This window comes from Ovis canadensis, chromosome 3 (assembly GCF_042477335.2).
Source record: "Ovis canadensis isolate MfBH-ARS-UI-01 breed Bighorn chromosome 3, ARS-UI_OviCan_v2, whole genome shotgun sequence".
NCBI lineage: Eukaryota > Metazoa > Chordata > Mammalia > Artiodactyla > Bovidae > Ovis > Ovis canadensis.
Window position 1 is genome coordinate 186,974,803 of NC_091247.1, and position 70,314 is coordinate 187,045,116.

Genomic DNA, 70,314 nt, shown 5'->3' on the forward strand with positions numbered 1-70,314 from the left:
CCACTCATAGTAAGAGCACCTGAGCTGCAAGAGACGTGGGTTCAATCCCTGTGTCAGGAAGATTCCCCTGGAGTAGGGAATGGCACCCGACTCCAGTATTCTAGCCTGGGAAATCCTGTGGACTGAGGAGCCTGAGAGTCGGACGTGACAGAGCAACTGAGCACACACACTCCGCCACTTCCCCTTTTGTAGCCGTATGTTTGTTTTCTGTGTCTGTGATCTTCTTCTGTTTTGTAAATGAGCCCATTTGTAGCCATTTTTTTTAGCTTCCACATATAATGACTGCACATGGCATTAGTCTTTCTCTGATTTACTCCACATAGTGTGATAGTCTCTAGGTCCATCCATGTTGCTATGAATGGCATTATTTCATTCTTTTTATGGCTGAGTAATATTCCTCTGTGTGTGTGTGTGTGTGTGTGTGGAACATCTTTATCCATTCATCTGTGGATGGACACTTGGGTTGTTTCGATGCCTTAACTACTGTAATAATACAAGCAAGTCTTTTAAAGGATAACATTTTCAGACCCATTGTTAACACTTTTTTGCACAGGCAATGGTACCTTTCTCCCCATTTCTCTTTTTGAAGTGACCCAGGAAATTTTTTTTGTGCCTGAGGCCCCGATTTGATGAGAAAGTTCTAGTTTATCATGAATATAAGCTCAATAAGTTTCCTAACAGACAACCTTGAGTTAGGCAAGAACCAGTGGGCAAGGGGTGGTGGCATGGGGGCAGGTCTGAAGAGTCCTGAGAGTTCTAGACCATAGTGAATAGGCCCAGCCACTGGTCCTGAGCTGGCCACTCACTCAAATTCCAACTTGGCCAAGCATCTCCCAAAAGGAGCCCCAGTTTTCTCTTCTCTGCAGGTCTCCATCCTCAACAGGCCACCCAGGGTAGCTGGGCCACAGGGCTTCTTAAAGCCTTGCCTCGAGGAAAATCATGTAATATCACTTTTGCCACGTTCTAGCGGTTGAAGAAAGACATAGCCCAGCCTAGATTCAAGGGGAAGAGAAGCAGACACAACCTCTTAGTGGGAAGAATGGCAGTGTCACAACGCAAAGGGTGTGGAGAGAGCAAACGGTGGGGATCTCAGCCAGCTTTTGCGTCAGCCAGGCCATCTCGACTGTGGGCCCTTCACTCACTCATTCATTCACACATCCATCCATTCAGTGTGTACATGACCACCTACCAGGCTCCCAGCACTTCCCAGACATGGAATACAGAGGGGACCTTGTCTTCATGGGGCCTCAAGACTGATGGGGAAACAGGTAAGCAAGCCAACATGCGCCACAACGTCACAAGGAATGCGTGTTTACAGATCTTTATTTACACCATGCTTTTTTCTGATAAAGGATTGAATCAGCCTCTCCAAAAAGGCACAAGCAATAAAATCATGCATTTTAACTCCCAAAGAAAACTGAAACCAAAAGGAGAAAGAAGACAGTGTTTACTGAATAGCCAAGCACCTCACACATATTCTCTCCCTCCATCTTTTTCACAAGCTTGAGGAAAGGATTCAATTCAGTTCAGTTCAGTCGCTCAGTTGTGTCCGACTCTTTGCGACCCCATTCATCACAGCACACCAGGCCTCCCTGTCCATCACCATCTCCTGGAGTTCACTCAGACTCACGTCCATCAAGTCCGTGATGCCATCCAGCCATCTCATCCTCTGTCGTCCCCTTCTCCTCCTGCCCCCAATCCCTCCCAGCATCAGAGTCTTTTCCAATGAGCCAACTCTTCATATGAGGTGGCCAAAGTACTGGAGTTTCAGCTTTAGCATCATTCCTTCCAAAGAAATCCCAGGGCTGATCTCCTTCAGAATGGACTGGTTGGATCTCCTTGCAGTCCAAGGGACTCTCAAGAGTCTTCTCCAACGCCACAGTTCAAAAGCATCAATTCTTTGGCGCTCAGCCTTCTTCACAGTCCAACTCTCACATCCATACATGACCACAGGAAAAACCATAGCCTTGACTAGATAGACCTTAGTCAGCAAAGTAATGCCTCTGCTTTTGAAAAGGATTATTATACCCCTTTTATAGTTAAGTAAACTGAGGTTCATGGCAGATAAATGACTCACTCAAGTTCCCACGGGTCCTGAATGGCAGGGGTGAGTCTCACTGCTGAGTCTGGCCTCAAAGTCTGTGTGTGACAACAGAGCAGCTGTAAAAGAGCTTCGGATTTGATGGAGCTTCCTAGCAGGCTGGGGGAAAAGGGAAACTGAACACATTGCCCAGTTCAGTTCAGTCGCTCAGTCGTATCAGACTCTTTGCGATCCCATGAATCGCAGCACACCAGGCCTCCCTGTCCATCGCCAACTCCCAGAATTCACCCAAACTCGTGTCCATCGAGTCAGTGATGCCATCCAGCCATCTCATCCTCTGTCATCCCCTTCTCCTCCTGCCCCCAATCCCTCCCAGCATCAGAGTCTTTTCCAATGAGTCAACTTTTCGCATGAGGTGGCCAGACTACTGGAGTTTCAGCTTTAGCATCTGTCTTTCCAAAGAACACCCAGGACTGATCTCCTTTAGAATGGACTGGTTGGATCTCCTTGCAGTCCAAGGGACTCTCAAGAGTCTTCTCCAACACCACAGTTCAAAAGCACCAATTCTTCAGCGCTCAGCTTTCTTCACAGTCCAACTCTCACATCCATACATGACCACTGGAAAAAACCATAGCCTTGACTAGATGGACCTTTGTTGGCAAAGTAATGTCTCTGCTTTTGAATATGCTATCTAGGTTGATCATAACTTTCCTTCCAAGGAGTGAGAGTCTTTTAATTTCATGGCTGCATATTGCCCAGTGGATACCTAGATGAGAAAAAACTAGGTATTTCATTGAGGGGAGGCAAAGCCCTGCTTAGCACTGAATTAATTTTTCTTTGCTCAAGGAAGAGTTGGTGAAAGAGAGTTTATGGGATGGAATTGATGGGGCTCAGCTTGGACCATCTAAGTTGGATGATCCTTTTAAAAAAAAAAAAATTATGTATGTATTTGGCTGTGCTAGGTCTTAGTTGCTGCTCACAGGATTTTTGTTCTTCATTGCAGCATGCAGAATCTTTAGTTGCAGCATGTGGGATCTAGTTCCCTGGCCAGGGATTGAACCTGGGCCCCCTGCATTGGGACTGGGAATATTAGCCACTGGACCACGAGGGAAACCCCCTGAATGGCCCCTAAGTTTATAGGCAGGGAGGTTCTGTCCTCCAGTAAGCATCTTCATCTGTGTGTGTGTGTTTCTCTGTGTCACTGTCTTTCTCTTTTCACCCACCCTCTCATCCCTCTTTCTGCCTCCTTTGCCTCTATTCCGCCCTTGCCTACACTCGAAATGCAAAGAATCCCTACCACTCAAACTCTGCCGGTTTTAGGAAGTACTGCTACGTCAAGAGCCTGCGCACCAGACCCCAGCAAGACAGGACTTCCTCCCCAGGCTGTGCTGGGCGGGGCGAACGGGAAAGGGCCTGGTGTGTCTGAGGTGACACAGCCCTGCCTGAGCAGCCCGAGTGGCAGCTGGGTCAGCGGGCTGCGGGAGCGCAGGCCACTCTCCCCCAGGGGCTTCAGAATGGACTTGTGCCACCCAGGTAAGCACCTGGGCCGACCTGGCTGGGCCTCACTTTCCTGTTCTATAGTATGGGGGTAATAGTGCCTGCCTCACAGGAAGCAGCATGTATAAATAGATATAACACAGGTGGGACATGCAGAAGCAGGCGACAGACCTTGATGAGCTCAGGCTAGGCGCCAAGCTGTGTTGCAAGTACTGGGAGTCCAGCAAACCAAGCAGGCATGGCCCCTGCCCTAATGAGCTTACACTCCAGAGGAGACAGACAGTAAATATACGAATGTGCTGTCAGACGGTGACAAGCAGGATGAAGGACAGTAAGGTGAGATAAGGAAGATGGGAGAGGGTGGCCAAGAAGGCCTCAAGAGGAGGCACTGTTTGAGCAGAGACTTGTAGCAGAGAAGGGAGTGATCCATGTGAGTTTCCGGGGAAAGAACATTCCAGGCAAAGGAATCGTCAGTGCAAAGGCCCTGAGGTGGAATTGAGAAAGGTGGTTTGTGTTGAAGATGATGATGTTGGTGAGGATGATAACTGTCTGGGTGACATAATAACCCTGCAGCCCGTTTGGCCTCTGGTGGGCGATGATGGCCTTTGGGGAGGCTGAGGACACCAGCTTTGCCAGTGAAGGGACCGGCAGGGTTGAGCAGCAGGGGCTGTGGCTGAGAGTCTGCCTGGTAAGCAGGCAAGGAGGCTGAGCAGCTGGTATGAGAGCAGGGCCAGGCTGTGTTGCGTTGTGTATCTGTGATGCAGAAAGGATTGGGACTAAACCTCTGTGCCCTGCATCTCAGAATGTTCTAGCATGGCCTGGAACTCCAGAAGACAGACTGCCTGGAGCTGTCCAGTTCCCCAGGTCCAGATGACATGAACCCTGTTAGCAACAGAACCCTTTCTTCAAACAAAACCTAAGACAGAGCATTCTGATCCCGCCCACTGGGCCTCCCCTTGCCCCAAGGGTTCTGGGGAACACAGTTAGAGAACCACTGATCTGTTTCAACAGCCCTCCTTTACTTGTGTGCTCAGTTGCTAAGTCGTGTCTGACTCTTTTGTGACCCCATGGACTGTAGTCCGCCAGGCTCCTCTCTGTCCATGGGATGTTCCCAGGCAAGAATATTGGAGTGGGCTGCCATGTCCTCCTCCAGGGGATCTTCCCAACCCAGGGACTGAACCCATGTCTCCTGAGTCTCCTGCATTGGCAGGCGGGTTCTCTACCCCTGAGCCACCTGGGAAGCCCTCATTTACACATGGAACGAAAGGGGGGACACAGTCTTGCTGAGGCAGGATGACTCCACGCCTCCCGGCTGCCTGTTCAGCACTCTCACCGCAGCCCTTGTGCTTCTCCTGGGGGCTTTTGGGGCCCGGTGGCTCATGGAGTGTATGTCTTCAGTGAACACATCTTAGTGGCAACTAGGGGGGCAAGAGGAGCCCCAGGAGGAGCAGTGCCAGGCTCAAGGTCACTCAGCAGCTGCGAGGGTGACGGGAGACAGTGAATTCTTGCCCCCCAACTACCTGTCTTTGCACCATTATTCCTGGGGTCTTCAGACACAAAAATCTTTAGGATGGTTTGTTTCCACCACGCAAGGAGATTATCCTCAGGAGACTGAAGCTCACAGAGGTGAACTGGAGGACAGGATGGAATTGTTCAAAGTCAGGCAGCCAATAAGTGGCAGAATAGGGACAAGATCTGAGAGGAGCGAGAGCCCCAGTTTAGCCTGGGCTGTGGGGGAGGGACAGGAGGGGCGGGGCCTCCCAGGGAGGCCAAGAGGTGAGTCTCTGCTTCAGGCTGGTCCTGGAAGGACAGGGATCCAGCGGAGTCACTGCAGGCAGTCTCTTGGGAGATCTGAGGATTCCATTGATCAGTTCGCCTATTCATTCGTTCATACAATAAGCAGTCCTCTGGTGTGCAGGTCCTGGGCTGTGCGATGCTGGAGATAGCAATGACCAGGCCACAAGCCCAGTCCTGAGGGAGCTGCTGGTCTGGCATGTGGGGCAGAGGAAGAAAAATCCTGCAGGACGGTGACCCAGGGCAGATGCGCAGAGGGGCACAGACCTGCAGCCTGGGAGGGAGACACTTTCCACCCAGGGCAAGGGCGATCTGGGAGGACTTCCTGGAGGAAATGAAGGGAAGAAAGGTCATTTCTGTGCTACCTAGACTGGGTCTTTATTGGAGCTCCTTCACAGCCTGGTGACTTTCCCTCTCTGAGCTCAGGTGTGTCATCTCTAAGTGGGCACCATCATCCCAGCAAGACCTAGGGAAGCGACCTGGTTCAGATCCCACCTCTGCACCAACCTGCCAGAGGTCACAATGGGCCTCTTCCTTCTGTGGGTTTCAGTTTCCCCACTCATACAATGGATGGGATGGTGGCGAAGGGGCTGCCTCCCCACCTCCAGCTGTGGGTGTTTGATACCCGCAGGTCCCCTCCCCCGGGTCTGCTGAAACGCTGAGCGGTCTGGGCAACAAAGCCCCGGTGTGACCAAAGGCAGCCGTGGGGCTGGTGCAGCAAGACTGCAGGTTAAAAATAGAGGCAGCTGGGCTGGGGGAGGAAGCCACACGATGCGATGGGCGCACAGGGCCTCAGGGGCTGGGGCGAGTGTAGCTCTGCTGGCCGCCCCCCACCCCAGATCCCCTTGCTGGATTCAAGGCCCGCGGATCGCACCCCCTCCTGCCCTAGAAAGGGGAAGCGGGTCCAGCTGTCCTGGAAGTGGGGCTATGAGCAGATTTCTAAAAATATGCTGGGAAAGAGGAAGGACAAAGGGGAAGTAGAGAGGAGCTGGGGAGCTGGTTGGGGCGGCACCTGGGCACACTCAGCCGGCCTGGGCCTGGAGCGCAAGAGGCGGGGCGGGGGTGGGGGGACAGCCCAGCTTGGTGAGGAGGAGTCATTGGCAAAGGCGGCCTTCCAGAGGTGTGGATTTACAGCCCAGTGAAGGGTAAGCAGATCTCATGGCAGCGGCAGTTGTTACTAATATTTTAATATTCTTGTGTTTTTTATCGTTATTGTCACTATTTTTATTATTATTAAAAATCCATCTGCCTCGAGCTGCGCCAGTGCCTGAAACTTCGTCATCACCTGAACTGGAATCAGCAGTGACCCCTCTCAGGCTGCGCCCTTGCCACCCTTTCTGAACCTCAGTGCCCTCTGCTCTGAAATGGGGAGAAATCCCTACTTTTAAGCAAACAGGTGAAGCGTTGGAAAGCCCCTGTCCACCACGTGAGGAGAGCAGCAGGCTCGGGGTGGTCTGCACTGTTTCGGGGTTGGAGGGGGGTTAGACGTACTTGGCCAGCCTCCAGCTATTTGGGTCAGGACCTGACAGAAGGGGACGGTGGCCTGAGAGGGTTCAGGAACACACCTGCCAAGCCATTAAAGGCGGTACATGAATAAAAAGGCAAGACTTCCTGGCAGTCCAGTAGTTAAGACTCTGCACTTCCAAAGCAGGTAGCACGGGTTCGATCCCTGGTCGGGGAACTGAGATCCCACATGCCATGTGGCCAAAAAATTTTAATCATTAAAATAAAATTGAGCCTTAAAAGAAAAAATTTTTAAATAAATAACCTCTCACTACCCCCCCTTGTCATTCCACTCTCCCAGGTGGAAAAAAATAGCACTTTCCCCAGCTCTATAATGTTGGCCTCGTTTTATTTTTTTACCCAAAAAGAGAAAGGGGCTCAGACTGCGGCCATCACCCTGCACCTTGTCTTCATCCTTCTTGGTGGTCAGCAGTTCTGGGTCAGAAGATCCACACTTAGCGTCTTGTGGGGGTTTTGACGATCTGTACAGAGATGCCTGGCTGCAGAAGATGGGTGTTAAATTGGGTATCAAAGCTGTGGCCTCAGAGCCCCAGATCGGCCGGGGTGTGAGCCACAACTCTGCCACCTTCCAGCTGTGTCCCCTTGGGCAGGTCACTTAACCTCTCTGAGCCCCCAGTGCCTCATCTATAGAATGAGATTTAGAAATACCCGGCTCCAGAGTCAGGGTCAGGATCAAACAAGATAGTGGATGGCAAGAGCCTGGAGTGCCCAGGGCCTGCAACACAGTAGGGGCTCAACCAGCATGTCTTTCCTTTGCCAGCAACTTGTCTTGTTTGTAGAGCAAGATCCCAGATTTGCTGCGGGGATAGAGGGGGTTGGTGGTGCACAGATGGAGGGCCCCAGAGGAGATGGAGAGAATGAGTAGGAGCTGCCAGGCAGGGAGGAGAACGAAGGGCATTCCTGAACCAAGGAACAGAATGTGCAAAGACCTGTGGAGGGAAAGAGCAGCCAAGAGGCCCTCAGGCCAAGGGCAGGGGTGGGTGCAGTGTGAGATGAGCGTCGGCCAGGTAAGACTTGGGGTCTTCTTTTTAAGACTGATTTATTTGGCTGTGCCAGGTATTAGTTGCTACATGAGGGACGTTTAGCTGCAGCATGCGAACTCTCGGTTGCAGCATGTGGGATCTAGTTCCCTGATCAGGGATCAAACCTGGGCCCCCTGCATTGGGAGGGCGGAGTCTTAGCCACTAGACAATGGGATGTCATGGGAGACTGCATGGGAGGGACAGAGTGGAGGCAGGGAGGATTCAGGAGGCTGTAAGTTATCTGGAGAGAGTAGCCCAGGGTCTGGGTGAGGGTGAAGGCTGTGGAAACAGAAAGAAGATAAACAGGGCTTGGTGATGAAGGACACACGAGGCTTAGAGTGAGGTGTGTGTCAAGGTGCTTCCTGGGGTTCTGGCCAGGGTATCTGAGGGGCCATTCCCACAGCTTCAGAACTCAGGAAGAAGGCCAGGTTGAGGGGACATTCTAGGAGTTCTGCTTTAGTTGCAGAGACAAATGAGCTGACAGAACACAAGAGGGGTGGAAGGGTCTGAAGCTCAGGGCAAGGAGTTGGAGCTGAGAGTATGGGTGTGATTCCTTGGCCCAGGAGGAGAGGGGGTAATAATGAGACCCCACAGGAAGAGAGGAGAAGTCAGCCTGGGCCCCAGCCATGGGATCTCCATGGCTCATCCTTGACCATCTACCGTGGGGAGCATCCACAGGAACATGGAATTCCTTCCTGGCTTCTATCCAACAAGCAGCCAGTCAGGAATTTACTTGGCCTCCACCAGCAGGTGTACCCTGGGCGAGAAACGGGCCTTCAGGACAAACCCCTGCCAACAGGAAAACAATGAAAAGCAAACAAACACAAAGGTTGGATCTTTCACTCCAAAGTCAACTAGAAGTGACTGGGTTTTTCCACCGTGGAACTCAGCCTCCCTCCACTCCTGACGGAAGAGTTCCAGGTCCCAGTTTCTAGCACCGCCTCCCCCGCTATGGCCCTGCTCCAGCCTCCATGAAGATGGCCCCTCACTCTGTCCATCCCTGCATGTTTCCAAAGGCATGCAGAATCTACCTCTCCTGGGATGGAAGCTTAGGTGTGGGAAAACTAGGGTTCTGATGCCAACACTGCCACTTCCTGGCTGTGTGACCCAGAGCAAGTCACTTCACCTCTCTGAGTCTCAGTGTCTTAAACTGAGAAAGATCCATTTAGAGGTTAATGAGACGCTTACTTTGTCCCTTGGTATAAGTGCTACCTCCCCTCACCTCCACTCCACTCCCACTTGGAAACCAGGATCTCTAGACCTCATAGTTGCAAGGAGAGGAAGGAAATCTCCCAAGGCGGTCACTAGAAGGATAGTACCACTCCTGGTTCCTGAATCCCAGTAGATTACCTCTTGGGAACAAAGCACCATCTAATGGTCGTTGATTTAAGGTGTGTAGTACATCTTCAAGCATGGTGCCCCATCCAAGCAGTTTAACACCTCCAACTGACAGCTCAGCTGCATCTTCAACAGGCTGCTCTGTGGCTCCATCAGGCCAGCATCTTCCAGTGGTGAAATGTGTGAGAGGGCCATTGGGTCCTTAGGCCGCATGCTCCTCCCACACCTTCTTCAGTGTAAAGAGGGCTCCTTGGTCCAGTGGGATGTTTTGCTGTATTCTGGGTCAGCAGATTGAGCCCTTGGATAGTGGTGCTGGCCCAGGCTCTGTGGGCAGGAAAAGCCACTGTAAGCAGAATGAGGGATCCAGTTTAATAGATTTGCTGCCAAGTTGCTGGCTGCTCTTGTTGAAAAACAGTGGGTCTCTGTTGCTGGCAGGTCTGATATGAATCAGTGGCAGTAGCTTGGGGACCCTGGATGAGTGAGTCCACACAGAGCCTCCAAAGAGGCCACATGGCTGCTTCACCCATGTACATGGTACAAGCATTGGGCTCTCCAGGCAGAGACTGGCTGATGTCAACTGGCTGAGTCATTCTCTCTGCCTGGTGATTTAGTGACTCCCTTGTGGTGGCTGTTTCCTGGGGAACATCAGTGTGTTTACAAAAATCTTCACACTCTGCCACAGGGCCGCCCGCGTGCCTCTTCCCCAGGCCTTTTTGTTCTCAGTCTTCTTTCCTTCTGAACAGTCAAGGCACCTTCTTCTACTCATGAATGCAGGTATATTCTCACTTCACACTGCTTCTCTTTCCACATGAAATAAATGCCTTTCCCAAAGCTCTGCCTCCTGGAAGGGCTTCTCACCATTGTCCTTCTGGAACATCTTGAGCAGGGTTGTAGTTCAATAGCTATTCGGTTTTACTTGTAACCAAACCCTGAGCCATCCATCCCAGAACTAAGTGCAGCCTTTCCTCCTTTGTCATAAGGTCGCAAGGGACCCATCCGTGAAGACACAGTATGAGCTGGGGGACCTGGTGTAACAGCAGTGGGTGACACGGGGGTCTGGGTCAGCTGTCCCTGGGGCTTCCTGGATCCTTCTGTCTCTAAGGATTGCTGTTGGGCTCACTTGACTTTATCACTTGATGGGTCAGACAGACCTATCTGGCTGCTTGATGAGGGGATCATTACCATATATTCCTGATACAGTGTTGCAGAAGCCTTCCTGCTCTGGGCCTGGCCTCTCCTTCAGTCAATAGGGCTTGGGTCTAAAAACTGGCTTGGGCCTTGACTTTTTATATAGTGACTGCCCAATGGGAGCAGTGTATCCTTGGGTGAGGCAGCTCCATTTGGGCTGAGGTAAGTTCTGAGGAGGGACTCAGCTGCGAGTCCTCAGCAGGTCACACACGCCCACACCAGCCACTGGGGGAGTGGGTGCCTTGGTCCTGCAAGGGAGAACCAGGAGGCACAACGTGGCATCCATTATATGTGTGTTGTACCCTTACCATATGCCACATACTCACAGAGTGTTTGGCCGAAGTCAGCGTTTTCAATCCTGACAACCACCCTCTAGGTTGTGGTTCATGTTTCAGAGACAAGAACACTGTGTTAGCTGTTTCACGGTTGGCTGATGTAACAAAAAGGCTCAGAATAACAGAGAGTGAGACATCCTCAAACCTTCTCTCTCTCATTGAAAAATGATTCTTCTCCATATGGATGCCTGGAGCCCAGATTCCTTCTAGCCTGATGCCCTGCCATCTCAATACCCAGCTGACATCTCAAAGCCCAAGATAGCTGCTCAGTCGACAGAAGGGGGACGTAGGGAAAGGGACCCCTTGATATTCTCTCTGCTTTTATTTGGAAGAGATCATGTCTGTACTCACAAAACCTTTAAGAAATGTGATCAGGCGCTTCCCAAAGCGAAGCCTTGAGAGTCGAGAGGATTTGGATGAGCAGACAAGAAAAGGCATCCTAGGGTGGAGGAGCTATAGAGGCCAAGGCGGGGAAGTAAGACTGTTAGACCATTTGAGGGCAGGCTGCAGTGGTGGGCTCTTGTTGGGAATGGTGGGGAGCAAGGCTGGCTGGAGAGGCCTGGGAGACTGTGGAGGCCCCAGGACCAGGACAAAGACTTTCTCCTCTAAGGAATCAAGATTCCATGGAGATTTTGACCAGGAGAGTATTATGGGACAGAAAGCACAGCAGGGTGTATAGCAGTGGGCCAGCTGACCCAGGCAGGGAAACGGTCATAGCACCTTGCACAGGACACTGGAGCACCCACGTCTCCTTTCATTCATTTCCAGGTGAATTGTAGTCACCCCCACCCAAGTCCCACCCTGGCAGCAACTTGCCCCTTTGGAACCCTGGCCAGTCCCCCTCACCTCTCTGAGCTTGAGTGAAATGTCCCCCCACATCCAGTTTCCTCATCTTTATAGTAAGGATATCAGGAGCACCCTACTGAAGGCTCATTACCTAGCCTCTCCTGAAGGTAGCTGTGGCCATGTGACAACAGGTGGCCAATGGGATGTCAGGGAAAATGATTGCCACTTCCTGGTCACACAAATACATGAATAGATGAGAGACACGTGATCCAGTGAAGAAATGAAGTTACGGTGCAGGATGAATGCCCCTGGCAAGTATGGCACTGAGTGCTTGCTGTGTCAGCCTCTTTCTAGGTGCTGTGTGTGTGCTCAGTCATGTCCAGTGTTTTGTGGCCCTGTGGACTGTAGCCCACCAGATTCCTCTGCCTGTGGAATGTTCCAGGCAGGACTGCAGTGGGGTGTCATTTCCTCCTCCAAGGGATCTTGCCGACCTGGGAATCGAAACCTCGTCTTTTGGGCCTCCTGCATTGGCCGGTGGACTCTTTCCTTTTTTTTTTAACATATTTATTTTGGGGCTCTGCTGAGTCTTGGTTGCTGTGCAGGCTTTTCACTGTTGTGGTGAGCGGGGGCTGCTCTCTAGTGCTGCTCAGGCTCCTCACTGCAGTGACGTCTCTTGCTGTGGAGCGCAGGCTATAGGGTGCAGGCTCAATAGCTGTGACACACAGACCTAGCTGTTGAGTGGCATGTGAAATCTTCCCAGATCAAGGATTGGACGCATGTCTCCTGCAATGGCAAGTGGATTCTTCATCACTAGCGCCACCTAGGAGGCCCCTTACTAGGTGCTGAGGATATAGCAATGAGCAAAATTATTGAAGCGCCTGTTCTCATGGGGTTGAGTGGAATGAGTAGAATACAAACGACGCAAGTGAACAGATGGCTGAGCGAGTCTGAGTGAGCCTGTACCCAGAGGGGCAAAAGAAACAAAAAGCTGGTGGAAGGCGAGGGTGGGGCAAGAACTGCTTTAGACAGAGCAGTCAGGGAAGGCCTCGTGGAGGAGGTGGCGTCCCAGCCAAGGCCTGAGTGAAGAGGGCAAGCAAGTCATGGGTTTCTGGAGGGAGGAGAGCCCTGGGGAAGTGAGAGCTAGCCGGGTGGCTAAGGGTGGAGCTGAGGGATGGAGGGGAGGGCTGGGAATGAGCCAGGGAACCACTAGCTCTTCTCTCTCCAGACCCAGGGGAGCTGAGCAGTGGGGAGGCGGAGGAGCTGCAGAGGATCAAATGGCACCGGAAACAGCTTCTGGAGGATATCCAGGTGTGTTCACACTCTGCTCACAATGCACACGCTTTTGTCCACACTCATGTTCACGCCCTCGAACCGCACCCACACATGAGCAAACACTCTTACTCACTCCTGATGCAGCCAGGACCAAGAGCAGGCCTAGATTCCAGCCCACTCGGAGCTTTGGCCTTGGCCCTTAGGAGTGGGAAGGACAGAATTCCCAAGGGGACTCCCCACTCCTGGCTCAGCTTCCAGGGCCTAGAGAGAGCCACGAGAGCAAGGCAGAGAAAGGGAGCAATTGATTAAGCACCTACTATGTGCAGAACCCCACCTTTGTGGCCTCTATCTGGTCTCATCCCCACCCTGAGCCTCAGCTTCCACCCTCCTAACACGTAGACCATTTAGTCAAGATAATGCCAATATCTGCCTAGCACTTTGCCACCTCACCAGCTCTCAGACATTAGCTCATTGATTCCCAGAAACCTTCTGAGCCAGGCGCTGCTTCTGCTCCTGGAATGAGCCATGCAGCTCAGTCCTGCCCCTGGGCCTTTGCACTCACAGTTCCCTCTGCCTGATACTCTCCAAGCCCTCCGTAGAGCTCCGCCTTCTCCTAGTTCACTCTTGGCTCAAATGTCTCTCCTCTTAGGGGCTGCCCTGTCCACCCTGGCTGTAGCTGCTGGAACCCTACCCTCCACCCCACCACGCATATACCTAGGATTCCAGAGAAAGACAAAGGCACAGGCTCATTCCCTCAGCAAGTACCTACCACCTGACAGGCTCTTTCTAGACCACTGCTCTGATCATGTTCTGTGTGGTCATTTCAATTGTCCCAAGATCCCAACCCCGCTGGACCATGAGCTCCTTGTAAGGGGAGCCTGGGTTTGTTTCCCACCACTGCATCCCCAGCCCAATGGTAAGAGCATAGTAGGTGTTCAATTAATAATTTTGCATGAACCCACCCCTCATTTTATTTGTGACTGGGCCAAGATCACATGGACTTAAAAGCTCTAGGTTCCACGCTGCCCCTAGGTCCCAGGACAAACCCCTAGGAACCACCCCCCATTCCAAGGTCTTGGTGGAGGAGAGGGAGGGCCGGGGTGCCTTCAGGGGCTCTTTCCAGGTGCGCATGCTGCAAAGGGATGCTGGACAAGCTGCCACCTCTCCCCATCTACCCAGTGGTGGTTGTCGGCAGAGTTAGGGGGTCTCCTGGAGACATGTTGGACACATGATCTCATCTCTCTGGGCCTCAGTGTCCTCTTCTGTAAATTCCGCTGGAATTGCAGAGTCCAAGAGAAGAGAGCCTAGGCTGTCTTGTACCATAGTGCACCCAGAGAATCTGGCTTGTAGTGGCCACAGAGTCTAGGGTAGGGTAAATGGATGGAGGGAGGAAAACCAGAGAGGAGTTGGGCCCTGATCACAGGGCAGGAATTTGTCCTTCCTGATGTGGAGGTAGTAGGAAGCCATGGACAGAGTTTGAGCAGGAGAAGGGCCGGCACCAAGCCCTGCTTCAGAAAAATGGCAGCTGGGTGGAGGAGGGCATGTGGGGAAGGTTGGACTCAGGGTGGGACACCTTACAGTGGCAGAGGCAGGAGATGGGAAGACTGGAAATAGAGTGTGGACTGGGGACTCCCTAACCCTGAGACAGGAGCCCCGGGAGAATTAGATACAGACAGAGGCAGTAGGGTTGGCTTGGGGTTTTGAAGATAAGAGACATCTGGAAAAGGGGTCTTCCTGGGGAGGGACCCTTAGTAACCGCTCAAGACAGAGGTCTGGGAGTCATGCCCAGGGTGAGAGTGATTGTGTTGGGGGGGTGATGGAGAGGGCTGTGAAGCCCACTTTGTCCTGGCTTCCACCCGCTGACTCTCCCTCTTTGTAATGCCCCTGCCACTCCACAGAAGCTGAAGGATGAGATCGCTGATGTGTTTGCCCAAATCGACTGCTTTGAGACAGCAGAGGAGAGGTGAGGGGCCGGCCGGGGACCCAGGGAAGCTGCCACAGTGGTTTCTCGAGGATATCACATGTCAGGAGTGAGAGTGAATGAGCCCAGGCCCTGGTGAAACTGGGGATCAGACCCCCAGAGGGGAGGCTTCGGGGTGAAATAGGAACACAGCAGCTCTGACAGTCCATCCTCTGGTCTGGTCTGGTCCTTGCTTCCAGACTGCCCCCTCTCTTCAGTACCAACCCCCGTTCTCCTGCCTCCTCCACCCCAAGTCTCCCCCAGCCCACCTGACCCCACCCCTGACCAATCACTGGCCAGGAGTATCCTGGGAAAGGTCAGGGAGGAGGAAAACTCAGCCCCGAGGATGAGGACTAGGAAGCCAAAGACCTTATGGGAACAAAAGCCACGCCTGTGGTCAGGCCGAAGCTGGTCCATCCCACCCCACCCATGGGTGTCATCCACTCTGCCCCTTCTGTGGGAAGATGCCCTCTGGCTCTGAAACCTGCGGTTGGTCCTCTCCTTTCTCTGGGCTTCAGTTCCCCACTTGTGCAATGAGAAGGTTGGTCCATACATAACCCCTAGGGCCCCAGGGCACTGACTCCTACGTTCGATGTCTCAGAAGATCCCCACCCTGCCCCTGCCAGCCTCAGTTCTCTGATGCCTCTGATCTCCACCCTCCAAGCAGGACATACACACGCACACACGCATGCACACTGATGCACACACGAACACGTGCACAGCCCGCATGTCTCTAGATCCCCTGCTCCAGCCCCAGCAATGACAATAACATAATAGTTACGCAGCTCCTACCACCCATTGTTTTCAGTGCTTTAACCTCTCAACAGTGCTTGGGGTGCCGGAGGTGGAGTCACCCCCATTTTACAGAAGAGGAAACTGAGTCCCAGAGAGATGAAGTGACTCCCCTTGAGTGGGATTTGCACCAGGAGTCTGGCTCCAGAGCTTATGCTCTCCTCACCCTCCCCCACCCTACCCACCAGCCTCCTTGTTATGTTGTTTCCACTCCAAGCCCTTCTAAATCCTCTCCCCGGGAGCATCTCCCCAGGAGCATCTCTGGCTCCCGAGGTCACAGCTTCAGAGCTGGTTAAAATGCTTGTGCTGAGCCCATTGGAAATTGGGTTTCCTGGCTCAGGAAGCAGTCCAGACCCTGGATTTCTCACATTCTCCCAGGTGACTCTGACCCCACTTGGAGGTCCTTAAGGAATACTGGCTCTAGCCAAGGAAAGCGTCCTTGGGGATTGGAGGGGTGCCCTGGGGTCCAGGGGCATCCAGGCTGATGTCTTTCCATCTACAGCCGCATGGCCCAGAGGGAGAAAGAGCTGTGCATCGGCCGCAAGAAATTCAACATGGACCCCATGAAGGTGGGCAGTGCGGGGGCTCGGGCTGGGGGGCCAAGGAAACTGCACGCTGGGCATCTCCACAGTCTCTCCTTCTTCCCCTCAACCGACACAATTACCTACTTTCCAGAGGAGGAAACTGAGGCCCCGCTGGGCTCAGCATCTTGTCCAGTGCCCCATGCCATCAGGGCTGGGGGCTCCCCCACCCCACAGCCAAGTAGCCCTGGGGCCTGAGGTGGGAGCCAGGAGGATGATGGGGGCTCTGCGATGTCTATGAACTTGGGGTCCCGTGACTCTGGGCCCCTGTCTCCCACTCTGTGAGTAGGACTTAGGTTGGTCAGGCCTTTGGACTCTGGGGCTCAGTCTCTGGAAGTGCCTTTTAGTTGCTCCGCTTAGGCAGCCTGTCCTGAGATGCTGGCATAGAGCCCTGAAAGCTCAGATCTCAGCTATGGTCTAACCCCCATCCCCACTGGTCTCAGAGCAACCCCAGCCCCCACCCCTCGCCCAGCTAGGTGGCAGCTGGGCTCCTTTCCTGCAGGAACCGAGACAGGAGGAAGCCACAGCTGACACAAGGAAGTGGGGTCAGGGCAGCCACGGGGTCCCTGGAAATTTACTGCTCTGGTTTAGAAGGCTGCCTCTTGTGCATCACAGATCTCCCGTGTTCCCAGACACAGAAATGGACCCCTGCTCCCATCCACATGGACCACACAGACCACACACACACACACACACACACACTCACATTCCTTCCTGAGTGCCCCTCATGGAGGGGCCTCTGAGGGGTTCCCTGGACCATCTGCCTATCACATAGAGCCTTCCACAGTCTATCCCCACTCTTCCAAGCAGCCTTTTCTCCAAAAGAAACAGGGATGCAAAGGCACCATCACAGAAAACCGGAGCCCAACCCCTCCAACTCCTAAAATTAGAATGACAGACTCTGAGTGCCTGGGTTGTGAGGTGAGATGTTTTGATACCGTCAAATCTGAAAAGTGGGGCAAGGCACACTCCCATTTTCACGTAGAAAGGGGAGAAAAGGCACTGCCGGGGAAAGTGTCTACCTCTGAACCATAGCAATTTCCTCTCCTTTTGATTGAGCTGGGATTTTTTTCTAATTTTTATACAATGGACATAGATTACTCGTGAGAAAAAAATGAAACACTGTTTTTAAATAATACAAATAATAAGGGGACAAAAGGAATAGCTGAATCATTCAATCTAAAAATTATAAATTCATCGAATCATCAAAGTATATGATCAGAGAGTGGCACACTGAGGGGGACCTGGGGGAGCAGCTGGCATGAACCTGGTTCATGGCAGGAACCCATGTCTGTTTGCACACCTCTGCTGATGGGGAGCTCATCACCTTACAAAGGCAACTTCAATTAAGGAGGGTCACAAATTCCCAGAACAAGCTGAGCCAATGCTAGAATTCCAGGCCCCAGGGCTCTGGCCACCCTCTCTCCCCCTTCCCAGGCTGGCTGCTGGGTGGGGGCTGCTTACAGGCTCTGTGTACCACCTCCAGGGCATCCAGTATCTCATTGAGCACAAGCTGCTGACCCCCAACGTCCAGGACATCGCCCAGTTCTTGTACAAGGGTGAGGGCCTCAACAAGACAGCCATTGGCACCTACTTGGGAGAGAGGTAAGGAGGGTGGGGCCTTAGGAAGGCAGGGAATGAGGATGTGCAGCTGTGCACAGCTATGTGTGAGGGGTGGGTTGTGTGTGCAGGTAACTAAGGAATGAAGCATGTTAGGAAGGTCGTAACTCCTGAGGCTTGAGCAGATTAAGCCATCACTCTCCTTCCAGACCTTGAACCAAAGCATGTCTGCCTTCATTCCTTCCTTCATTCACCTAGAAAACAAGTAGATATTTTTAATATCTACTGTGCTTCCTGCATAGCTCAGTTGGTAAAGCATCTGCCTGCAATGTGGAAGACCTGGGTTCAATTCCTGGGTCAGGAAGTTCCCCTGGAGAAGAAAACGGCAACCCACTCCAGTAGTTTTGCCTGGAGAATCCCATGGACGGAGGAGCCTGGTAGGCTACAGTTCACGAGATTGCAAGAGTCGGACACCACTTAGGGCTATCTTTACTCGGCTTACTAGATGCACCAGGCAGTGTTCTAAGCCCTGGATTTACACCAGTGAACGAGACAAAACTACCGGGGTCGGGGAGTGGGGATAAATTGGGAGTATGGGATTAGCAGATGCAATACCACACACAGCAGATTAACAACAAAGAATTACTGTATGGCACAGAGAACTATATTCAATATCTTGTAGTAAACTACAATGGAAAAGAATTGAAATAAAGAATATATATATATATATATATATATACAAATCATTTTGCTGTACACCTGAAAATAACACAGTTATAAATCAACTATACTTCAATTAAAAAGAAAAAAAACTTCTGCCAGCAGGGAAGGTACATTCTAATGGGGAAGACAGGTACCAAAATCTGTAAAGTAAGTTAGAAAAAATTAAAAGTTCTTTGGAATACCAACAAGCAAGAAAGGGAGATGAGAAAGTTCTGGGAACCGTGCTTCAAAGGTGTGACTTTAAATAGTGTGGACACAAAGGGTCTCACAGAGAAGACCCTTTGGCTGAAATTTAGAGGAGGTAAGCAGTGTGGCTCTGGGGGAACAGCATTTCGGGTAGAGGGAACAGCGCATGAAAAGGCCCTGGGGCAGAAGCCAGCTGAAGGACCAGCAAGCCATTGACACAGGAGCAGAGGGATGGAGCATGGGAGGAAGTAGCTGGCGACAGGTGGGGACCCCTGAGAGGGCCCTGGGCCAAGGGGTACAGCAAGCCAGCACCCCCTCTCCCAAGCACCTCAGAGAACACTCTCCTTCTCCTAAGCAAGCTGGGCATGCAGCTGGCAAGAAGGGTGGGGCTTTCTGATTTCAGATCTGAGAAGACAGAGGAAGTGGGGGTGGACATGGTTCTCTCCATTTTACAGATGAGAATACTGGGGCTTGGGGAGGTCTGGTGGTTTGTGAGGGGTCACCCAGACAGGAAGTGACTCAGGACAGGCCACTCCGAAGCCAGAACCCCGCTCCAGACTGAGGTCAGTGCTGGTAAGCCAGGAGCGTGTGGGGGTCTGCTGTGAGTGGGAGGACATGGGTGTGCAGATAGCGGTGGGAGGATGGTGATGCAGGTCAGACATGTGAACAAACCAGAGGGTGGCTGGATTCAGAAGGAGGATGTCTCTCCCCTCCTCAGCCTCCTCAACCTCAACCCCCTCTAGAAGGGGGTACAGATGCTCAAATGTGTCCCACCCTCCCTTCTGTCTCCTCTCCAGAGACCCCATCAACCTGCAGGTCCTCCAGGCCTTTGTAGATTGCCATGAGTTTGCTAACCTCAACCTTGTCCAGGCCCTCAGGTGAGTGGTCCAGGGGGCAGGGGCCTGACTCCCAAGGGGCTGGAGGGGTGTTGGGGGCACCATCATCCACATGGCTAACAGCACAAACAAAGCATCAAGAGTGAGAATTAATTAACGAGGGAATTCCCTGGGGACCCAGTGGTTCATACTCAGTTCTTTCACTGCTGAGGGCTTGAGTTCAATCCCTGGTCAGGGAACTAAGATCCTGCAAGCTGTGCAGTGCGGCCAAAAAATTGTTTTTAATAAATAAATAGAAGCAAACGATCACAGTATCCCCAAAGAGAGCTGAGGTTAGATGAGATAACAGGCATGGACTGCCTGTATCAGCACCTGGTTTGTTACTACTACTACTAATTATTATATTACATCATTATTATAGTAATATTTAATCATTTTAATCACTATTACTATTATTATGACTGCTATTCCCACTGCTTTTTAAATTAGTGCTTATTTTATTTATTTTATTAATACAGCTTAGTGTGTACTACATTTAATATTACTTATTATTTTCTAATTAGGATATTATTTTTGCTACTCAGTTTTACAGTGATGGGAGGCATTAATATATATGGGTAAGGAGCACAAACTCTGGAGCTAGACTGCACAGTTCATACCCTATATCTGCTACTCACTCCTGGCTAAAGTCACCAAAAAAAAAAAAAAAAAAACAATAACACACCTCCCTGTGCCTCAGTTTCTTTATCTGTAAAATGGGGTTAATAACAATACCAACCTCATAGAACTAAGTAAGAAAGTGCTTAGAATTGATCCATAGTAAGGGCTTAGTAAGTCTTGCTGCTGCAGACGATGTCTGGAAAACCACCTCCTGAGTAGGGGCATTTGATCTGGGTTTTGACAGATGATTAGGAATTTGCAAGGGAGAGAAGGAAAAAAATCACCATTATCTAAGCAATGTGGCCTTCCCTCCAACTCTCATGTTTTTTAAAGGAGAGGGGTAGGTTGGGAGTCTCCAGAATTCATTCGTTCATTTATTCATTTCTTCATTCTCTCACCCACTTAACAAGCCTTCACTAAGCAGGCACTGGCTCAGTAAACACAGACCCAGTGTTCAAGGCTCAGTGGGAGATGTGAGAGGAGCGGGCATGGTCCTTGACCTTGGCGAATCCAATTGGAAGATGTGGATATCATTCAGTTCCAAGAAAAGGAAGTTCAGCCAAGGAAAGACAGCCTCCTCAGGGTCCATGGATCCCAGGGCCCAGTGGCCAGGCGGAGAGAGGCCTTAGAGCCTGAGAATCTGCACTGGTCCCCTCATGGGCTGGGGTGGAGCGGCCCACAAGTCTGGGCCGCAGATGGGCAGAGAAGAGTGTCCACTAAGCCCCTGTTTTCTAGAAGAAAAGGCATTTCTTGGTGCCCTCCTGCAGACTTGGTGCTCACAGCACAGACTCCACTGACCCTTCCTGTGAGCCTAGATGTCAGGTGCGGAGTCTCCCATTTACAGGATAAAGAGACTAAGCATGAGCGAGGCAGAGCGGTTTCTTGAAGGGGAGGGATGGGGGCCCTCTTGCCCCCCTCCGAGAGTCCTCCACTTCCACGGCCCGTGGCTCTGTTCTCTGCCCCCAGACAATTCCTGTGGAGCTTCCGGCTGCCAGGCGAGGCCCAGAAGATCGACCGCATGATGGAGACCTTCGCCTCCCGATACTGCCTCTGCAACCCCGGCGTCTTCCAGTCCACAGGTGCCTATGTGGGAGGGGACCCTGCCAGGTGTGAATTTACCTCCTGAGGCACCAGGTCTCTCCCAAGCACCCAGACCCTGGGAGCCAGATCCTGTCATCAACCCTCACTGAGCACCATATCCATGCCAGACCCTCTGCTGGGTGTGTGTCAGGCAGAGCTGCCTACATACACATCTCCCAAGGGTATGATCCTTGGGAGAGAAGGCAGGAAACAATGGCATGGGGTGCTAAGGTATCAGTGTCTCATCTGAGGGTGAGGATGGGGGATTCAGCATGTCCAGGCTGGCTTTCCTGAGAACCTGATTTCTGAATGGGGTTTTGAAGGATGTATAGGAGTTCTTCAGGAGGTCAAGGGGAGAAAGGGCCTTTGGGAAAGGGGTTCTAGTTTGAACAAAGGCACAGAAGCATGAAACAGACTGGGCAGGATGCAGGGCGCCAGGGTGGATAAGAAAGATATCAGCAAAAATCGGTCCTCCACACTTCCCAACAGGGTGGGAGAGAAATGATGGCAGGCTTGTCTTGGCCTCTTCTCTGGATCTGAAGATAGCATAGCAATAACCAAGTCCAAGTACTAAGCACTCCCCAGATGCTAAGTGCTTTACCTATGCAAGTCATGTAATCCTTACATCTACTCTACGAGGTCAGCAGTGTTCTCATCCTTCCAGATACAGACTCAGAGAAGTGAAAGGGGCTTCTCAGCAGTGCATCCAGGGACAAGTCCTACAGAGCATTTGCCCACATGTGGTTATACATAAATTAGGGATTTGCTTGCTTATTATCTATCAGTGCACAATTTTAAACAACCCACAAGGGTGGGGACCATTTAGATTTTTTCACCAGTGAATCCCCATTCTGTAGCATTTATTAGCTACTCAATAAAAATTTTAGGAAGGAAGGAATTTTAAAGCACCAGATTTGAATCACTGTTGAACTATTTAATCTTGTGACCTGGGACATGTAACTTACTCTCCCTGTGCCTCAGTTTCCTAATCTGTAAAATGGGTGGGGGCAGTAACAGTGCCTCATTAGTGTTGTCAGGGGATGTAAAGAGCTTAGCATAGGGCAAGCACCATCAACATCAGAGCCACTGTTATCAGAGGTAAAATCACTAATGAACATGAAGCTTTTTCAAAGTTAAACCTTCTAAAATATTGCAGGGGCTTCCCATGTGGCACTAGTGGTAAAGAACCTGCCTACCAATGCAGGTTAGACATAAGAGATGCAGACTCTATCCCTGGGTGGGGAAGATCCCCTGGAGAAGGGCATGTCAACCCACTCCAGTATTCTTGCCTGGAGAATCCCATAGACAGAGGAGTCTGGCGGCCTACAGTCCATGCGGTCACAAAAAGTCAGACACAACTAAAGTGACTTAACACACCTCATATTGCAGATGGGGAAGCTTAGGCTCTGGGAACTCAAGTACTTTTCAAGGTCAACCAGAGAGCTGGGGTCACAGCTGAACTTCCCTGGCTCTGGACTCAGGGCTTTAAAATATCACAGAGTAGCGATCATCTCCCTCCCAAATGCTCGCTCAGCCCAGCCTGGCTCCTGAGCACAAACACGTGAAAGTCTGAATAATAGAACAGGAGCTCGGCTCTGGGAACCCCACAATGCCAGCAAGATTACCAAGCAGCACGTGACCAAGCCCTGAACAGGGTAGCAAACAATGAGCATCCTCTGAGTTCCAAGGAGGCAGAGAACAGAGTGGGCAGGGGGGCAGGCAGGGCTCCGCGGGGAGGGGGGCTGGAGCAGGAGGGTTTAAATGGGTAGAAAGGGGAGAGGAGGGCGTGCTAGGCAGGGGGCCCAGCAGGAGCAGAAGTGCCGGGTGTGAGGCACACAGGGGCTCGGGCAACTGACAGTTGAAGCTTGTTTGCAGCAGGGAGCTCCAGAAGAGTGGGAGGTGAGGCTAGGACTTGAATGCCAAACCGGGAGGACAGGGTGCACCTTCAGGGCATTGAGACAGCCAACCCTCCGCCCCTGAGGGGTTAGGGCGGAGGAGGGGGCGTGGCCAGGCCCAGGACTCTGACCGCTGTCGCGCCCCGCAGACACCTGCTACGTCCTGTCCTTCTCCATCATCATGCTCAACACCAGCCTCCACAACCCCAACGTCCGAGACAGGCCGCCCTTCGAGCGCTTTGTGTCCATGAACCGTGGCATCAACGACGGCAGTGACCTGCCTGAGGAGCAGCTGCGGGTAAGAGGGGCGTGGCCCCGCCCAGCAGGTCTCCAGGCATCCAGGAGGAGCCTGCCTTTGGGCGGATGACCCAAGAGGGGCTCATCTAAGAGAGAGCTCTCCAGGAGGGGGCCCTCCCAGGTCAATAACTGTCTTGAGATGTGCTAAGTTGCTTCAGCTGTGTCTGACTCTTTTGCAACACTATGGACTGTTGCCAGCCAGGCTCCTCTGTCCAGGGGATGGACAGTCACAAAAGAGGTTGGTCCTGAAATGGGCTTTCACAAGCAGTCCCATCTTAAGAAGGAGGTCCAAGACTGAACACCCAGGAGGGTGTTTCTGCCCAGACCTCAGCCTTTGGGAGCCCTAGACACCCATCACTCACACCTTCCTCGAAAGTGTGCCTCACCCCACCTAGTCTATTTCTTGGAATCTCAGAGTCTTAGACTCTCAGTGGGTCAGAGCAGAAAATTCCCAGTCTCTGCTCAAACCCCTCCCTCTTCCAGAGAGGAAGAAACAGGTCTTCCATAGGCTACACATCAGCTCGAGAGTTGAGCGGAACCCAGGCTTCCTACCCCATCCCAAACAGCCCCCACCCCTGCTACATTGCACCAGGCTCTGGCCTGGCATGGGGCACCCAGGGATGATTCAATCCAAGTTCAGAGTCTGGTGAGAAGATAAAACACATGTGAATTCCAGCCCTGTCTGATTCATGTTATGCTGACCATAGGAACCTAGCTGTGGAGACCCAGCAGACAATATTATCAGTCTCCCAGAGGCAGGGAAGGGGTGCCATCCTGGAAGACTTCACAGAAGAGGTGACTTTTGAACTGACCTTGAAGGTTGAGTGGGAGTTTGCCCAGAGGAGAAGCAGGGAAAGGACATTCCAGAAAGAGGAAGTGGCCAGCACTTGACCTGGTAGGGAAAGGGAGGGGCAGCTGGAGTAGCCATCTGAGTACATACAGACAGTGATGGGCACCAAGGTGGGGCCAGAGCGTCCAGGGCTTTGAACAACAGCCTCCAGAGTTTACTTGCTTCCTATGGGCAACATGGAGCTGGGAACTATCTTAGAAAGACAGGAGTGAGATTCAAAGCCTGGCTCAGCAAAAATGAACGGACAATTCATTTCTAGGATTAGAGGTGCCCAGAACTCTACAGAGTCTCAGTTCCCTCCGGGTCAGAGTCTGGCAGGAGGGGAGAAGACTATGTGAACCCCACCCTGGCAGCTTAGCACTCTGTGTATGTCCTGCAGCAGAAGTCTGGTGGGGGTGGGGGAGAGCCTGGATCTGGAATGACTCTGGTGCTCTTCAGTGTTTGAAAACAGCCATGCCCTTAGCCCTTCACCCTCCTTGATCCCCAGAGAAAATTTATTTTGAATGGGGGCATGATATAAAATGAGGGCTTGAGAGTAGATTAGAGCTCAGGTCAAGTCCCATCTCTTCCCCCCCGCCCCCCCGCCCCACCCCCGTTGTTCACCTCCTGGATGACCTTGAGTAATGACTCACCCTCTTGGGGCCACCATTTATTTCCTCAACCAGGAGAATGGGAATAATGACACCTGCGTCACAAAGCTGCTGTGAGTAGTAATTTTTAAAAACGTAAAGGGCATAGCCCATGCCAGGTATATAGCACAAGCTCTAAATGGTAGCTTAGGTCGCTATTAAGAATCATTAATAATTATTTAAAATCCGCAGCCCTTAGTAAACTGCCTGAAATGTGAAAGGCTTTTGAAAACTCATCTCACTGTGGTACTTGGAGCAGGAAGCTGGACACCTGGTCTGGCAGGTAATGAGTTAACAGCCTGCCAGCACCAGTCCTGTTGGATCTCCCAGGTGCCACTTTTTTTGCTTCTGTCCCAGGAGAGCCTCCTTCAGCAGCTCCCTCCTTAGGCATTTTTCCCAATTCAAGTCTTTTGTTAATAACAATGCGCTGCATTTGTATAGAGCTTGTAACTTTCTTCTCATAGGGCTTTTGGGTCTATTATCTCAATTTAGCTTCAAACTCTGCCTGGGAGGTCTGGAAAGGGTTTATTATCCTCCTTGGCAGCCAAGAGGCAGGGAAAAGAACAGAGCATTGGAGTCACAGCCACATCCAAGTGCTAGCGCCTCCATTTTCTAGTTGTGTGACTTTAGGTAAGAGGCTTGACCTCTCTGAGCTCCCAGCTTATGGGATTAGTGTAGACATGTAAGGTATTTAGCACAACACCTATGTCTCTGGGCTGGCTAATTAATCCAGAAGCTTTCAGGGCACAAAGTGAACCACACTGGCCTAGTCTTTGCTCTTCAAGGCTTTTACAGAAAGCTGCTGTGGACTGCGGGGTCTTCTTGCTTTCTTTTGGGGCTTCATCTTCCCCATGTGTAAAGCAAGGACTCAGCTTTAAGTATCTTTAAGTATGTTTGTGGCTTTGTGGAAGGATATATAACATTTTTAAGTGACCTGATTTATGAAATTAAATTGACACAGACACATCACCTAAAGAGAGGTCACTCTGTGACCATGAGGGTATGCAGGTGGGAAAGGCTTTGGAGAGGTGCATGATGGGAGCAGGGGCTCAGGCAGGTTGAGCAAGTCTTGCCCTGGCCATCCTGAAGGGGACAGGACAGAGTGCCTAAAAGACTCAGGGCAAAGGCACAGGGTGTGGACCCAGAGGACAGGAGAGCAAATCCCAGCTCCGCCTTTATGGCTGAGTGTCCTTGAGTGTGAGCCTCAGTTTCTCCATCTGCAAAGTGGGCTGATGACACTGACCTTACATTGTTCTCCTGAGAAGCAGACAAAGCACCTCAAGTGCCTGGCTCCACTCACCATGACAGGGCTGCCCAGAGAGGGAACTGGGGTGGAGAAGGGAAAGAAGGAGAGGGGACAGAAGGAGCGCTCATCCACCCTCTGGTGTCACAGGTGGAGAAACCAAGGTCCAGCAAAGGGAACAGTTAGTTCAGGGTATCTTCTGCTGTGGGTAGGGCCAGACCTCCTGGGTTCTTGTCCAAGCATCTCCATCAGAAATGTCTGTATATTGGGCTCCTTAAGTTCTCCTGACAACCGCAGGCATCAGGTACCATCCCCCCGCCCCTGCCAGTTTACAGCAAAGGAACGTGAGCTCCAATAGAGGTAGCTGGCCAGGAGGGCTCAGTTTGTGAGGAGTCCAGGTTCAAACCCACGTCTATCTGAGCCTTTCCCTCTGCAGAGACCAGAAAGCAAGATTTGGCAATGCAGATTTTGTCTTGTTTCCCAGCTTCCAGTTTCTTCCTTGGCTGGAGGAATTCTCAACTCGTGTCAATGAAAAGATGGGGGACTGATGGTCAGCTTAGGTTTGGCTAGATCTGGGTACTTCATTGAGGTCAGGGCTCAATCTGGTCTCTCCATCTCTGAGCAACCTCCTCTTCCAAGTGGGCTTCCCTCTTAAACAGGCTTTCCCCCAAGTTCCCCAGAGAGGACCTGGGCAACTCCAGGCTTCCATCTTGCTTAACAGTGTAGAGTCCCAGAATGAAGGCTTATCGGCTGGTGTGGGTCACAAGTACCTCTCTGAGTCAATCGCTGTGGCCAGTGTGATGAAATGCTCTAATTAGCCAGCTGGGAGTCGTTCACTGTCTCCTGGAGCCATGAGGGGTGCTGAGTGGGCAGTGTCAAACCCCTGAGCAACCTGCACAGAAAGTAAGGGGGTGATTCTCCAGAGGAGAATAGAGGGGGTGGGGAAGGATGGACGCAAGGCCAACGCAACCACTGGTGAGTGGCTGTTGTCTTTCTGACCGCGTCTATCCAGCCAGGAGAAGATAGCCTGATTTGGTGGTGGCAGATGCAAGGGCGTTTTCTTACACGGGGTGGGGGTAGCCTGGTTTTACAAGGTACAGGAAATGTGGGTGAACAGATCTTCTTTCCTTGTGGGGGCAGAATGTGTAGGCTGTAGAAGGCCCTCAGAAGCTGCCAGGGGGCTCCCCGTAGGTGTCGTGAAGGATGAGGACCTGTCTGTCCCCCTGCTTGCCCCCTTGGGCCTTCAGAATATTTGTATGGGCTGCCAGCTTTGCTGACAGAGAACAGGCCTTAGAGAACAGAACTCCTTCAACCAGCCGGCGCTACTAGGGAAACCTCAGGGCCAGGCTGGGCCAGAATGGGAGAGACAGCAGGTCTCTCTGGCTGCTCTAGGAATGTGGGGGCTCCAAAAAGGGAAAGTGGTCCCTGCCCTTCCCCACTCACCCTACCTCAGCCAGCTGAGTCCTCTCCATCAAACCCAGGAAAACCTGCTACAGGCCAGCATCCTCCTCCCCTACTCTCTTAGTCTACCACCACCCCTAAGCTCCTGGATCAGAAAAGACGTTAAAAAACCAGCAAACACCATTTCTAAAACTTTGGGGAATCGAACAGTATTTGTGAAATTTTTCATTTAACATTTCGAGGAAACCATCTGAACAGCAGCACACACAAGCACAAGAGAAGGAAATGATTTCATTATGTCGATGATGGAGACCCAGCATTGTGCCTGGTTTTAATCAGCAGAATTAGACAATTTAGAATGTTTTTCCAAAACAGTTGGAAATCTGGGCAGGTTGTCCATGGAAGGCAGTGTCCCACAGCAGGGGGTTCAAAACAAAGAGGGATGATCATTGCCAACATCTACAACTCTCCCACAGGGAATTCTCAGCCCTGGCTTGCATACCTCTGGTGACAGGGAACTCATTGTCCTACAAAGTTGCTTCTTCCATATTTCAGCAGCTCTAACAGCTAGAAAGTCCTTCACAGAGAACTGAAATCTGCTTTCTGGGAAATTCCCATCCCCCAGAAGAGATCTCTGGTCTCTGCCTAGGAGAGGGGCCTGTAAGAGGCAAGATCAGCATCCCACCTTGAGGCACACAGAGTCAGAGGCCACATAGGCCAGACCCAGGCCCTGGGTGAACGTCACAGCAGATCTTTCCTTCCCTTCTCTTGGGGCAGAACCTCTTCGACAGCATCAAGAGCGAGCCCTTCTCCATCCCCGAGGACGATGGCAATGACCTCACCCACACCTTCTTCAAACCTGACCGCGAGGGCTGGCTGCTCAAACTGGGTGAGACGTACACTCCTGCACTCTGGGGCACATGCACTGATGTGCCTGCAACACTCACGCAACACAGCTGACACACGCACCCACTTGACCTGAAGCCTCGGGTGGTGGAGCTGAGAGTCTCCTTAGCCCCAGGGCAGCCGTCTGCTTGCCCCAACCCTCCCTCCGACTGTCCTGGGGATGAGGGGACAGTGGGGGTTGGAACAATAAGCAGGAAGGGAGACAGAAACCTGACAGATTCATAGATAAGCCCTTCAACCGCAGATCTTTCTGAAGTGATTCTGAGGAAGCCCAGGCCCAGTAAAGTTAAGGGACCAGCCCAACCCACATAGCCAGCCAGTGGCACTGGCTGTCCCTGAAAGATGGGCGGGGGGGGCGGCGGGAGTGTGAGAGGATGTGGCTTGGGGAGCCTCTTCTCAATAGGACTGGGGGCAGGGAAGGCCTTGGGCCTGCAGAGGGGAGCTGTGGTGGGTGCCTCAGCAGCATCCGCTGCAAGTTCTAGCAGTGGAACTATAGGACCCGGCCATCTGAGCCTGCCACCCTCACACATGCTGGGCACCTCTGGGCAGGGGCAGCCAGCCAGGCACAGAGGCTTTCCAAGTCAGGGGAGGACAGACGCCGTATGTGGGAGCAGGGCCCTGGCCTGCGGGCCCATCCAGACCCTCCATCTCTCCAGGCCCACCTCCCAGTCCATCCACCTGCAGACTGCAGCCTCCTTTTCTTGCCCAGCTGATAGTTCTCAGCCCCAGGGCAGCTCTTAGTCACAGGTCCCAGCTCCTCCATCCATCCTTCGCCTCAGTTTCTAAAGCTGTGAAATGGTAACAGTCATCCCTGGGAGGATTAAACATGTGGGGAAATGCCCATGCACTTGGGCTCTGGGGCTCAGACACTGGGGTTCAAATCCCGGCTCTGGTACCAGACCTTGAGCAGATGACGTACCCTCTCTGCCCTGCAATCTCCTCATCTGTAAAACAGGGTTAATAATGGTCCCCTCCTCATAGGTAGTCATAGGGATTAATAAGTGAATGTTTCTTGAATCCTCTCGAACATTGCCTGGCAAATGAAAGGCTTAGCATAACACCAGGCAGAGAGCCGGCCAAGGGATGAACAGAGTGGTGGGGGCAGGAGGAAAGTGCAGGAATGGCCAGCCTGCCCCTGGGGCTGGACTAGGGAGGAGCTCTGGGGCAGCCTGGAGGTGATGGAACCCCTCAGGTTTTAAGTGGAGGAGAGATAGATAAGGGGGAGGTGTGGTAAGCTAGGGGCTAGGGGGCCAGGGTGGGGGCCCAGAGGTGGGCATCGGAGGCCCAGCTCTTCCGTGGAAAAAAGTGCGGGAGCCCAGGGCAGAGGAGGGTTAACTGACTCTATCACTGGCTCTTGCAGGTGGCCGTGTGAAGACCTGGAAACGACGCTGGTTCATCCTGACGGACAGCTGCCTCTATTACTTCGAGTTCACCACTGTGAGCCTTACTCTACCCTGTCCCTCTCTTCAAACCCTTTCCAGATTCTCACTAAGCAGTCCATCGTAGAGCTGGGGCCTCTTTGAGATCATTTGGTCCTCCTCCACACCCATCTTACAGATGGGGGAAACAGCTACAAAGAGGGAAAGAGGCTGGGCCAAGGTGCAAGGCAGAGCTGGGGCTTAAAGTCCGGCCTCCTAACTCCCAGCCAGGGCTCTTCCCATGCTGCTCCCTTGCCCACTCCAGGGCTGATCAGAGTCTGGGGAAGATGGGCACACTCCTCTTTGGGGTCTGGGGTGCTGCTGAGTTCAGACAGAGGAGCCTGGCAGTCTATAGTCCGCAGGGTCACAAAGAGTTGAAGGCAACTTAGTGTCTAAACAACAACAAAACTTCCAAGTTCACTCCCTGCCCTTGACTTGAGACTCCCTTTGCTGATCCCGGTCTTTCTTCTTATTCTCCTGCAGGACAAGGAGCCCCGGGGAATCATACCCCTTGAGAATCTCTCAGTGCAGAAGGTGGACGACCCCAAGAAGCCAGTAGGTGTCAACGAGGTGGCCTCAGGCCAGAGCAGCTGTAGGAATTTCCAAAACAGAGTGCAGGGAGAGGGCGGCTGTGCTCCAGGAGGCGAGGGCGTGTCCGTGACACCTTCCAGTAGCTCAGGCTTGCCTCAGCCTCCCTTTTAGGGACGGGGATCCTGGCGTGAAGAGGCATCGAGAGGGCCTGGCCACACTGTGTCTCAGAGCCTGGCCCCTGATACTGGCTCTGGGACCTTCAATAAGTCTCTGCTCCTTTCTGAGCCTCCATTTTCCCATCTGTCAACTGGGGATTTTAAGAGGAATCATGGATTTAGGTCAAGTCAGGCACATAGTAAGTTCTCAACATAAGGAGCTGCCCATTCTCCTCTCCCAGGAAGGCCTGGCAGTCAGGTGTGTCCTGCTGCTTTTCTAGATGCCGGTCTTTCCCAAGTGTCTAGGCCTCTCCGAGCCTCCCTGAGAGCCACACAGCTGCCCTTTCCTCCCACCCCTGCCCTGCCCTCACCTGACCACTTCCCCATAGTTCTGCCTGGAGCTCTGCAACCCCAGCTGCCGGGGCCAGAAGATAAAGGCCTGCAAGACTGACGGCGATGGTAAAGTGGTGGAGGGCAAGCACGAGTCTTACCGGATCTCAGCCTCCAGCGCTGAGGAGCGGGACCAATGGATCGAAGCCATTCGGTAACGGGTGGCTGGGCTGGTAGGGAGGGGTCTCTGGTTACCTTTCAGAAGTCCCTGTTCCTCTCAGGGTCCTGTTTCCTTGCCTGTAAAAAGGGCTAACTCCAGAACTTCCTTCCTGTTTCTGGCATGCAAATCCCTTCCACCATGTTCCGTGACCATCCTCTCTGGGCCAGGCCCAGAACACAGAGGAGCAAGGCACAGAATTCATAGGGATGGTGGAGGGTCATAGGAGATGTTACGAGTAAACTCTTTGCCCAGTGCCTGTTAGCATCAGGATCCTAAGTGGTCCTGGAAAGGCCTGGTACAGGTGGGGAGGAGGACTTTCTAGGTGGAAGGAGCAATGCAGGCCAAAACAAAAGGGCAGGTCAGGCATAGGGATGCCTGGACATCTTCCTGGATAGCTGGTCCTGGGCAGCATGGAACCAGGCAATGCTGGGCAGTGCAGGGGTAGGGCTATGTGGGGACCAGGCAGCGTGGGGGCTGAGCCGTGGGAAATGAGGCTGCAAAGGATGGCGAGGCCTTGGTGGCCATGGCAGAGAGCTCAGGTTTCTCCTGAGTGCGCTGGAGAGCCACAGACAGGTGTGATCAGGGGAGAAAGACCACCATGCAGGGGCTGGGGTTTGACAGGTGTGATGGGCAGTGGAGGGACAGGAGGAGGGAAGCCAGGTGAGGGGCAGGATAACACCTTGACTCTGAGTCTATGGGGAGATACCAGTGAGGGTGAGTCCTCTTAGACAGAGGGAGACACGGAAGTGGTCAATGGGCTGGGGACCAGGTATGTCCCACAGACTTGTAGGGTCTTTTCCCTTCGATCTTGCAGCAGCCCTGTGAGGCTGCCAGGTCAAACCCACTCTCACCTTCATTTTACAAATGAGGACTGAGGTGCAGAGAGGGAAAGGACTTGCCCAGGGCTACACAGCCAGAGGAGCAGAGCCAGAACTGGCAAGCAGGTCTGCTGGTTCCACCTGGGCTCTTGTCACCTCCTTCCAAGTCTGACGGGGCCTGGCGAGGCGTCCAAAGATACGTGGGGGCAGAATTCCCGAGGCTCTCAGGCCTGCCTGTGGCACACCCTGGCTCAGTCCTTGTTGGGGTCATCAGGCTTTACGCTGCAGTGCGGCAGGCCAACCCTGCCCTGCGAGAAGCACACCCTTGTTACAAGCCCTGGGAGATGAGATCCCTCTGCCAGCCCATCCAGCCCTGAAATCTTTTCACTACCCTCACTCCAGAGCCAGCATCACTCGTGTCCCCTTCTACGACCTGGTCTCTGCTCGGAAGAAGAAGATCGCCAGCAAGCAGTGAGCTTCCTTGGAGGTGGTGCCCGGTGTCCTGCGAGCCCCATGACCTGTGGTACCTGGAGACCCGCTCCCACCCCAGGGCCCGCATACATCCTCCCTCAACCCCCTTCACTTCGACCTGACAGCAGGGGCGAGGGTGGGGGAGGCAGGGCTCAAGAGCTGGAGTAGGTGGGAACCACCAAGGGCTCAGAGCCCGATCATGAGGCTGCTGGCCCTGGCCATCCAGGAAAGGCCCCACCCTTGCCCCAAGTCCACTACAGGAAGGGGTAAGGAAAGCGGCCATAGCCTGGCACCCTGCCCTCTCTCTGGGCCTCAGTTTCCTCTTTTGTTAGAAGTCTCCTTGCCCTCTGAAATGCCATCAGCCTTCAAAGGAGGAGGGGCCTGAGTGCTTCCTACCCTCCACCATGGCGAAGCCTCCTCCTTCTGCTCAGGGGGTTCTCAGCCAGCCCCTCCCCATCCTCAGTGGGAGCTGGGCCCTCCCTGCCCAAGGGACACAGGAGACACATCTCAGATCCATGGACATGACCTCTGGGAGACCCAAGAGCACTGGACTAGGAGCCTGGACATCACAGTCTCATTCCTAGCTTTGTCTCAACTTGCTGTGTGCCCTCGGCAGAGTCACACTCCTTCTCTGGTTCCTGGAAAACTATGGTGCTTGGCTAGGGATGTCCCAGCCCTTCTGGTTCTGCGCACTCCACCCCTCAACCTGCCAGCAGTGGCCCCTCTCAGACTGCTTCCTGTCTGTGGAAGGATAGGAATGTGCTGGGTCTCCCAAGGAGCTTCTGGCTGGAGATGTCTACACCTGTTTACTGAGCCGGAAGGGACTCTGGACTGAAGACTGCTGGGAGGCAGAGAGTAGAGTGGGCCCATCCTCAAGGATGTTCATTTTAGAAAAGGGACAGGTGGGACTCCGCAAGCAAATGGAAGAGACATACAGACATACTCAAGCAGACATACTCAAGCAGAAATGGTGGTACAACCAAGAAACCAAGATGAGAGCTTTGTGATCTGTGGTTACCAGGAGGGCTGCCTGGAGACAGCAGCCATGCCATGAGTGACATACACCCTTGTAGCAGAGTCCCTGCCACAATTTCCCTGCTGGACCACTGCCCAGGGCTCCTAAGGTGATGAGCAGCTGCCTCAGCTGGGTCCTAGCATCCTGAGACTCTCTGGCATAGCACCATCAAGCGTGAACAGGCAGGCAGTTCCGTCTCCAGGGAGGCCCCAGCCTGGAGGAGCATTCCACAAACAGGTTTCTTCTCAGTAGCACGACTTACCCTGCCACACAGGCCCTGGGGGAGTCCCTAGAGGGAGGTTCCCTTGCAGGAAAACAGGATATGGGGTTACCTCGGCTCGACTGTCAGCCTGCGTAGGTGAGCCAGACAAGGTGAATTTCCCCAGGGAGGGGAAGCAACCTTTCTTCCCCCACCTCACAACATACACACAACACAACACACACACTCTCTGTGGGGTCAGGACAGAGGAGCTGCCTTGCAAGTGGTGAGGCCACTGTCTCTGGAGGTGTTCAAGCACCTCATAATGATACTGCACTGAGGTGGATCTGTTTGGGTGTGACAGGAAGAAGATTTACAGGACCTTTGAGGTCTTCCACAGGCCCCATGGCAGCATGGGAGCTGAATGCCACATCTGCTGCCTTTTCTGGCCCTGAAGGGGCAGCCAGGCGTCAGGGGCTCTGAGGTCCTCTCCTGCCACCGGCTGTGCAATCTTGGTCCACTCTCTTCCCCTCTCTGGTCCTCGGCTTCCTCCCCTCTCACTGAGAGGGTGGAATGGGGGATTTTCTGGGCATGAGTGGCTGTTCTGGGAATCACTCAGAATAGAGAATAAAGCTCATGAGTCAACTCGTGGGTGGGGCTCTGTCCTCTCCATGACCACATCTGCCATCCTTGAGGCCAGCATAGACCCTTCACCCTCATCCCTTTCCCAGCTGGATACCAGGAGGGCCAGATGGGGAAGAGTGGGCACTCAGCAGACCCTGGACCCTCATCCTCTGGCCACTGGGGGCTGCCACCTGGACAGAAATCTCCAGGAGCTAAATTTGAAGCAAGGGTCCCTCTAAGCAGGGACAAGAGTGCACTGGTTCTGCCAAGGCCAGGGGAAAGCAAAAGAACTTCCCAATAGGCCATGCTGTCTGAAGACAGAAAGGATGCTGCCCAGGAGATAAGTAGTGAGTTCCCTGTCCGAGAGGGGATACAAGTACAGATTGGATCCAGTGATCACTTGGGGAGTCACAGAGGGTCTTGAATTTGTTACTCTTCATTCATACTTTCCACAGTCTTATATTAAGTGCCTTGTTTCAAGCACTGGTAGAACAAGACAATAGCCATGCCTGCATGGGGCTGACGTTCTGTTTGTCCTGAGTTCTAGGCAGCCCCTTCAGATGTCCAGGCCACTGAGATGGCCCCCACACCTTAGTCCAGCCCCTTGTCTGAAATGCCAACATTGCGTCACTCTTTGAAGATCTTAAGGTGTTGAATTTATCAACTTTCATTCGGCCCGGGTTTTTGAAGCACCTACTATGTGCCAGGCTCCACACACAGAACCAAGGATCCAAAGATGATCAAGGCAAAGCCCTTGCCCTCGAAAGGAACTCAAGTCTAGTGGGGAAAGACAGCCCATTTCAACTCATGCTGTTACACAGAGTGGAGCACATGGGCCGGTGGAGGGCTGAGCTGGGCGGCCAGGCAGTCCTGGGGGCTTCTCGAAGGAGCCGTACTTGAGCGTCGGCAGCCAGGTGGGAGAGAAGACACACACCTGACTCTGCCGTGAGCTCACTTCAGCTCTGCCCCTCCCCATCACACACATCCTGACTGCGAATTCCTCACGGGCCAGGTTGTCACTGCTCGGTGCCTGGCACACAGGATGCGCGAGAATTCTTTGACTGAAGTCAACTGAGAAGACTCTCTGGGCCTCAGCATTAACTAGTGCAAGTATCTAGAGGCGCAGGGAGCTGTGGGAACGGTGAGGCAGCTAGGTGGGGGCGTGGCTAGAGAGGTGGGCGGGGCCACATAGCAATCTGGTCCAGCTCTGCCTTGCTGGCCCAGGACTCACCGGCTCCGGTGGCCTCTGCCCTCCTTCCCGTCCTTCTGCCACTGCTCGCTCTGGGCAGCAGGGGGCTCCCACCACTCGTGGATGAGAGGTTCCACGACGCAGCCAGCCGGGAGCTGAACTGGCTGCCCCTTGTAGGAATGAGGCCTCGGCCCAGAGTAGAGCCTTGACGTCGGCCTCCTGGAGAAGGATGCACCCGGTCGACTAGGACCTGTGGGGTCCAGCAGCCCCAGACACCTGAGGGCACAGATGCCCATCGGCCTCCCCCCTCTCTTCATCTGGGGCACAGTCACCCTGCTCAGTCTAGGAGTTAGGATACCCTGGCTCTCTGAGGGCTTTCAGGTTGTGTGACCCTGAACTAGTAGCTTGCCCTCTCTAGATGTGATCTTCCTTCATGAAGGTTTCAGACAGGTGAGTTTCTGGACATAAACCTTTAATGGGGACTAGGGAATATATGTCAGATATGGGTACCAGGTGGCCCCTGCCCTGAGATGAAGTGAGGCTGGTGTGTGTGGTGGGGTTGCGTGGCAAGTGAGAAGGTGCCACAAAAGCCCCTTACTGTGATAGGCCACAGAGGGCAGTAGTGAGGCCATCCTGGGTGGCGGGGATGGGGGGGGTGGGGGCATGGGGGGTGGGGGCATGGGTTCAAAGCCCAACTCTACCCTGCGTCTTAAGCAAGTTTCCTAGGCATTCTGAGCCTCAGATTGCCCATCTATAAGATGAAAATAATAGACTATATGCAAAATACTTAGGACAGTGTTGAGTACCTACTCAAGATTAAGTGCCATTATTATTATTATCACTTCAAGGCAAACTATATACATGGTTTGGTGAAGATACAAAACAGGCTGGGCCATTGGAGGAGGAACTATTCATGCAGAGGTTGCGGGGATTGTAGATCTGGGAAAGCTTCTTGGCATAGGTGCCCATGAAAGATAAAATAACTGGAGGCCTGGGTTTTCTAGCCAGGAGGAGCCAAAACAAGGATGCTTATTCTGGGACTCCCTTGAGAGTCCCAGAACAAGCCCCCAAAGCAAGAAGGTGAAAGGTTGAGGGGCTAAGCTGTGTGCCCCAAATGTAGTCCCTTGCATCTCCAAGGCTATTTTGCCCTTTGTCATGAAACTCTGACTGGGGATCCAATAACATGGCTGCTGAATGAGGCCATCACAGAAAGAGAGAGAACAAGCTTGGCACAGGATGGCCTGAGGTGGAGTAGGAGTGGGTAAGGGGGACCCCTGCCCAGTGCCCAGTGCCCAGAAGCGTAGAGCTGGTCCTGGGGCCAGGAAATGGGGAGGGGGCAGGCAGCCAGGAGTCGAGTGGCAGGTGTGAGAGACCTGGAGAAATTGATTTATTAGAGACTATGAAAGGAGCTAAATATGTTTGCCAGCTCAGCGATGACTCAGGCTTTCCCCAGGGGTCCACAAAGTGTGAGCATCAAGGAATCAAAGTCAGGCCTCTACCCACCCAGGCTCTACCAGCCTGGAGCCCGTCCTTTGCAATGGAAGGACCACCCAGAGTGCCCTGAGAGCATGGTCTTCAGGGGGCAGCAGAGACCTCACCCCTCCAGCCAGCATCCCCTACCTGCCCCCTTACCAGCCAGACTTCTCCAGAATGGCTGAAGAATGAAGCTTCAAAGTGAGACATATCTGGGTCAAAGACCTGGCCTGGCCCCAAATTGCTGCGTGATCTTAGACAAGTGACTGACCCTCTCTGGTCCCACATTCACTAGGAAGGACAGATCCCCACCAAGTCAGGGCCCTTCCTCCATCTCCCTGTCTGGCAGTGTCATTCCTACCCAATTTGGCTTCTTCCAGACAGCTGTGAACACAGCCGTCTCTGCCTAAAATCTACTAACTTCCCTCCAGGAGACAAGCCAGATTCCACAGGGCCTCATTTTCAGAGAACTCGCTCTTCCGGTGCCGGGTTCCCGGCTGGTGCTGGGCTCTGGGAGAAACAAGAATGAATCAGAGTCAGAGGCTGGAGGCAGGGCAGACAAAAGAGGGAGGAATGGTCTCGTCGTGGGGCGAAGGGCTGGGGGGCTGCAGTAAGGTGGTGGGAAGGGGACCTGGGAGGACCAAAGGAAGAGGGGCTGTCAGGGGAAAAAAGGGTCAGTTGAGGGGGCACTGCAGGGACTGCTGGGGGAAAGGCGTGGATCCCCTGCACAGCAGTGAGCATGGATGGGGCAGACCAGGCGCAGTGAACTGTTCATCCAGCATGGAGGGGCCTGCGCCTGGAACAGCAGAACTAGGGAGCCAAACAGAAGAGGGGACAAGACTGGCGAAGGAGCAGTTAGCACCAGGGGCAGGAGACAGGGGAGCTAGAGGTTGTTTCCAGGTGGTCCCTCTGGCTGCTAGTAGGGACAGATTAAGGAGGTACATGAAGGCAGGGGCATGGGATGCTGGGGGAAATGACTAAGGGGCTACAGCATGGAACCAAGACCATCTGACCTGAGACCTATGCAGATTTTAGTCATCAAATTACCAACCAAAATGGGGCCCCTTCTGAGAGTGCTGGAATGCCAGATGAGAGTGGATGATGGGACAACAGTAGCAAACGAGGACTGTCCCCGGTCCCCAAGACATATGATCACCCTGGATACTGAACATATCTACTAGGGACCAGCAAGGAAGTGGGGACATACAAGGTGGACCAATGGGCTGGAAGGAACATGACCCAGGGTTGCTTAATCATGGACAAGCAAAGGCAGCTATTTCATCTAGAGCAGATGGGGCTCTACCACCACCTAATTCCAAGGAACACTTCCCTCTTATGAGTCTTCCCAAGTCCTGTCCCAAAGGGGTGTCATATGGAAGGATCATGAATGTAGCAAGCCTGCATTTGTATTCCAGACACCCTCTGGAGAAATTTGAAGCCACTGTTGTATGAGAGCGGAGTCTTTCTTGGAAGACTAAGAATGGGGACTCTGGACAGAACTGCCACAGGTGCCAGGGGCTGCGCATCCCATCCTCCCAGCCCAGCTGAAGACCCCCTCCTGCAGAAAGTTGTCTCCGACTACTCCAGCCTTTAGGCTCCTTCAAGATTCCCAGAAGTTTCCAAACACAGGCCCCCTAGCCCCAGGACCTACGAAGGGGACTCAGTACCTACTTCTGTCTCAATCTTAAGTATTCACAGTTGTGGCTTTTAGAGAGCTGGCTTCATGGTCTGGTTCTTCCAGGTTCAACAGAGGGTATAAGATTTGATTCTGCTGCTGGACTCCAAGGCTCACAAGCCCCTTCTCCCCATCTCTCTACTTCTGCACAGAGAGCCTCCAGCTTCATTCACAAATGCCTTGGCCTGTAAAACCATCTTTCTTCTTCATGAGGAAACTGAGGCTCACAGAGGTCAAAGGGCATGTGCTAAGGGGTCACCCGCCATTGAGGCTCCATGAGAAAGACAGAAGCAGAAAGTACGAGTATTTATTGAGCATCCTTCATCTCATCTGATCTCGTAGCTCACAGGGTAGACAGGATTATTTCCATTTAACAGATAAGAATGTGGAAGCTCAGTGAGTCTGTGACTTGCCCAGAATAACATGTTCAGGAAGCAGCATCTGATCGGATTGTTTTTGTTGAGCTGTTGAGGCCGGGAGGACCCAGGAACCTGCAGGGAGCTTCCAACAGAAGTAGAGGATTAACTCTGTGACCTTTACAGTCCCCTTGATTCTTTGAAACTAACGCTTAACTTTCTTCTCTTCCTGCCGCCTCCAAAAGATCTTCATTTAATAAACAAGAGCCCAGAAAGGACCTAGCTTTGACCCAAGGAAATTATGTTTTGAATAAAACGTCTCCTATGAAAAAGGAATAAAACACGCTCATTGGAGAAAATTGGGAAATGCAATGATCAAGAAAAAAGCTTAGATGAAGAATTCTTCAACCTGATATCATAAACATTTCAGATTATTTCTAACACACTTTATACACTTTATGTGTCAAATCTCTGCAATGCTTCTACTGCATAGACAAGTTTGTAAAATCCTTAACACGACAGAAGCAATATTTCCCCAGTTGTATCAGTCAGCTCAGGCTAGGTTATGCTGTAATAACAAATAACCCCTAAACCTCAGCACCTTCACACATAAGAGTTTATGCCTTGCTCACACTGTATGCTTAGTGGGGGCTGGACAGGGGCCTCTGTTTATCACAGTCACTCAGGGACCCAGACTGGGGCGGTGCCATCCTAACACGGTCCATCCAGAGTACTGTCTGGACATGGTATCACTTCTGCCTACATTTCATTGGCCGAAGCAAATCACACAGCCACTTAACTTCAAGGAGCCAGTGAGTTACCCTCTACCACCAGCCTACCAAGAAAGGAGAACAGAAATACTTGAATTGCAGCACTAATGCCCATTATAATTAGGATGACCAATTGTCCTCATTTGTCAGGACCAAGGGCTTTCCTGGAATGCAGGAATCTCAGAACCATAACTGAAAAAGTCCAGGGCAAACCAGGACAAGCTGTTCACCCTCCCTATACCGTGTTACATATTCTTTACAAACTCATTTCTCAATGACTGCACAACAGTCCATCTAGTAGATGAGTCATGGTTTTTCTCCCTAATCCCCTATTGTTGGAGACTTAGATTGTTTCCAGTTTTACACGTTTATAAATCCACGTCTTAATAGCTTCATGAATAAAATCTTGTTCATACAGCTTCTCAGAAGTGCAATTACTGGCCATTTTTCAGGCTCAGAATACTCACTGTCCCTCCATATTTCAAAAGAGTTTGGAACAACATGACTTGCCTTCTACAGCAGAAGCAAGGTCCACTCCTGAACACTCACCCGGAGCCCTGGGCAATCATTCTCCAATCTTTGCAGCAGAATCCCCTGGAGGGCTTGTTAAGGAGGGCTTGTTAAAACAAACTGCTGGGCCCCACCCCCAGGGTTTCTGATTAAGTAGTTCTGCTGCTGCTAAGTCGCTTCAGTCGTGTATTTCTAGCAAGTTCCCAGGTGATAATGGGGGTCTGAGGCCACACTTTGAGAACCATTGCCCTAGTGGTTCAGTGTCCCTGCTTTGTAATCTGACAGGTGATGCTACTCAACTACACACCATCTGTAATTGGGAAAACTGTGTAACTGATCTCTCTCAGCTCAGTTTCCTCATCTGTGAATTGGAGCCATCGTGAGGATGAGCACAAGCAACATTTGGAGAGGTTTTAAAAGCATATTAGGGACTTCCGTGGTGGGTCCAGTGGTCAAGACTACAAGCTCCCGATGCAGGAGACATGGGTTTGATCTCTGGTTGGGGAACAAAGATCCTGCATGCCACTCCACGAGGCCAAAAAAAAAAAAAAAGCTGTTAAAGATGGTTATAGTTTTCAGCAATAGATTGAATAACTTCATGTTTTAAAATATTTGTTAATTTGAATAGAATTGCAGTTATTAAAGTCTTCGTGCCTCTTATGTCTTGAGTGGGAATGAATTTTTTTCCATGCAGTGATGTAGCGTTTGTATTTCCTTTTGAATGTGAATTGTCAGCTCTTGTCCCTTGCCCACTTACCCTCAGGTTTCTCTGTCTTTCCTCATGGTCTGCCCTAGCTCATTATAGAGCAAAGATAACAGACGGACCCCATGGCTGAGCTTGTTGGCTACAAAAAATTCTCCAGAGTTGCTGCTTGCCTTTCTACTGAGGTCATTTTTCTGGTTATTTTACAGAGTGGCCAAATCCATTTGACTTTTCCGTTTTTATTTCCTCTATCACTTTTAAGCTGAAATTGTCTCCCTTCCCCTGAATGTGAAAAATATAAAGGAACTGGATTGTGAATGATGGAATTTGGTGCACACTGACAGTTGGGGGTGGAGTGGGGAGTGAGAAGAGGGTGCCCTCCTGGCCCATCTCAAGCCCTCTGGTTTATGCCTCTGGGCATATTCAGAAATCCAGGGCTTCTCAGCAACACCCACCACCGGGCACCCTCAGTTATGCCCCAGACATAGCCATGTTGTCTGTCTGCCCAACATCCCCCCCGCCACCCCCTAGAGAGGCACTGGACAGTTCAGGTTTGGATGGAGCCACTGAAAACTGTAAACTGCCCATAGGCCTTCGACAGCTTCGGGTTCAGATCCCTCAAGTGTTTGCCCTGTAAGCTTCGCCTAAGTCTCGATTTTCTCACCTTTAAAATGGGATTGATAATACCTGAAGTTGATGGTAAATTTCAAATAGATCACCAGCCACGGCGTGCTTGGCACACTGCTGGGTGCAAAGAAAGCGCTCAAGTAAATGGGACTCCTGCTGCCCAATTCTGTTTCCAGGGCAGGGGCATGAGCCCCACAGCCTTTCCTCTGTGTGGACTGAAAATACCCAGCACTGCGAGCCCCAAGTCCCCAGGTCTCTGCAGAAATGAACCTCAGTGCCTCGAAGCAATCGCGCGCCCAGGCTTCCAAGCGCGACCCCAGACTCTCAGCCCATCAGCCCTGCCCGCGCCCCCGGACTCCCGGGCTCGGATAGGCCAGGCGGGTGCCGGGAGAGCAGAGGCAACTGCGCGCCCACCCCTATCTCCCCCGGGCGGCTGAGCTGGTCTCGGGAGCCCAGCCGCCGGCAGATGAGCCTCGCGCGCCTCCTGCTCCCGCGCCACCGCCACCAGGCGCGCTGCTGGGGCCTGATTTCCATAATAATCAGCCACAGATCTTCCGAAAAGGCCTGGAGCGGCAGCCGCCGCCCACCAGGGATGCTCCGGATGGCGGCCCCCCCCCCCCCAAACATACCCCCTCCCCGACTCCCCGCCCAGGAGGGAGCCTCATTTTTAAAAGCTTACAAGAAACCGTGCGCGCCGGAGGCAAATGCGAGACACCAGGAACGTCACTCTCCCCTAAAGGGGGTGGAGGTGGAGGGCAGCAGAGAGGACTTCGAGCTAGTGTAGACCAGCCCCAGGGACAGGAGCAGAGGGGGGAAACTGGGGAGCCAAGGGCGGAGGCAAATCTTCACTGCGGCCTCACAGAGCCTCTGAGAGTGGGTTCTCTGCTGCGGCTGCTGCTGAGTCACTTCAGTCGTGTCCGACTCTGTCCGACCCCATAGACGGCAGCCCACCAGGCTCCCCTGTCCATGGGATTTTCCAGGCAAGAGTACTGGAGTGGGGCGCCATTGCCTTCTCCGGGGTTCTCTGCTAAGACTCACTTTACAGATGGGGAGACTGAGGCCTGGAGAGGTTTCAGGTCTTCCCCTTGATGAGTGGCTGAGCAAGGACCAGCTTCGGGGCTGGCGGATCCAGAGCTCGAGACTTAGCCTGCGGCCTCCTCCAGAGCAGGGTGCGTGTGCCCTTCCCAAGATGAGCCGACCTTGGAGACAGACTGCACAGAGCCCACAGGAGGAATGCCGAGGTCCTGCACTGCACCTAGAGCTGATCTGGTCTGGAAGTTCACGGGCTTGCCGAACTGAATTGAACCTCAGCTCTATCACCTACCAAGCAGGGGTAAGCAAACTGCAGCCCACCAGCCAAATCCTGTCCACCACCAGGAACCAAGCATAATATTTACATATTTTAATATTTTAAAAAATCAAAAGAAGAATAAGATTTCCTGACACGTGAAAATAATATGAACTCCAAATTTCAATGTTCATATATACAGTGTTATTCAGTTCAGTTCAGTTCAGCCACTCAGTCGTGTCCAACTCTTTGCAGCCCCATGAATCGCAGCACACCAGGCCTCCCTGTCCATCACCAACTCCCGGAGTTCACTCAGACTCACATCCATCAAGTCAGTGATGCCATCCTGCCATCTCATCCTCTGTCATCCCCTTCTCCTCCTGCAGCAGAGTCTTTTCCAATGAGTCAACTCGTCGCATGAGGTGGCCAAAGTACTGGAGTTTCAGCTTTAGCATCATTCCTTCCAAAGAAATCCCAGGGCTGATCTCCTTCAGAATGGACTGGTTGGATCTCCTTGCTGTCCAAGGGACTCTCAAGAGTCTTCTCCAACACCACAGTTCAAAAGCATCAATTCTTTGGCACTCAGCTTTCTTCACAGTCCAACTCTCACATCCATATATGACTACTGGGAAAACCATAGCCTTGACTAGATGGACCTTTGTTGGCAAAGTAATGTCTCTGCTTTTCAATGTGCTGTCTAGGTTGGTCATAACTTTTCTTCCAAGGAGTAAGCATCTTTTAATTTCATGGCTGCAGTCACCATCTGCAGTGATTTTGGAGCCCCCCAAAATAAAGTCTGACACTGTTTCCACTGTTTCCCCATCTATTTCCCATGAAGTGATGGGACCAAATGCCATGATCTTCATTTTCTGAATGTTGAGCTTTAAGCCAAATTTTTCACTCTCCACTTTCACTTTCATCAAGAGGCTCTTTAGTTCCTCTTCACTTTCTGCCATAAGGGTGGTGTCATCTGCATATCTGAGGTGATTGATATTTCTCCCGGTGATCTTGATTCCAGCTTGTGCTTCTTCCAGTCCAGCATTTCTCATGATGTACTCTGCATATAAGTTAAATAAACAGGGTGACAATATACAGCCTTGATGTACTCCTTTTCCTATTTGGAACCAGTCTGTTGTTCCATGTCCAGCTCTAACTGTTGCTTCCTGACCTGCATATAGGTTTCTCAAGAGGCAGCTCAGGTGGTCTGGTATTCCCATCTCTTTCAGAATTTTCCACAGTTTATTGTGATCCACAGAGTCAAAGGCTTTGGCATAGTCAATAAAGCAGAAGTAGATGTTTTTCTGGAACTCTCTTGCTTTTTCGATGATCCAGCGGATGTTGGCAATTTGATCTCTGGTTCCTCTGCCTTTTCTAAAACCAGCTTGAACATCTGGAAGTTCACAGTGTTATTAGAACAGAGCTATCCTCATTAATACTGACCACTGAAATCATTGCTTTCCACTACCATGGCACAGTTGAATCGTTCTGATGAAGAGACATGGCCCGTCAGGTCAAAAATATTTACAACCTCACCTTTTCCAGGAAAAGTTTGCCCATCTTTGTACTAATGGGACAAGTGATGAAATCTCTGAGCCTCAGTTTCCTTGTCTGAACAAATGAGGACAACATTAAATGATGATTAAGTGAAAAGACATCATTAAATGCAAGGCATCAGGCAATTAGCTCCTTTCTAGGCCCAACTTAGAAATACTGGTTTAGCCAAAAAGTTTGTACTTGCAGAATTTTCCATAACATGAAAAACCTGAACGAACTTTCTAGCCAACCTAATATCTTTCATTGTCTTCTAGCCCCTCCTATCCCAAATCTCAGCTGCTTGAATGAAGTGAAAGTCGCTCAGTTATGTCCGACTCTTTGCAACCCCATGAACTATACAGTCCATGGAATTCTCCAGACCAGAGTACTGGAGTCGGTAGCCTTTCCCTTCTCCAGGGACCTTCCCAACCCAGGGATCAAACCCAGGTCTCTCACATTGCAGGCAGATTCTTAACCAGCTGAGCCACAAGGGAAGCCCAAGACTTCTGGAGTGGGTAGTCTATCCCTTCTCCAGAGGATCTTCCTGACTCAGGAATAGAACCAGGATCTCCTGCATTGCAGGCGGATCCTTTACTTGCTGAGCTACCAGATCAATGCACCTTCAACTCAAAGTGTTCACCACCCACTGTCTAACCTTGCTTGCCCTCTTTCCATTCTTACCAACTGAGCCTCCAGCCCTCATCCAATCAGTGATCAGGCCTGACTGGCTTCCTCTCAGCTCCCAGCACAGTCCCTGGCTCACAGCAGACACTCAGCAAACACAGTCTAGATAAATGGATGGACAGTCTTTCCCTTGTTTCCATTCCCTCTGTTCTGACCTCCACCATCTCCTGCCAGGTCTCCCTGGCCCCTTCACGCTCTCTCTGGTGTCACACCTCCCCCTGGCTCCTCACTGCTGCCTCTATTCAAGCCATGCTCCTGGTGCAACATACAAGGTGCTGAGTTACCGGCCTTGTTCAGTCTTACCAAACATCTAAACTGCTAGGACTTCCCAGAACCCCAAAGGTTGGATCTAGCCTCCAGGTAGTTACTCATGCTATTCCTTCTTGCCTGGATTCTTCTTCCTTACCTCCCGTCCAATGGGCCTGGCATCCTCTACTAGACCCTTCCCCAAGACTCAGTTCAGTCCCAAACTCCTCCTGGAAACTTTCACCCACCTCCATGGCCTCAGTTTACAAAACTACTCGGGCACCAGTGGGATTTCAGTGCCATTATGAATATGCATGAACATGAATGCATGAATATGCATGCTCCTCGTGAGCCCTTGAGTCCCCTGAGGTCTGAGACTGCGACTGGCATTTCTGTATCATCAGTCCTAGCAAAAGCATGGCCCAGAGAAAGTTCTTAGTAAAATTTTTAGTAAACGCAACAATGAAGGCAGGAAGGATTTAAGACAGTTGCTCAGCAACTTTCAGTGGCTCCCCAGTTCTCCTCTATAAAGGGCAGGTACCCAGCCTAGTCTTTAAGTCTTCAAGCCTTATAGGCAGTGACTCTGATCACACACCCTGATGAGGGGTGGGAAAGGGGGTGGGGGAAGCAGGCAGGAACAGAACTGGATCCCCCAGGTCTGTCTTCCCTAAACAGCCCCAGTCTCCAAGCATTTGCCCGTGCATTTTCTGCTCCCTGTACATCCTCTTGACTCACCCCCATTTGTGCCTATGGGAGCCCAGGCTTCAGGGACGCAGAGGCACCTGAAGTAGGGAAGCCAACTACCGTCAAATTGCCCAGATCCCACAGCAAAAGAGAGTGAGCAGGAGGCCTTGGGTCCAGGGTGAATCTTGCCTTTACTATGAGGACATCGCTTCACCTTTTGCAATAAAATGGAGAATAACATTTGCCATGTAGGGTTGCTGGAAGGTTAGACATGTTGTGGTTTAAAGATTCTGGCACACAGTAGGTGTTCAATAAACAGCAGCTCTTCCAGGCCTGGTGGGAGCTTTTCTGCCCAAGAAAGGGCTGGGGGAGCAGACCTACAGCTCCCCTCAGTCTGCAGACCCAACCTCTCTCTTCCCCTCTCTCCTTCACCCCCGACAGCGCCTGCAGCCAGCAACTGATGCTGCCGTGGACAGAATGACAATGAGGCCAAGGCCTAAGCAAGCCCATCTGGGAACTCAAGGCTCAAGGATGAAGACGAGGCAGGGACAGGCAGGGGTAGGAGAGGGGCAGCCAGTGGGGGAGAAGTTCTGGTTGAAGGTGGGGCAGAGGCTGCATAGGAGAGGGCAGGGCAGAGCAGGGCAAGGCAGGGCAGGGGTTACCAGAAGTACGGGATGGAGCTGGGATGAGGCAGGCCTAGAAGAGGAACCAGAATGGCTGGAGCAGGGTTGGGCTCACTGGAGAGAAGAGGCTGGAGCAGGGGTCCAAACAAAAATGACACCACACCCATGGGGCAGACTGTGAGAGAGTCAGGGGTCCTCCCAGGTCAGGAGTGAGAAGAAAGCAGTTTGAGAAAGGGCTGGAGGAAAAAGGAATCTAAAAGGTGAGTGTGAGCAGGGAGAGAACAGGAGGAAGCCACAACACTTGAGTCCTGGGGATAGCCCCACTTGTGCCAACTTCCTCCCTTGCCAGGTGGGGCCAGTGAAGCCAGAGAAGGCCAAGGACTCACCTAACCACCCCCAACCCCTCTCCCCCAGCCCAAAGAGGAAGCTGAATAGAGATCAGCTTATCTCCAGACTCAGAGAGGAGGCAGAGGGAGTGGGTGGGGCTGAAATAGTGGGCAGGGTGGGACCAGTACAGACTTCTGGGGCTAACAAACCAGAGAGACCACAGCCATTCCTCTCAGCTGATGCAAGCCCACATCACAGAAGGCTGGTCTGATTTCTGCCACCTGCCCTGCTCATCCCACCTCCTCACTTTCGCTTAAGTCAGTGCCCCCCCCCCAACCCACCCCCTGCAAACCCCTGCCCCAGGGGTGCCTTTATCTCCTCCACTCCAAACACTTCATTCCCTCCAGTCTCAGCTCACCATCCCCTGTCCATTCACCTTGACTCTTCAGGCCCTCAGACAGTGCAGCCCTGATCTCCCTCAACAATGCCTTTCTCTCCCTCACCCTCGGGACTTGATGCTACTGGGGTTACATTCTGGTGATCCAAAGTGCATGTTGGTCCCCCATAAATGTACTTTAGTCCTCACAAACAGTTTGAGATTCCACCTGGCCGGGATCAAGTCCAGCAGCTTCAGTTTCTAACTGAATTTGTATTTTGTATTGGAAGCACAGCTGACTTACAATGTCGTGTTGGCTTCAGGTGTTTAGCAAAGTGATCCAGTCATGCATGCATGCTCAGCTGCTCACTGGTGTCTGACTCTCTGTGACCCCATGGACTGTAGCCCTCCAGGCTCCTCTGTCCATGGAATTTTTCAGTAAAGAATAATGGAGCAGGTTGCCATTTCCTCCTCCAGTGGATCTTCCCGACCCAGGGATCAAACCCCGTCTCCTTCATTGGCAGGTGAATTCTTTACCATCGTGCCGCCTGGGAAGCCCTGATATGCATATATCCATTCTTTTTCAGATTCTTTTCCCATATAGTTATTACAGAATATTGAATAGAGTTCTCTGTGCTATACAGTAGGTCCTTGTTGATTATCTATTTTAGATAGAGTAGTATGTATATGTTAGTCCCAAACTCCTGGTTTATCCCTACCCTCCACATTTCCCCTTTGCTAACCATAAGCTTGTTTTCTAAGCCTGTGAGTCTGTTTTGAAAATCAGTTCATTTGTATCATTTCTTTAGACTCTACATATAAGTGATATCATATGTTATTTGTCCAGCAGCTTCATTTTTGTATAGTAGCTGCTTCATAAGTACCAGCCCCTTCCCCTTCGGACACACACACACCCACACACAGCATGTGACCAGCAGCAGCTCCTGGACTGAGCCTAGGTGCCTTTCTGTTCCCAGAGGGTGTCTCCCCTGCCTTGGCCTCTCAGCCCTAGCCTAAACTGTCCAGCTTGGGAGAAAGGGCCATTGCTCATTCCCCTTGAGTTTCTGCAGCTCGGGCAATCAATCGGTCACCATAGCAACCAGCGCTCCAATCAGAAGCAGACACTTCACGGGGCTGAGCTAGAACCACCCACTCTCTCACCCACTCAGGCCAGGCTGTACAGGTCCCTTACCTAGGACTACCTGGGCTCTGGCACAGTCTGGGGACACCTGCCAGCACCCTCAAGACCCTGAGATCTCCAAAGAAAGTGCATTTTCTTGGGGGGAGGGGGGAGTGACAGAATGACCGCTCCATCTGACCTCTTGATTTTCACATGCTTGGTTTCCACATGTTCCTGCTGTCAGCGCTCAGAAGAGGCCTGAGAGGTGGGCATCATTAGCACCCTGGACAGACAGGAGCCCAGCTAGAGAGAAAGCCCTGAAACTGGGTATATATTCCCTCCTTAAGACCCTACCTTCAACCCTCTCCTTCCTGGCCAGAATGGGAGTAGGAAAGGGGAAAACTTTCCTACTTGGCCTCACTACAGGCAGCACCTGCCTTCCCACTAAATCTGTGCTTGATACTTCTAGTGCCCACTAGCACCAGGCCCACCAGGGATCATTAGCCAAGATCTATGGGCTCACCCACCCACACTCAGCTGTGGCCTCCAGCCCCAATCACCCACCTTTCCCATGGTGCCAGCCAGATGGGACAGAGCCTAGACTCTGAACCAGAAAGGCCCACATTTGACAACTGACTCCTTGTTGTTGAGCCTAAGCAAGCCAGGTAACCTCTCTGAGCCTCAGTTCCTCTGTTGGGAAATTAGGAATAACTATCCCTGTCTTACAGGGGAGTGGTAGAGTCAAACGAAGTGTGTAGAGACCGCGGCACAAGCCACAGAGTATGTAGCTTGTACTCAGCGAGTGGAGAGAAGCCCCTCTCTCCATCCCCATTGCCCCTCTCAGTGCCCAAAACCATCCCTTGGAGCTAACCTAAGGCTCCTCCAGGACACCCTCACTAGGAGAAGGCAGGGGGCAACTGCTGTCATTATTAATAACCAGCCCAGGAGAATGTAAGTTACAGAGGAGATTTAGAAAAGGCAGTGCAAATGCAATCAGAAAGAGGCAGGATTCAAACCTAGGTCTGTCCGGTTGAGACCCGAGCCCTCTCTTCTGCAGCCCAGGCTCTCCTGGTCAGTGCAGCTGCAGCCAGAGCCCAGCACCCTGTGCCCCTGCTGCCCAGCTCTCCCCAGTGTTCAACACTGACTGAGGACCCACGGTATGCTTGGCTCACTAGGTACCCACCATGATTCACAGGGCTACAGAAGCGACGTCAAGGGGATGCTGAGATGCACTGGGGGATCCAACCTGTTTCAGGGTGATCGGGTAGACTTCTGGGAGCAGCACCACACAGGTTGCTCCTGCTACCCACTGGAGTTTTTGCCCCTCTGCCTAGAAGTTTCCCATTACCGTGCTCTGTCTTCCAGGACCCAAAAGGTGCTGCCCACCATCACAAGCCCAGCCACAAGGGTCAGTTGTCTCAGCCCCACCCAACCCGACTCCAGCTTCCTTCTCCATCCTGCCAGTTGGACTTCAAACCCAAGGTTGTCTCTTGTCCCCTTTCCTGAGCACCTACTATGTGCAAACACTGCAAGGGGCATATTTACAAATGTTAGCCCAGCCACTCTGCTGGGCTGTCACCCTCTTGAAGAAGAGGAAATGGAGGCAAAGAGAGGTAAAGTGGATTTCTCAGGGTCACACAGCTGACATAGTCCTGAACTAGGATTTGAACTCAGGTCTGTGAGACTTCAAAGGTCTATACATCAGTGCAAATAGCTGAAAGAAGACACCAGGACCCCACCTTTGAGATCTGCCTCTTTTCCCTGCTCCCCTTCCTAAAGACTCTTGTAGGACAGGATGGAGCAACTTGATTCAAGTTATCATATTTCTGCTTCCCTCTTTCCTCCTCCAGAAAACAAATTTATTCATCAAATTACACTTTTAATCTGTCCTGGGGAAGGTGAGGGATGAGCCTCAGCCTCCCCAGGAGGAAGCATGGCTGATTGTCAACCCACCCATCCATGTGCTGGGAATGTTTCCCCATGCTCTATCCTCCCATGATTAAACACTAATTGCCACCATGCTCTCAAATTGAGGACTTTAATTTCCCAAAACGAAAAGTACATTTCAATCAGTTCCTCTCTCAAACCATCCCTCCTAAGAGGAGCCAGGACCAGAACACAGGCTCCTCAAGGCCACAGACAGATGAACCTACTTCCTATATGCCTGCCTTCCCCTTCCCCCACCAGCACCACATCTGTCCTTCCCAGGTACTACCCAAGCCTGCGTGCATGCTAAGTTGCCTCAGTCGTGTCCGACTTTTTGCAACCCCAAGGACTACACCCTGTCAGGCTCCTCTGTTCATGGGATTCTCCAGGCAAGAATACTGGAATGGGTGGCCATGCCCTCCTCTAGAGGATCTTCCTGACGCAGGGATCAAACCTGTACCTCTTACGTCTCTTCCGTTGGCAGGAGGGTTCTTTACCACTAGCATCACCCGGGTACCACCCAAGAGATTCCTACAATTCTGGGTTCAAAAGAGTGAGGCAGGGCCTCCAGCGCTGAGGTCAGAATCAGATGACAGGAGCAAAGGAGCATCAGCCACAGGCAGGGTGGAGGTTGCTCCCTCCACTCTCACTCCCCCTTAGATGCTTCAACTCAGCCCAAGAGAATGAAATGAAGGCTGGACAGGGGGCCCAGTAGGAGAGACTGGGAGGAGGGCAGAAGACCTCCCTTCTCTGGGTCTCAGGGTCTGCATCTGTCCCAGAGAGACTGGGGAGGGGCTGAATCAAGAGCTAGAAGGCTCTTTGGTCTGTGCCTCCTAGGGACCAGGACTCAGCTTGCTGCAAATCCTCTTACACGGGTCCTGAGGTACTAACACACCAGGTCTGGAAAGGGGTCCAGGAGCTGACTTTTTTTTTTAAGTTTTTCAAAAGACACTAATATACTGCTGGAGGATTTGGGTACTGCCAACCGAGGGTAGTCCAGCCCGTTCAGTTGACAGATGTGAATGTGGGCCCAGAGAGAAAGAGTGTCTAGCTCATTGTCACCCAGCAAACTAGAGGATTAGACCAGATGACCTAATAACTCTTCCAGTTTAAACACTTCAAATAAAGTGGCAAAGACAGAGTGAAGGGGGCTCAGGTGTGGCACCCACTGCCAGGGAGAGGAAGGGTTGCAGAGGGGTCCAGGGCTGAGAACCCTCGAATTTCCACTCGGAACCACATCCCTTCCCCAGTGTTGGCTGTGATCCTGAGCAAGTCACCCATCCATCCCTAAATGGAGAGGGGTCTGGGGACTCACATGAGGTCTCTCCAAAGTCCATTCTGGCTCCGGAGTCCTCCAGTCAGGCCAGCTGGAGTCATCACCACCACCATCATGGTCCTCAACCTGGCAGACATGTATTGAGTATTCCCTGAGTCCGGGCACTGAGCTAAGCAATCTGCATGGCTTGGAGTTGTCTATCCTCCCCACCATCCTAAGAGGGTTTCTCTTGTTCTCCACCCTCTCCCTGCCCCCACGAACCCTTAGAGAGTAGCAAAATGAGACTCAGAGACTGGTCTTTCACAGGAGAGCAAGCAGGGAGAATCGGTCCTGTCGGGATTCGAACCCAGTGCCAGCCAGTGGCGTCAGCGCTTCAGGCAGTGCCAGGAAGACCGGGCAGGACAGCGCGCACCCGGGGCCCCAGAGTTCATTAGCCGGGCGCCACGCGGGCCTTCGTTCAAGCTCAGCTACTGGAGGATGCCCGCTGCGGCCCCACCCATGCGCTCCCGGCACCCAGGGCGGGAGAACTGCGAGGAGGGGAGCGCGGGGTGGGAGGTGGAGCAAGGTCCCCTACCCTCGGGGACCGCACCTGTGCAAGTGCACTGAGGGAAGAGGAGGGGGGAGCCCTTCAAACTGGGGGGCAATGCCAGCGCAGAGAGAAGCCCTGGAACGTCCACTTTCCCCCACACGCTTTCACTCGTTCCCACAGCCACGCACCCATCCACGCCACACACCCATTTTATAGGTGGTTCGCCCGAGGTTGCGAGCGGGAACGAAGTTGCTCTCCGCCCCATCTCCAGACCTGATCTAGAGCCTAGGGATGAGGGGAGGGGGCGAGGACCTGACCCGCACTTAGAAGAGGGTTGGGAAGGGGTGTGGGAGGACATGCAGAAGGCGCCGGTACCCGCCAGAGCGGAAGCGGCAGGAAACCGAGCCTCTGGGGCCACAGCGCCGCCGCAGCTCCCTCTCACTCCCGGGCCCGCCTCCGTCAGCCTCCTCCTGCCTGGAGCGCTCCCCTCCTCCTCCAGACTCTCTTTCCGGAAACATGTCCTCTCCCCGCCCCGATCCCCCCCCCGGCTGGTTTACCGCAGTCTCGGCCCACTTCTGCGTCCTGCTGTGTGACCCTAGATGAGTATCTTAACCCCTCTGAGCTTTAGTAGTGTCCTCCGTTATAGATTTAAGTGGAAAAAATAAAAAATAAAAATCAGAAGACCCCAGTGATGAAATGCCATCCTTTAATGGGTTAAAAAGGGGAAAATGTACATGTTTGCTTATCTCTGGGCGGACACCCTGGGAGGAAAGCGAAGTCGCCGCCAGCGAAGCTGGCTGTCTGCCTCCAGGGACAGGAGCCTGGCCTTCTGAGGGAAGGGAAGAAAACACAGAGACCCAGCATTGCACACATGCAGCTTTTAAATATTGATATATAAATGCATTAGCAATTCCAATGAATAGGTTAAATAAAAGGCAAACATTTACAAAATTGAACTTTAGAAATAATGCTGGTACCCGGAGGTGTTGTGAGATGTGTGTATGTGTGAAGCAGTCAGACACATGGAAATTTCAATGAACAGTCTCTATTTTGGTTGTCGCTGCCGGCTCACTAGCCAGCCCTCTCCTGCTCTCAATTTCTGTTCTTTTCTCCCCCACCTTCTCCTGGCCTCCTGTTGTCTCCCTTCCCTCCTTTTCTTCTCCCTCCAAGCCTTTCGGGTGCAAAGCACCTTGCCGCACACCCCCAGCTTGTCTCAGCTAAGCGCCAGGGACATTTGACAGTGGAGCCAGGGGGCGGAGATAGGGGGCAGAGGCCCCTCCCACTAGCCCGTGGCCGCATCATGGGGACCCCTCAGGCTGCACACTGCAGAGCCTGGGGCCCCTCACACTCCCTCTTCTCCTAGGTTCCTCCCCTCCCCAGCCTCCTCCAGCTCTCCTCTTGGCAATACAGGTAAGACTGTACCCAGAAATGGCAACAAGCAATCAGCAGGTGGGCCCAGTCTGAGGTGTGCCGGTGTGGCCTCAACCCACAGCAAGGTGAGGCTGGTCCAGGAACTGGGAACCTTCCAGAATCTCACTAGCAGCACCTCCCAGAGCTCTACTGCAGGGGGCAAGGGAGAAGGGATCACCCTCGCAGCCCCAGGAAGGCAGGGTGGGGATGGTTGGGGACCCCTAGAAAGACCTTCCTCCCTAGTCTCCCTCTCTCCAGGCCACCTGCTACAATGCAGGTCTTACCCCTTTCATAGATGAAGAGGCTGAGGCTCAGAGAGGTTAAACTTGTTCAAGATCACATAATCTGTGTTTCCTGGGCTCCCATTGCAGTTGGCTTCCAGCTGGATTTTGCCAATGGCTGGGAGCCTGGAGGATGGGAGGAAGGAAGAAGTCTGGGTCTTTCTGCCTACCTGTTTGCCTTGGGCATGGCTGTGTCTCCTCCAAGGCTCCAGCTCCTGCTGGAAATGCTCAGCCTAATCCTAAGGTTCTTGTCATCATTGTTCAGTTGCTAAGTTGTGTCTGACTCTTTACAACACTATGGACTGCAACACACCAGGCTTCCCTGTCCTTCACTGTCTCCTGGAGTTTGCTCAAATTCATGTACATTGAATCAGTGATGCCATCCGATCATCTTACCCTCTGTCGCCCCCCTTTTCCTCCTGCCTTCAATCTTTTTCAACATCAAGGTCTTTTCCAATGAGTTGACTTCTCATCAGGTGACCAAAGTATTGGAGCTTCAGCATCAGTCCTTCCAAATGAATATTCAGGATTGATTTCCTTTAGGATCGACTGATTTGATCTCCTTGCAGTCCATGGGACTCTCAAGAGTCTTCTCCAACACCACAATTGGAGAGCGTCGGTTCTTGGATGCTCAGCCTTCTTTATGGTGCAGCTCTCACATCCATAATGCCCTTAAACTGCAGTAATTCTACCCCTCCTGTGTCCCTCTGGCCTACGGGAATCTCTTCTTGTCACCCCCTAACTCTTCTAGGCACCCTGTGTAAGCAGCCCCCTGTGACGGGTCCTGTGTGTCTAGACCTCAGCTCCATTGCGTGCGCTCTCTGTCTGTGGTTGCTGCTCCGGCACCTCATGTAGGCTCCCCAGTCTCTCACCAGGTGCTCTGGGCCCTTTCACATGCTGTGCCCTCTGCCGAGGACAGTCTTCCTGAAGCTCTTTGCCTCACTGGTCCATCCATCCCTCTGCTTAGCATTTGCTTAAGGAAGCCCCCTCTACCTCCCAGTCTTGCTTCTTTTTCCCTCACAAGGCCCCATCTTCTCCTTCAAAGCCCTGGGTGCTGCCTGTGGCTACACACCATCTGATTGTTTGCTAAATGCTGGGTTTGGCCCCTGGACCACAGGCTCAGGAACTCCTAGTGAGAAGGCAGGTCTGCCTTCTGTGGCCATGGCCCCAGCGTTTGTTACTGTGCCTGGGCATAGCCATCCGCAGTCAGTAATTGCTGAATGAATGACTGAATCTATGAAAGGGTCAGTGTATAGTAGGATTTGCAGATGGACACAGGGGCCAGGCCAGATCACCAAAGGCTTAGAGTGTCGGACTACAGTAAGAAGGTGAGTGGGACCTGAGGAAAATCTTTCCACCTCCTCTTTTTCTCATCAGATGCCTGACTTGGCTGATGTCCCCAAGCTCACATAAGAGCACGGTAAATGGGTTTCCCAATTCTTAAAAACTCTCCAGCCACCCTGACCCTTTCCAAGCACACACATACACCGCGTGGGAGGCCCGAGAGGGAGGCATGGGGGACTGTGTACCCGAGCCCAGAGCCCTGATCAGTCTCTTCTCTGCTTAGAGCGGCCCCTCAGGCCATGTTGCTCTGCTAGCGTGTCCCCTTCTTTACCCTGAGAGCCCCAGGGAGGGGTGATGTCAGCACAGCCCAAGGCAACCCACAGGGTCTGATCACTGGGTTAGTCTCAGGGAAAAGAGACGGTGAGACCTGAGAAGAGACGGCATGATCCCCATCCAGCCCCGGGAGTGATCCAGCCCCTGGCCCCTCCTGAGGAGAGCTGGGGGGCTTCCCTAACTGTGAGCACTCTACTTGGAGTCACTCAGCCCAGGGATTCTTAGCCTCTCGGGGCCTCAGACCTCATAGTGTCTCTTCCTCCATGAAATGAGGGCATGCCAGGTGAACTAGGACACTGCCAGGGCTGTGAGGGAAAAGAACAGAGGTGGCAGAGAGGACAGGGGATAGAGCCCAGCCTGGGAAGTCCCATGGCCTCCCTGTGCTTCGGTTTTCTCTTTTGTTAAAAGAGGCCATCTGATTACGCCAAGGGAAATAAGCCAGACCCCAAAGCATAAATATTGGCTAATTCCACTTATATGGAGTATCTCAAATAGGTGAATTCATACAGAAAGAAAGTAAACGGTGGTTACCAGGGTCTAGGGGAGAGAAGGAGAATGGGGAGGTGTGTCTAATGGGTAGAATTTCTGTTTGGAAAGTGAGAAAGTTCTGAGGATGGATGCTGGTGATGGCTGGGTAGCACTGTGAATGTCCTTAGTATCACAGAATTGTACACTTTAACAAGGTTAAGATGGTAAGTTTCATGTTACATCTTTCTATCACATTAAAAAAAAATACAAAGTAAATAAAGTGATCAGCCCTTATCGCGCAGGGCTGGCTGGGCCCCTGCTGGGAAAGGGCATGAGATCTGAGTTCTGAGGGGCTGTGTTGAGCCCAGGCAGTGGAAGAGCTGCCGGGACCTCTCCTCTGCCTTCTTCCTCAGGCCTGAGGCCAGCAGGCCCTGAGCCCAGGGCGAGTGGAGAGCAGGAACCCGGGGACCCAGGGATGAGCCAGGGAGACCCTGGGTGCTCTACCAGCCAAGCCCATCAGCAGGGTGTGTCCTTGTTGTCTGCACCTCTGTTTGCAACTCAGCAAAACTCTGTCCCTTTCCCAGGGGGGCAGGTCATGGGTCATCAGGCCCATTTTCCAGGAGAGAAGACTGAGGCCTGAACAGACTCAGAGACACCCCCACAGTCCGACAACCTGGGCTAGGGTCGGTGGAACCTGCAACCTGACTCCAGAGCCCATCCAGCCTGGTACCTGGGAGTTTTTCTGAAACAGGCACTGTCTGGTATACATCCTGCCCAGACCAGGCCCTCCTCCCATCTCTAAGTGCCCGCCTTAGTCAGTAAATGCCTCCAGAGTCTCCCTTCCTTCCCTTCCACTGCAGCCCACCCTGGGAATATCCTCCAAGTGTAGAAACAGGCAAAGGAGGCTCTGAAAAAAAGCCAAATAGCTCCGTGAGAAACTGCTACTAATCTCCTGGGAGGCTTCAGGGGAGAAACAGCAGGAGTAGGGCACTTGTCCAGCCTCCCCCACTATGGTGGAGAGACAAGGAGAGGCAGGTGTCAGTGTCAGGCGGCGGGTAGGCGGCAAGGCGCTCGGAGTCCAGTGAATTATATCACAGATCCCATCCCCGTCTGGCGGCAACTGCACAGCGAGCACCTGCTGAATGCTCTGGGGCTTCTGTAGGAACGGTGAGCCTGGAGAGGCCAGCACCAGGGATATTAACCCCATTGTACAGATGAGAAAAGTGAGGCCCAAGCAAGGCCATGGACAGTTGGTCCTGGTTCCACAAAGGTCATACAGCTGAAAAACTCCTGAGCTTGGGCTGAGGCTGGGGAAAGCACATCCCTCTGAAGCTGAAATCAGAGAGACAAGGGCAGATGGACAGAGAGAAGGAGGGAGGAAGAGAGGGAGGAGAGAGGGACAGAGAGAAATGGAGAGATGGGGGAAAGGTCAAGCAAGAAGTATGTGAGGAGAGAAGCCCACTGTCCTCACCAGCAGCCCTGGGAGCAGCCATATAAATGGAAATTAGGTGCTGAGTGGAGGTGGAGGACTTGAGTTGGCCAAGCCTGCCCCTGAGAGCTCTAACCTGGGGGACCCAGGAGCTGAAGGGGGCTCAGTGCCTCCCCCTCCACTGCTGTCCACTTTGTAACCTGCTGCCCATCCCTTGGCTGGTTACCATGGCACTCGCCCTCCCTCGCTGCTCCTCCAGGGCCCACCCATCCAGCCACAGAGCCAGGGAGCTGTCATCGCAGCAGGGCAATACCCACCTTTCCTGCCCAGCTCAGAGTCAAGGAGCAGAGGAGTCTGAAGACCTGAATCTTGGTCCCTACTCTGCTACTGTTCGGCCTCAAGCAAGTCACGTTCCCTCTCTGGGCCGGGTTTCCAGGATGGTTGAACATTTCCCAGCTGGTTCTGTTTCTGGGGTTTTCATGCTAGCTGACAACATTGCCAGCTCAGGGAAAGCTCTTTGGTGCCATCAGAAGAGCAGTGATTCTGGAGTCCAGAGGAGAAGTTTCAAATCTTGCCTCTCATCCATCCCTTAGGCACCTACTATGTGCCAAGGACTGGTTCAGAAAGACTGGAAATACTGAAATATTGCTTTCTTTCGCGACCTCTAAAAGTGAAAGTCTATCAGTCGTGTCCGACTCTTTGAGGCCCCATGGAATTCTCCAGGCCAGAATACTGGAGTGGGTAACCTTTCTCTTCTCCAGGGGATCTTCTCAACCCAGGAACTGAACTGGGGTCCCCAGCATTGCAGGCAGAGTTTTTACCAATTGAGCTATCAGGGAAGCAATTCTGAACCTTGGCTTCCTCATCTATAAAATAGACTGGTGATGGAGAGCTCCTCCTGCAGAACAAGAAAGAGGCACAAATGAGACCATTTATGGGAATTGCCCCTAGACAGGCCACTGCTGTGATCCTCTTCCTGCTGGGGCTCTATTTCCCCCAGATCTCCTCTCAGAGTCAGGCTGGGTCGCTTACCACTTGTGTCACCCTTTGAGGATCCTCAAGATAATCCAGTCTGATATGCATTGAGTGGGTGCCTCCCCCAACCTCCCTCCCCCTGACCCACTTGCTCCATGAACTCCCCAACCTTCACCCCATCCCCAGAGGATTCGGACTTGGGTCCTCGGAGGCCTTCCCAGGAAGGTCTCAAATCTGAAAGGGTGCAGAGCAGTCAGACGAAATACAGCTTTCTTCACACCTGTTTCTCTCCCCCGCTCCAAAACCTTCTGTGGCCCCTCATTGTCCTCCAAATGAGCTTTTCTTCTCTGGGTTTTCAGGCCCTTCAGAACAGGAGCCCACCTCCTTTCTGTCTTGATCTCCCACCATCACTTCCCTGGTTCTACCCTCTCTTCCAGCTAGGCCTGCCTCCCCCCTCCCGACCCTCAGAGCACATGTCACCCTGGTTTATTTTGGCCATTCCAGCTGGAAGGGACCAGCCAGTGCAAAGGCTTCCAGTGGCGATGAGACCTGCGCTCAGCACACTGTTCACTGTGGCCAGCCCCTTACTCCTCCATCCCACAGTTGCCCCTGATTTTTTTCCACCCTGCTCCTCTGAAAATCCATTGACATTTCTCCGGGGGTCTGGGAGCCTCTGGGCTTCACTGTTGATTTTTCACAAATGATTATTGGCGGCAGAACTTGTCACCTGCACAATGAAAGGAAAATGAACCTTTCATCAGAGCCAGCCTTGGGCCCCTGCAGAGGCTTTAAGAGCTGGAGTAAGGGGTAGCGGGTGGGGTGTGGGGAGGGGAAGGAAAGTGAAGGGAGCCCCATCCTGGTCCGTTTTAAGTCCCTCCTTGTTGGAGCAAGAGAAAACTGAGAGAGAGAAAGCTTGAGAGAATTGCCCAAGGTCCCACAGCAGCTAAGGGACAGTCTTGGGTAGGGAGCTTAGCTGTGCCCACTCAGCACCCCATTAATGCTGGCAAGATGGGTCTCATGGGGTTCATGTCACAAAAGCTGAAGGAAATACGGCAGACGGTCTGTCCAAGGCCTCCTGCATTTCACAGATGTGGAAATTGAGTCCTGCAGAGGGCCAGGGACTTGCCAAGAGCACACAGTGAGGCCCTGGAAGGGGGAGACTAGAACTAAGGGCTCCTGCCCTCAGGCCAGCCTCCTTCCTCCATCCAGGGATCCTCGGTGGGGAGGCCCTGGTGTCCCCAGCCCAGAGGCCTGGACCACACATACCTGCCCCCTCCCTTCACTCTCCCTCCTCCCATGAAACCCTGGACTTTGTGATCCCAGCTCCCACCGGAGGGTTGCCAGACCAGCCGTCTTCTCCAAGCCTCAGTTCCCCCAGGGAAACTGGGCACCACACCAGCCCATTTCTTGGCCTGCGGTGTGGACCTGGCACAGAGAGGTGCCCGCCTCCTCCCCCCAGGCCGCCCCCAGTCTGAGAATCCTGTCTGTCTCTCTCTCAGCCCCCGCGGCTCACTGTGTGTGCTTCCTGCCTCCTCCACCTCCACCTTGGCGGGCTTCCCTCCTGGCTGCTCACCCGCCTTGCCCCCTCCCAGTGCTCCCGCTGCTGTGAAGATGATCAAAACCCCAGCTGCCAGGCAGGGAGGGCGGGAGTGTGGCGGAGAGTAGCCTGGTTGGCACTTAGGATCTCGGCTCAGAAATTTCCGTGGTTGCCACCCACTCAGCCTCCCATCTCCAGCTCGAGTCCAACCTTCTGCTCTCACCATCCTCCTTCCAAGTCCCCAGACCTCTCCAGGCCCCCGACTCTGTCAGTTCCCAGTCTCCTCCAGCCAGCCTCTAGCCCCTTCCCAAACTCCAAGACCCCTCCAGCTCTGCCACCTCCCACCCTTTCTCGATCCCCATCCTCAGACCCTTCCAGCCCCTCAGCCCTCTCCAGACCCTCCCAGATGTCCCCGACTCTCTGCCCCCTAGCCATCCCGTTCTCCTCTAGTCCCCCGGCCTCAGGCCTCTGATCCCTGGGCTCCCCCAAACAGAGGGGTGGGCAGAGCAGTGGGGAGGCGTCTAAAGGGTGGGGGGCTGAGCACTGGTCGCCCACCTGTCTAGTAGACCGATTGAACCTGCAGGCTCCGAGAGCCCCTCCGTGCTCCTCCGCTGAAGTGACACCAGCCACCCCCCACTGCCCAGCCCTCGGGGCCTGACCTCAGCGATCTGGCCCGAAGCAGCTTGAAGCAGGATTTAGGTTCCATCAGAGGTTGGAGTCAGGCCACGACACTGAGAGTGCTCAATCCTAGCCACCAGGCCTTGGCCTGTCAGCTGTGTAGAAATGAATTTTCACATTGAGATGGAAAGGAGTGAAGCAAGTAAAGTGTTTATTAGGAGGAGAAAGGGCGCATGTGCAGAGACACCTGGGTGGGCTCAGAGAGAGTCACACGCCCTCATGGTGGTTTGGATCGCTTACATGGGGCATTTCTTGTTTCCTTTGGCCAGTCATCTTGCTTGGCCTGGCTCTGAGTCTGTATCAGTACATCTCAGGGTCCTCCCATGGGTGCGTGGACATCTCTTAGCCAAGATGGGTTCTAGTGAAGAGGCTTTTGGGTAGGTTGGCATCATTTGCTATGAGGTGACCCCCCCTCCCTTTTGACCTCCAAGGAGCCTTTCTGCACACGTGTAGTTGGGAAGGTCTCCTTGACTTCAAGAGTGAGGAAAATGTGGTCTTTTATCTCTTATCAGGGAAAGGTTCAGCTTCTCCTCCCTCCTGCTATTTTGGAGAATCTGTCCACAGGGGATGAACTCTGCACAACCTGGGGTCCATCTATCCCCCGCCTCAGGCCCACCACCCTCTCCCGACTCCGAGTGACAGACACCATCCTGCCCTGGGCCCCCTGTCCCGTGTCCATACCTGCCTCCACCACCGCCAGCAGCGCGCACACACACATGCACGCACACACCGGGGCGCTCCAAGCCCGCCGCAGAGACCCCTTCAGTCCCCATTCTCAGGATCCAGGCAGACAGAGCGCTGGGAGAGGCATGGCCCGGCCGTACACTAGGAAATTCTGCCTCGGAGCCCACCTCTGCGGCCGCCTAACAGGCTCCTCCGTCTCCTGGTCCTCCCCGCACTGCCTCCGCTGGTGCCTGGAGGGGACAATGGGACAGTGGCGCTGGCCATGCTACCACCCTGGCTCCTTTCCCGAAGACTCCCACGCAGCCAGCCTCTAGGGGAGGCCCAAATTCCCTGGCATGGCCTTCACAGGTCCTCACACGCTGGTCTCTTTCTCCTCTCCCTGCCCACACTGGTCCCCTCAGCCAGTGGGCACCCTGCCTTCCCTACCCTGCCACTCTCTCCAGCAGCACAACAGCGGGCAGTGGGGGGCAAACCTGTGTGCAGTGCCCAGCTTAGCCACTTCTTGGCTCTGCCTTCACTTCTCTGGGCCTCAGTTTCCTCACCTGTAAAGTGGGCAGGCATGGCCCCCAGCTCATCAGGTTATTGGGCACCTAGCGCCGAGTAAGTGTTCAGTCAGCAAGCTGTCATCACCACTCCGGCCACACCTCCATGTGACCTGCCAGACGCCCACCCTCCCAGGTGTCCCTTCTCTGCCCACTGAGTACCACTCTCCCATCAGGACCTGGCCCAGCTGCCTTTCCCCAGCACTCTGGGCCTCCCTCCACCTCAGCTCCCCCCAGCCGCCACTGACAGGGCTTCAGCGGGCCTGTCCCTGCCTGCGCCCCTCCGAACTGTGAGGCTCTTCCTAGTCATCCCCACTTTCCCCACCCTCCTTGCCTGTCACCGTGAAGTTTCCTCTGCCAGGAACACCCTCTCTGCTCTTCCCTCCTCAACATCCTTATAAGCCACCTCCCCCAGGAAGCCCTTCCCATGCTCTCCATGGTGACCCTGGGTGGTGTATAGGCTTCAGACCTGGGATGATCTGGGCTCTCTCCCTGTCTATGAGACCTCAGGCAAGTTGCTCCTTTTCTCCAAGTCTGAGTTCCTTGTGTGTGAAATGGATTCATAAATGCCAACGGCACACAGTAGGTACTCAGCAAACCCTGAGGCACACACCTGTCCCTCATGAGGGGTCATCCCTGGACTCTTCTGTGACTGTCCATGGTACGAGCCCCCCTCCCGGACGCCTGTGACCCCCATACTGATCCTAGGTGCAGTGCTAAGCACTTCTGACCTATTCTTCCTGTTCTCACCTGAATCCTCTCCACTATCCTCTCACAAAACTCCACAAGCCACAGTTTCTTTGTCATTAAAACAGAATAATATGAACCAGAATTTATATGAGGGTGAAATGAAAACATGGAGGCCACTGTTATTTCTAGGTTTGTTGTTGAAACCCATTTCCACCCCCAGAAGACCTCAGACCTGAGCATGACGTGGACTCTTCCAACCAGGTTGCTTGCAAAGGGTTGGAATGGAGGAACCGGAGGAGCTGAGGTTGTCCCGGCTGAGGCTGGGGAGGAACCAGCAACCCAGCCAAGGGTCCAGAGTGTCCTGGGGCCTTTGCATCTCAGAGCCACAGCCAAGCCCAGGGACCACCTTTCATGGGGAACGGATGTGTGCCTCAGGGTTTGCTGAGTACCTACTGTATGCCGTTGGCATTCAGGCATCTATTTTACACACATGGAACTCAGGCTCCCAGAGGCAGAGCAACTTGCCTGAGGTCTCAAGGGCAGGGAGATAACCCAGGTAACCTGGGGCCAAAGCCCCCTCACCACCCCCTGCCTGTGGAGGCCCTGGTGATGGCTCTGACCCCACGCTGTGGCCTCCCCACCTTCCTCCTCTTATTTCTCTTTGGAATCGCTTCTCCAAAAGTTCATTTTGAGACAAATCGATTTCCAAGCTGCTTGGAGATGCAATTGGGTTTTTCATTTTGAAGAAATGATGGTTAAGGAGAAGTTCAGAACTTTAATCACTGTGGAAGGCCACGGAAATAAAGAATTCCCCTTTCTTGGCCATAGACAGCGGGGCCTGTGTGCCCAGTTCTCTGAGACAGCAGAAAAAAGGTGTGCATGGGAGGGCATGGGTACTGGACACGCACATGTGCACATCAGCACACATAAAAACCACACACAGTCACCCACACAACACACAAACATGCATGCGTATGCACACACACACACACAATCCACACTCAGTGAACTGCCTGCACCCACACCTCAGGGACCCCCAGCCACCTCCTTGCAAATCCTCAGCAGGGCAGGGAGGGGCCGTGGTTGGACCACCTCCATCCCGCAGCACTTCAGAGCATCCTGCCCTGGGACCAACCTCACTGTTGTTATTTCTGGGATGGACTGGCTTCCTTACCTCTTCCAGAGGTCCATTCCAGATCTGAAGCGGCAGGTATGCAAAATCGGACATCACCACCTCATTCATTAACACTCATGGGCTCCCTATTACCTGACTGAACAAAGCTCACAACCATATCCATGGGCGTAAACACTCTCACCTCCTGGCACTGAAGCACACGTGCTCTCGATATCACACCTCCCTCGGCAGCCCCTGACCCACCAGGCAGCTTCTGTGTCTGCGACTGTGGCCTCCGTGTTGTGGATGAACACAGAGCTCAGAGAGGCTGAGGGGTTCACCCAAGGTTGCACAGCTGGTAGGTGGCCGTACACACACACACACACACACACACACACACACACGTCACTGGGCCTCCAGTCTACATTATCATCCCATTCTTTTGCATCTGGAAGATTTCAAAGGTTTCTCTCTGAAGATGCATTGTGTCTGGAAAGGTATCATATTTGATACTCTAAGGCCAGGGACCCCCAAATTCCTTAAACCTGAGACCAGGAGAAACCCTAAATTTCATCTAGTCCAGCTCCTCTGACCTTCAAACTCCCTTCACAATATCCCTGCCTAGGGCCATTGGGCCTGCACTAGCACCCCTCCAGGCCTGGGGAGCTCACTCCTACCGGCCCCCTCCCAGCTGCTGTGGAGGCTGAGGACCCTCTCTTATGCTGAACTGAATGCTGCCTGTCAGGGCCTCTCCCACCTTGGGTCCTGGGCCTCTTCGCTGGGACTCCAAATCCTCTCCTTTTCTGGCTGCTGCCAGGCTCAGAGGACCTACAGAGGTTTCCCAGACCACTTCCCCCGCCCCCGCCCCCACGTACACACTCACACATGCGAAGCAGGGCCATCCCTTGATGTGGATAGCCCCTGGGGGCACTGTGCAGAGAGGGGGGTCCCAGCGGCGATGGACACAGGGCCCTGTTTTGAGGGTGGAAGGGATGAAGGGCTTCAGGAAACAAGAGGCGGCACAGATGAGCACAAGGACCCTGACTGAAGAGGAAGGAGCCTTTCTGGAGAGTCCCAGCCCATGGTCTGGGCCTCTCTCATTAAGGACAGGTTGCCACAGGGAACCACACTCGGGGACCTTCCCTAGGCCCTCCCTCTGCCTGCAGCCCCAGGTTCACCCATCAGCCAAGGGCGCCTGGGGCGGGGACAGGGAGGGGATGCAAAATCAGACCCTTCAGGAGGTGAGGCCACGCTGGAGATGGGGAGGATCCCGGCCACTTGGTGGGACATGAAGTGAACGGGAGTGATCCGCCTTGTTCCTGGGACTCATGGTGTCCACACCGCTTATATACTTACCCACTGGCTTACTTCCCTTTTGTTGTGCATTCCCTGCATGCTGAGGGCTTTACACCATCAGTCAGTCCCTAAGCATCTGTTTTTTCTGAATTTATTCTGAGTTGCACCAGGTCTTTATTGCTGCTAGGCTTCCCTCGTTGCAGCGAGCAGGGACTACTCCACGTTGTTGCTGCTAGGCTTCTCTCATTGCAGCGAGCAGGGGCTACTCCACGTTGTTGCTGCTAGGCTTCCCTCGTTGCAGCGAGCAGGGACTACTCCACGTTGCAGTGCACAGGCTTCTCTCGTTGCAGAGCACGGGCTCTAGGCGCACAGGCTTCATTAGCTGCAGGGGGTGGGCTCTAGTGCGCAGACTCAGGAGTTGGGATGCACGGGCTTAGCTGTTCCACGGCATGTGGTATCTTGCTGGACCAGGGACCCAACCTGTGTCCCCTGAATTGGCAGGCGGATTCTTATCCACTTTGCTGCCAGAGAAGTCGCCCAGATATTTGTTGAGCACCTACTGTGTGCCTGTGTGCCAGGCATTGGCCTGGGCTGGGTGGGTGACTTCGGCAGGCATCCCTGGGTCTCTGGCTCCCCCACAGCAGTGTGATGGCCTCGAAAAGGCCAAGCCCTGACCATTAAGGAGGTCTGGGTACAGGCCCCCAGCCCTGCCACCATGAGCTTGTGGGATTGGAGATGAGTTACTTTGTCTCTTTGGACCTCGTGGTGGGTGGAGCCAGGAGCTATGGTTTGTGAGGGGCAGGCCCTGACCAGTGGATGGACAGGGAGCCCTGCCCTGGACTCCCCCAGCGGGGTGGGCCATAGAGAGGTGCCAGCGCACAAGGCATGGCCCTAGGGACCAGCCAGGCCGCTGGCCCAGATTCCCTGCACCTGCCCCAGTTTGACGGACTGGTCTATTTCTGCTCAAGGATGTTTGGAGGTTCCTGAGAAGCATGTGGGGTTGGGGTGGGGTGGGGTTGGTGGTGTGAAGGGCTTCCCCACTCCCCCCAGCTCCAGCCTCAACTACATCTTAGACCCACACCCTGACTCCCCTGGCACCCACTCCTCCCTCTGTAGGAAGAAGCCCCTGTGGGTCCTGTGATTCGAGGGCCTGAAAGAGAGCCCCCAGCTCTGCCCACACTGAGGAGCATTTTGAAGCAGACCCAGATCCCCTACTGTATCACTCCTCCCTTCCTTGTTGCCCTCCCCCTCCCCACCTCAGGTCTCTCTCTGGGCCCATCTGCCTTCCTTCCCTCGGATGGCACCCCAGCAGGGCTGAGCATGTGTGATAACAGAGCCCACAGTCCTGTTATTAGCTCTGATTACCCCAATCAGCATCGTGGGAGACGGAGGGCGCAGCTCTGGCCCCCACCCCAGTCATCAGCCCACAGAGTCAGAAATGCCAATCAGCCTGCTCTACGCAGGGGGCAGGCGCCAGTGCCCAGCAATTTCCCATGAGCCAGGGGCTACTCGACCCCTGAGACAGTCCCCTCTCACCTCCAATGGCCCCGGAAGCCCCCTTCCCTCCCCTAAGGATTCTCTCTCCCTCCTGTAGTCTGAGAGGCAGGAAACCAGGAGACTGGGACTCTTTCCATCCTGCCTTCTGCACTCCCGCTCCAGTGGCTGTGTGACCCCGGCTAAGACACCTCTCCTCTCTGGGCCGGTTTCCTCCTCCCTTAAACCAGGAAGTGGCATTTCTTGCCTCCCTTCCAGCTACATCATCCTGCCAACCTCTCCTCCCCGGCAGCCACCAGTGCCAATGTCCACCTGCCTGTCCTGAGGGGTCGGCTACTTCCTCTGCCCTCCTTCCTACATGTCTCCCCCATCTCCCACTCACCTCCACACTCCCTTCTCTTCTTTCCCACCGCCCCTCTCTCTCTACCCCGACTTTGTCCCTTTCCTCCCGGCCAACACCATCCCCCCCCACAACACCATCCTCTCCCACCCCGGCCCCTCAGCAGCAGCCTCTTCTCTCCCTGTCAATTAGATCGGCTCTGGCAGGATGCTCCGAGAGCAGACCAGGGCAACCAGCTGGAAAATTGGGTGTCGGGAGCTGTCTGGAATCCCAATGCCCCCAGCCCTGCCCTCCCCCGACCCTCACCTCTCCCCTTCTGCTGCTCCCCCTCCTCCCAGACCACTGGCTCCTCTCACTTCCCCAAATGGGAGCAAACCACCCCCTCCCCTTGCTCGGCCACCCCCTCGCTCAGCTCTGGCTGCCAGTGGAATTCACAGCTTGGAGGAGAGAGTGCTGGGCTGACAGTCCAGAGACTCCATCCTCGCCAGTCCCCCTCTCTAGGCCTCACTTTGCCCATCTGTAAAATGAGGTTCCACCTTAGAGCCCTTCCAGCTCAGGCTGTGTGGCTTCTAGGTCTTTCAGTTTTTCCTCCGAAGCAACAGGCTCCAAACCTGCTCCTATGGCTGGCCTCATTTTGTGCTTTTGTTTTTATTATGAATGGTTTGGGCTTCCCTGGTGGTTCAGACAGTAAAGAATCTGCCTGCAATGCAGGAGACCTAGGTTCGATTCCTGGGTTGGGAAGATCCCCTGGAAGAGGGCACAGCAACTCACTCCAGTATTCTTGCTTGGACAGTCTTCATGGACAGAGGAGCCTGGAGGGATACAGTCCATGGGGTCGCAAAGAGTCGACCCCATGGTCGACTTAGTTGCCTGAGCGATTAAGCACACACAGCACATGAATGGTTTGGGGCTGGGCACAGAGTTCCTGATCCTCACAAACCCTCTCGCTCCCTCTGTCTCTGCGGTCACCTCACTCATCTTTGCTCCTGCCTGGCCCCTGAGCAGACAGTGTTTTTGCTCCTCCTGGGTTCCTTGGACTTCCTAACTCTGAGCTGGCAGTCACCCAGGGCCAGCAGGCATTTAGGTAACCCAAGCCCCACCTCCGCCTCCCCCCAGACAGTCCAAGAGAGTGCCTCTGAGTGGAATGGAAGATGCACTCTCCTTGGCCCCTACCTACTCCCATCCAAAGCCAACCCCGGTCTCAAGGGTCCAGCTCCGTTCCAGTTCCTCAGACCTTGTAGGTGTCAGAAGTTGGCCAGGGCTGAGGACACTGATGGTTCACCCAGATCAACAGTTTTCTTTTATAACTAATATTACTTTTAAAATTATTTTTTAATTACCCAAGTAACAAGAACCCCCAACAAGAAGACTTCGCCACACAACGCACATTCCATCAGCTGGTAGAGGACACACAGGATCCCACAGGCTCTCCCATCAGTCCAGACTCCAGGAATCTTTGAGGGGGAATCAGCGTCAAGCTCCTACTGTGTGCCAGGAGCATGCTGGGACTCTGGGCACAGCAAGGAACCTGACAGACAAGTCCTCTTGTCTCACAGTCTACAAACGGGTAAAGGCTACGGTAGATCATTTCAGAGAGACCAGCATTAGGAAAGAAAGAAAACAGAGGAACAGGATCATGCTTCGGGACAAGGCCAGATTCAAGGACTCTGGGATGACACCTCGGGGGAGGTGACACGGAGATGGGGCTGGAATGACAAGAAGCCGATATGACAGGGTTTGGGGCGCATCATTCTGGATGGAGGGACAAAGTACAGATGCCCTGAGGCTGGAACATGTGGTTGTCTGAGGACCAGCAGCCAGCGTGGCTGGAGCAGAAGGGGTCAGAGACACTGTCCCCGCTGGATCGCTTCTTGCCTGGTAGATCCTGGAAGGTGCTGGCGATGCATTCTAAGCACAACAAACACCCAGTAGAGCTTTTAAGCACAAGGGAAACGTGTTCTATTGTTCCTGTAAAAGATCTCCATATTCTGGTGGCTGGCACAGAATGGGTTGTTGAGGGTGGGGTGGGAAGAATAGAAGCTAGGAGGCCGGTTTAAAGGAATGCTGCAGAGATGCAGGCAAGGGATGCTGGTGGCACAGGCGGGCAGCGAGGAGAGAAGTGGTTCTGGGGAACAGAGGGAGGGCCGCAGGCCGAGGTCCGCTGCACTTGTTCCACCTATGACAGCAGGAAGTGCGTTCCCAGGGCCCTCCCCCTTCACATTCCTTCACCTTCCACTCCATACCCATGCCTCAGTTCTTTTTCATTCCCTTCTCACCAAAATCCTGCCTCCTCTTGCCTCCAGCCTTCCACATGGGCTTTCCCGTCCTTCTCAGCTTTATCCAGTCCTGCAACTGCTCTGGTGGGGAGTGGGGCGGGGGAGAAGGCGTGGGCACTGAGGTCCTCAAGGGGAGGGGAGAGCAGAGCCCTCATGGGGTCCAGTCCAATAGTGGCACTTATTTCTTAAAAAAGCAACCAGACCTTTTACACTGCAAAGATCAACCTCTGGCTAAGTGTGTTCTTTATCCTGTACTGTATTATATAATGCAAAGAGTGTCCATTACCTTCTCAGCCTTGAGCCAGTTTTCAGCAATCTCCTTTCTCTGACCTGAGCCTGGGTGTTGTCCCAAAAAGGATACAGCACCGTGAAATAAAAGACAAGACACTCCTTGGGAAAAGATACTTACCAATAAGACTCCACTGCAAATCAATGGGAGAAAAGGAGATAACCTAACAGGAAAATGGACAAATGACTTGAGCAGGCATTTCACAACAGAGGATATCCAGGAGGTCAATAAAGATACTTTAAAAGCACTCAACTTTATTTACTCAGGGAAATACAACTTAAACTCACAGTGATTAACAATTCGCACACCAGTGAGAGGGATCGAAATGAAATTGCTAGACTGTGTCAAGGGTTGGTAAGGATATGGGTGGCACAGTCAGAACCTTCATGTATAACTGGGGAATGTGTAAATTGGTGTGAGCATTTTGGCAGCTCTTTGCTCATATCTAGTAAAACTGAGCATGGGTGCGTGTGTGCTCAGTAATATCAGACGCTTTTTCCACCCCATGGACTGTATAGCCCACCAGGCTCCTCTCTGTCCATGGGATTTCTCAGGCAAGAATATTGGAATGGGTTGCCATTTCCTCCTCCAGGGGATCTTCCTGATACAGGGATCAAACCAGAGTCTCCTGCATCTCCTGCATTGATAGACGGATTCTTTATCACTAGCGCCACTTGGGAAACCCTAAATGCATGTATACATATATACATACTGCGTGATTCCATTTCTACGAAGTTCAAAACAGGTTAGCATCCAGGAGAGTCATTATCCTTGTAGGGCAGTGAGAGACTAGAAGGCGACAGAAGCAGCCTCAAGGAAGGCTGGTCATTTAGTCTTCGTCTGGGGTCCCTGTGTCGTGGGTGTGCTCACTTTGTGAAAAATCCATCATTTTCATCTGTGTGCTTTGTGGGTACACAGGGGATTCTCCAGGCAAGAATACTGGAGTGGGTTGCCATTTCCTTCTCCAGAGGATCTTCCCGACCCAGGGATCGAACCCAGGTCTCCCGCACTGGAGGCAGACGCTTTAACCTCTCAGCCACCAGGGAAGCCATATATATATATTAACTTTAACTTCAAATTTATTAACTTTAAAAAAAATAAC

At 53.0% G+C, this 70,314-nt stretch overlaps 1 protein-coding gene across 5 annotated transcripts; it reads left to right on the top strand.

Moving 5' to 3' along the window:
- The first annotated feature begins 1,313 nt into the window (after positions 1-1,313).
- On the top strand, positions 1,314-34,198 carry CYTH4 (cytohesin 4). Of its 5 annotated transcripts, none has more exons than XM_069585354.1 (13): positions 1,314-3,574; positions 12,751-12,833; positions 14,696-14,760; positions 16,052-16,118; positions 17,617-17,735; positions 19,397-19,477; positions 21,062-21,174; positions 23,220-23,368; positions 28,268-28,379; positions 29,757-29,833; positions 30,298-30,369; positions 30,890-31,044; positions 32,271-34,198. In XM_069585354.1, exons 1-13 carry the CDS (start codon positions 3,163-3,165, stop codon positions 32,341-32,343), a joined length of 1,578 nt encoding a protein of 525 aa, XP_069441455.1. In that variant the 5' UTR covers positions 1,314-3,162; the 3' UTR covers positions 32,344-34,198. The 5 variants fall into 5 exon arrangements, with proteins under 5 accessions (XP_069441455.1, XP_069441456.1, XP_069441457.1 ...); XM_069585355.1 differs by having other exon boundaries at positions 3,436-6,728; XM_069585356.1 differs by having other exon boundaries at positions 3,441-3,574; positions 15,928-16,118.
- Positions 34,199-70,314: the final 36,116 nt, after the last annotated feature.

Coding starts and splice junctions, on each gene's coding strand:
- CYTH4 (XM_069585354.1), top strand. CDS start 3,163: ATGGCCCCTAAGTTTATAGGCAGGGAGGTTCTGTCCTCCAGTAAGCAT. Junction 16,119..17,616: donor TCAACATGGACCCCATGAAG/GTGGGCAGTGCG, acceptor TACCACCTCCAG/GGCATCCAGTATCTCATTGA. Junction 29,834..30,297: donor ATTACTTCGAGTTCACCACT/GTGAGCCTTACT, acceptor ATTCTCCTGCAG/GACAAGGAGCCCCGGGGAAT.